At 43.6% G+C, this 72089-nt stretch overlaps 1 protein-coding gene across 1 annotated transcript; it reads right to left on the bottom strand.

The window, feature by feature from the left end:
* Positions 1 to 3360: 3360 nt before the first annotated feature.
* On the bottom strand, positions 3361 to 40124 carry LOC132389290 (serine/threonine-protein phosphatase 2A 65 kDa regulatory subunit A alpha isoform-like; the record flags this gene model as incomplete). The annotated part of the gene is made up of 8 exons (XM_059961792.1): positions 40035 to 40124; positions 39455 to 39647; positions 31254 to 31555; positions 30137 to 30227; positions 26271 to 26371; positions 24186 to 24418; positions 22332 to 22479; positions 3361 to 3516 (listed from the first exon to the last, which is right to left on the bottom strand). Coding segments are annotated over exons 1-8 (1314 nt in total), but the record flags the coding sequence as incomplete, so codon positions are not given.
* Positions 40125 to 72089: the final 31965 nt, after the last annotated feature.

Raw genomic sequence — 72089 nt, forward strand, 5'->3', positions numbered from 1 at the left:
TTAAAGACCACCCAATAGTAACAGGGACATTGAGGAGCAAATAGGAAGACAGGTTCCAGAAAGGTGCAATAATAACAGGGTTGCTGTGGTGGGAGATTTTAATTTCCCAAATATCAATTGGCATCTCCCTAGAGGGAGGGGTTTAGATAGGTGTGTTCAAGAAGGTTGCTTGACACAATATGTAGATAAGCCTACGAGAGGCTATAGTTGATCTTGTATTAGGAAACGAATCTGGTCAGGTGTCAGATCTCTCAGTGGGAGAGCATTTTGGATACAGTGATCACAATTCTATTTCCTTTACAATTGCATTGGAGAGGGATAGGAACAGACAAGTTAGGAAAGTGTTTAATTAGAGTAAGGGGAAATATGAGGCTATCAGGCAGGAACTTGGAAGCACAAATTGGAAACAGATGTTCTCAGGGAAGGTACTGAAGAAATGTGGCAAATGATCAGGGGTATTTGTGTGGGGTTCTGCATAGGTATGTTCCGATGAGACCGAAAGGATGGTAGGGTACAGGAACTGTGGGGTACAAAGGCTGCCGTAAATCTAGTCAAGAAGAAGAGCTTTTGGAACACATCAAGTTGGATAAGTCACCGGGACCGGATGAGATGTACCCCAGGCTTCAGTGGGAGGTGAGGGAGGAGATTGCTGAGCCTCTGGCAATGATCTCTGCATATCAATAGGGACGGGAGAAGTTCCGGATGATTGGAGGGTTGTGGATGTTGTTCCCTTATTCAAGAAAAGGTGTAGAGATAGTCCAGGAAATTATACACAAGTGAGTCTTACTTCAATGGTTAGTAAGTTGATGGAGAAGATCCTGAGAGGCAGAATTTATGAACATTTGGAGAGGCATATCTTTAGGAATAGTCAGCATGGCTTTGTCAAATGCAGGTCATGCCTTACGAGCTTGTCTGAACTTCATGAGGATGTGAATAAACACACTGATGAAGGTAGAGCAGTAGATGTAGTATATATGGATTTCAGCAAGGCATTTGAGAAGTTACCCTTTGCGAGGCTTATTGAGAAAGTAAGGAGGCATGGGATCCAAGGGGACATTGTTTTGTGGGTCCACAACTGGCTTGAAGGCAAAGAGTCGTTGTAGATGGGTCATATTCTGCATGAAGGTCAGTCACCAGTGGGGTGCCTCAGGGATGTGCTCTGGGACCCCTACTCTTTGTGATTTTTATAAATGACCTGGATGAGGAAGTGGAGGGATGGGTTAGTAAGTTTGCTGATGACATAAAGGTCGGGGGTTTTGTAGATAGTGTGGAGGGATGTCAGAGGTTACAGCAGGACATTGATAGGATGCAAAACTGGGCTGAGAAGTGGCAGATGAAGTTCAATCCAAAGAAGTGTGAGGTGGTTCATTTTGGTTGGTTAAATATGATGGCAGAATATAGTATTAATGGTAAGACACTTGACAGTGTGGCGGATCAGAGGGATCCTGGGGTCCGAATCCATAGGACACTCAAAGCTGCTGCACAGGTTGACTCTGTGGTTAAGAAGGCATACAGTGCATTGGCCTTCATCAATCGTGGGATTGAGTTTAAGAGCTGAGAGGTAATGTTGCAGCTATATAGGACCCATGTCACACCCCACTTGGAATATCGTGCTCAGTTCTGGTCACCTTACTACAGGAAGGATGTGGAAACCATAGGAAGGCTGCAGAGGAGATTTACAAGGATGTAATTTACAAGGTATATGGAAGAATTTAAGGTGGAGGGTTATATGGGAGGCAGGGTTTAAGGGTTGGCACAACACTGGGCAGAAGGGCCTGTACTGTGCTGTATTGTTCTATGTTGCCTGGTTTGGGGAGCAGGCCTTATGAGAATAGGCTGAGTGAACTCGGCCTTTTCTCCTTAGAGTGACAGAGGATGAGAGGTGACCTGATAGAGGTGTACAAGATGATGAGAGGCATTGATCATGTGGATAGTCAGAGGCTTTTGGTCAGGGCTGAAATGGCTAGCACAAGATGGCATAGTTTTAAGGCACTTGGAAGCGGGTACAGAGGAGATGTCAGGGGCAAGATTTTAACACAGAGTGGTGAGAGCATGGAATGGGCTGCTGATAACGGTGATGGAGGCAGATACAATAGGGTCTTTTAAGAGTCACTTGGATAGGTACATGGAGCTTAGAAAAATAGAGGACTATAGGTAACCTTAGGCAATTTCTAAGGTAAGGACATGTTCGGCACAGCTTTGTGGACTGAAGGGCCTGTATTGTGCTGTAGATTTTCTATGTTTCTATTTATGAAGACTGAAAAGGAAGAGGGCAGAAGCCAGAATGAGAAGGTAGGACATGGGGGGAGGGTACAGAAACTACTGGAAGTTGGAGAATCAACGTTCATACTGTCAGGTTGGAGGCTACCCAGATAGAGTGAAGTGTTGCTCCTCCAGCCTGAGTTTGGCATCATCATGGCAGTAGAGACAGCCAAGGACAGACAAGTCAGAAAGGAAATGGGAAACAGAACTGAAACGAAACTCAGGCCTTTTGTAGTGGATGGAGAGAAGGTGTTCAACAAAGCAGTCCCCCAATCTGCCTTTGGTCTCACCGATATCGAGGAAGAACATTCAGAGCACTGGATATAATCACAGGGCAATTGATCCACACCTAGAAATGGCCCTGAATGGTGGTGAGGGAGGATGTGAATGGGCAGGTGTAGCACTTGTCCTGTTTGCAGGGATAAAAGCCAGGCGGGTGATCAATGGGGAAGGATGATTGAACAATGAAGGCACATAGATTTCTGGATAAGTTCATTGAAAGTGTATTCTATTCTATATCCCACATTCCAGGGTTGCAATTTGTGAACTCTGTAACACCTAAGGGAGGATGTGTTGTCTGAATGTTATTCCTCTCTATTGATCTTTTGTGGAATGGTGAGAAATAACTTTTATTTATTGGATTTCTATATTGTAACTTAATGTAATTTTTGTATTGCACTGCAGTTGCCACAAAATAACAAATTTCATAATATATGTCTTTGATAATAAACCTGATTCTGAATGCTAGGGAGAGAAAGAGAAGTGGACTGGGGAGAGGAGAGAGGGATGAGATCTGCCAGTGGAAGAAGTCAGCAAGTATGGCAGCACCTATGGAGGGGAATAAGCAGTCTGATGAAAGGTCTTAGCCTGTAATGTCAACTTTATACTCCTCCGTAGATGCTGCCTGACCAGCTGAGGTCCTCAAGCATTTTGAGCGTGATACTCTGGATCTCCAGCATCTCTCAACCTCTGTCCTTAAGGGATGTCACAGTCTTAACAGCTGTAGATGCAGCCTGTTGAGTAAGATTTACTCCCATTAATCACAGGTCACTTTTTCCCTTCCCTCCCATTGAAGCATGGCTCCCTCCACCAGCATACCACAGTGAACTTGTCTGCCACCATGTAGCGTACACGCCACGATTTGTCCTCCATGGCCTGGCGAAGCGTGGGCATCACCATCTTCTCCAGCTCCTCGTGCTTCAGCAGCTGTGCAATGCAGACGCAGGCCTCAACCGCCAGCAGCCGTACAGAATCCTACAAGGACAGTGCAGAATAGTCAGCGAGGAGCAGACAAATTCTGGCTTACCGACATCATTCAGTCCATCTTACACTCACCTGTTTTTTGATTGGTCGTGTAGCAGCTATTACATTGTTAGCAATGTAGATTCAATTCCCTATCTGTAAGGAGTTTCTACGTTCTCCCCATGACCGCGTGGGTTTCCTCCATGTGCTCTGGATTCCTCCCACACTTCAAAGACATACAGGTTAGGAGGTTATTGTTCACTTGGGTGCAATTGGGCAATGCAGGCTCATTGGGTCAGAAGAGCCTGTTACTCTCTAAATAAATTCCTCCTACATACACCCCTGGATTTATTAGCACCTTGTCACAAGTAGAAGTAGAAATCTACCTATTTATATAAATAACACAGTGCAGATAGGCCCTTCTGGCCCTTTAAACCATACCATCCAGCAAACTCAATTTAACCCTAACCTAATCATGGGACAATATACAATATCCAATTAACTTACTAACCAGTATGTTCTTTGGACTGTGGGAAGAAACTGGAGCACCTGGAGAGAACCCATGCAATCCAGGGGTAAGACATACAGACACTCTACAGGTGACATTGGGATTGAACTCCAACCTCTGACGGCCCGAGCTGTAATAATGTCACACTAACTAGCCAATTCCTAGTTGGTTCTTCAACCCAACTAGCTAATGCCAACCCATTTACACAAATGCTCCCACATACCCTGATTTTATCTCTCACCCACACACATCAGGAAGAAAATTTACAGCACAGCTGATGAACTCACTGATCCTGCATGTGGTTGGAACGTGGGAGGAAATGAATGTGTTCTGCGCATGTATAAAGTAAATTGGAATAAAATTATAGTATGGCAGCTAAACGGATTAATGTAATAAGTTGGAATGTACATGGTTGGAATCATCCTATTAAACGAAAAAGGACTTTTAAAATTATTAATCGATTCCAACCTGATATAATTTTTGCTCAGGAGACGCATATCAGGGCGGGAGATCAAAATAAATTTTTTCGCTGGTGGAATAGAATACAGCTCCATGCTACTTCTCAGAGCAAAACTAAGGGCGTGTCTATCTTTATATAAATCCAATATATTTACTCAAGAGGATATCGAATCAGATTCTAATGGTAGATTTTTAATTGTTAAAGGAGTGATTTGTAATAGATAGGTTGTTTTGGTTAATTTGTATGGTCCTAATTTAGACAATCCTTTTTTAAAAAAAAAATTTGCTTTACTGCCAGATTTAAATGAGTATATATTGATAATGGGTGGAGATTTTAACTGTTGTTTAAATCCCATGAATGACAAGAGCTCAACTAATCAGCAACTTCCAAATTATTCTGCGTCAGTTTTGACCGATTTTGGGCTGATCGAATTATGGAGGAATTTACACCTTAATAATAGAGAATATTCCTTTTTTTCACATGTTTATAAAAAATATTCAAGGATTGATTATATTATAGTTGATCCCCGCCTTTTGCCTAATGTTTTTTGACACTATCAAGGTGAATATGACGCTATTGCTATATCTGATCATGCGCCTTTGAGTTTGTCCTTTGAATTTGATGATGTCGTTTTTGGCCATCCACCATGGCATGTCTCAGACTTCATCATTTTTATCGAATTCTTTTCTTTTTAATGATATAGGACGTATGTCTAAATTAATTATATGGGATACATTCAAAGCATTTTTACGTGGTCAGATTATTTCTTATTCAGCTAAACTTAAAGAACAGACTAAAACAGAATTAGATAAAATTTCAAAACAAATTAAAGATTTAGATAATATCTATGCGACTTTCCCTAATATTGACTTATTTAAAAAAAGGGTGGAACTTCAATCATAATATAACCTATTATTAACTCATCCAATTGAAGGTTATCTGCTTAAGTTAAAGAGACAATTTTATATGTTTGGAGATAAAAATAATAAACTACTTGCATCTCAATTAAAATCAGCCGGAGCCAAGAGGAAATTTTGAAACTTTGTAGAAAAGATGGTACCCTGGCTCGGGAATATGAAGAAATTAATAAGATTTTTCAAGATTTTTATACTGAGCTTTATAAATCTCAATGTCCAGTAGACTCTTCTGAAATGAATTTTTTTTTACGAAAAATTGCTTTTCCTATAATTTCTGCTGAGGATCAAAAAATTCTTGATGCCCAAATTACTGAATCCGAAATTCATAAAGCTGATTGTTAGATTAGTTCTTGTTTTTTGGGTTTTTTTTCTCTTTTTCTTCTTTTTTTGTTCTTTTTTTCATATGGATATACCTAGTTTTTTTTTGTCTTGTCTATATTATATTTGTATCACGTATGATTTGGGAAGACTTAACTATATTGTTCTTATTTGCTTATGTACCCTTTTATGCTCATTTTAATTTTGCAATTTTGAAATCCCAATAACTATGTATCAATCTTACTATGTTGATATTAATAAAAAGATTGAAAAAGAAAGAAACGAAATTCATAAAGCTATTTTTTCAATGCAATCTGGTAAGGCCCCGGGACTTGATGGTTATCCCGTAGAATTTTATAAAAAATTTGGAAAATTACTTTCTCCATATATGTTGGAGATGTTTAAGATTCTTTTGTGAAAAGTGATTTACCCTCTACTTTTTATGAAGCTTCTATTTCTTTAATTCTCAAAAAGGATAAAGATCCTACTGATTGTGCCTCATACAGACCTATTTCATTACCTTCCACATGGAAGGTTAGTTAAGAAGGTTCAGTCGTTAGGTATTAATGCTGAAGTAATAAAATGGATTCAACAGTGGCTAGATGGGAGATGCCAGAGAGTAGTGGTGGATAATTGTTTATCGGGATGGAGGCCAGTGACTAGCAGGGTGCCTCAGGGATCTGTTTTGGGCCCGATGTTGTTTGTAATATACATAAATGATCTGGATGATGGGGTGGTAAATTGGATTAGTAAGTATGCCGATGATACTAAGGTAGGAGGTGTTGTGGATAATGAGGTGGGTTTTCAAAGCTTGCAGGGAGATTTATGCCGGTTAGAAGAATGGGCTGAACGTTGGCAGATGGAGTTTAATGCTGAGAAGTGTGAGGTTCTACATTTTGGCAGGAATAATCCAAATAGAACATACAGGATAAATGGTAGGGCATTGAGGAATGCAGAGGAACAGAGAGATCTAGGAATAACAGTGCATAGTTCCCTTAAGGTGGAATCTCATGTGGATAGGGTGGTGAAGAAGGCTTTTGGAACGCTGGCCTTTATAAGTCAAAGCATTGAGTACAGAAGTTGGGATGTAATGTTAAAATTGTACAAGGCATTGGTGAGGCCAAATTTGGAATATTGTGTGCAGTTCTGGTCACCGAATTATAGGAAAGATATCAATAAATTAGAGAGAGTGCAGAGACGATTTACTAGGATGTTACCTGGGTTTCAGCACTTAAGTTACAGAGAAAGGTTGAATAAGTTAGGTCTCTATTCATTGGAGCGTAGAAGGTTGAGGGGAGATTTGATCGAGGTATTTAAAATTTTGAGAGGGATAGATAGAGTTGACGTGAATAGGCTGTTTCCATTGAGAGTAGGGGAGATTCAAATGAGAGGACATGATTTGAGAGGGCAGAAGTTTAAGGAAAACGCGAGGGGGTATTTCTTTACTCAGAGAGTGATAGCTGTGTGGAATGAGCTTCCTATAGAAGTAGTAGAGGCCAGTTCAGTTGTGTCATTTAAGGTAAAATTGGATAGGTATATGGACAGGAAAGGAGTTAATAGACAATAGACAATAGGTGCAGAAGTAGACCATTCGGCCCCTCGAGTCTGCACCGCCATTCTGAGATCATGACTGATCATTCACTATCAATACCCAGTCCCTGCCTTGTCCCCATATCCCTTGATTCCCCTATCCATCAGATATCTATCCAGCTCCTTCTTGAAAGCTTCCAGAGAATTGGCCTCCACCGTCTTCTGAGGCAGTGCATTCAACACCTCCACAACTCTCTGGGAGAAGAAGCTTTTCCACAACTCTGTTTTAAATAACTGACCTCTTATTCTCAATCCATGCCCTCTGGTACTGGACTCTCCCAACATCTGGAACATATTTCCTGCCTCAATCCTATCAAATCATTTAATTATCTTAAACGTTTCAATCAGATCCCCTCTCAATCTCCTCAATTCCAGCATGTACAAGCCCAATCTCTCCAATCTCTCTGCGTAAGACAGCCCTGCCATCCCAGGAATCAACCTAGTGAATCTACGCTGCACTTCCTCAATTGCCAGAATGTCCTTCCTTAAACCTGGAGACCAAAACTGTACACAATATTCCAGGTGTGGTCTCACCAGGGCCCTGTACAAATGCAAAAGAACATCCTTGCTCTTGTATTCAATTCCCCTTGTAACAAAGGCCAACATTCCATTTGCCCTCTTCACTGCCTGTTGCACTTGCTCATTCACCTTCATTGACTGGTGAACTAGGACTCCTAGGTCTCTTTGCATTTCTCCCTTACCTAACTCGACACCGTTCAGACAATACCCTGCCCTCTTGTTCCAGCTTCCAAAGTGGATAACTTCACATTTATTCACATTGAATGACATCTGCCAAGTATCTGCCCACTCACTCAGCCTATCCAAGTCTCTCTGTATTCTCCTAACGTCCTCTTCGCATGTCACACTGCCACCCAGTTTAGTATCGTCAGCAAACTTGCTGATATAGTTTTCAATGCCCTCATCTAAATCATTGACATAAATCGTAAAGAGCTGTGGTCCCAATACAGAGCCCTGTGGTACCCCACTAGTCACCTCCAGCCAGTCTGAGAAACACCCATTCACTGCTACCCTTTGCTTTCTATCTGCCAACCAGTTTTCTATCCATGTTGAAACCCTGCCCCCAATGCCATGAGCTCTGATTTTACTCACCAATCTCCTATGTGGCACCTTATCGAATGCCTTCTGAAAATCTAGGTACACAACATCTACTGGCTTACCCTCATCTAACATCCTTGTTACACCCTCAAAAAACTCCAACAGATTAGTCAAGCATGATTTGCCCTTGGTAAATCCATGCTGGCTCGGCCTAATCCTATTTCTGCCATCTAGATGTGCCACTATTTCGTCCTTAATAATGGACTCAAGCATCTTCCCCATGACTGACGTTAGGCTAACAGGGCGATAGTTCTCCGTTTTCTCCTTCCCTCCCTTCTTGAAAAGTGGGACAACATTAGCCACTCTCCAATCTTCAGGAACTGATCCTGAATCTAAGGAACATTGGAAAATGATTACCAATGCATCTGCAATTTCCTGAGCCACCTCTTTTAGAACCCTCGGATGCAGACCATCTGGACCCGGGGATTTATTAGCCTTCAGTCCTACCAGTCTACTCATCACAGTTTCTTTCCTAATGTCAATCTGTCTCAATTCCTCTGATATCTTATGACCCTGGCCCATCCATACATCTGGGAGATTGCTTGTGTCCTCCCTGGTGAAGACAGATCTAAAGTATGCATTAAATTCTGTTGCCATTTCCCGGTTTCCCATAACAATTTCTCCCAATTCATTCTTCAAAGGGCCAACATTGTTCTTAACTATCTTCTTTCTCTTCACATAGCTAAAAAAGCTTTTGCTATCCCCTTTTATATTCCTGGCTAGACTGAGCTCATACCTGATTTTTTCTCTCCGTATTGCTTTTTTAGTTAAGATCTGCTGTTCCTTAAAACTTTCCCAATCATCTGTATTCCCACTCATCTTAGCCCTGTCATACTTCTTTTTCTTTAATGCTATACAATCTCTGACTTCCTTTGTCAACCACTGTGGCCCCTTCCCCCTCTTTGAATCTTTCCTTCTCATTGGAATGAACTGCATTTGCATCTTTTGTATTATGCCCAAGAATATCTGCCACTGCTGATCCACTGTCTTTCCTGCCAGGGCATCTGCCCATTTAACTTTGGCCAGCTCATCCCTCATGGCTCCGTAGTCTCCTTTATTTAATTGCAACACTGACACCTCTGATCTGCCCCTATCCCTCTCAAATTGTAGATAAAAACATCATGTTATGATCACTACTTCCTAATGGCTCCTTTACTTCAAGATCACTTATCAATTCCTGTTCATTACACATCACCAGGTCCAAAATAGCCTCGTTCCTGGTTGGCTCAAGCACAAGCTGTTCCAAAAATACATCCCTTAGACACTCCACAAACTCCCTATCCTGGGGTCCAGCACCTACCTGATTCTCCCAGTCCACCTGCATGTTGAAATCTCCCATAACGACTGCATTACCTTTAGCACATGCCAATGTTAACTCCCTAATCAACTTGTACCCAATATCCACGCTACTGTTTGGGGGCCTGTACACAACACCCATTAGGGTCTTTTTACCCTTACTGTTCCTCAGCTCAATCCACACAGACTCTACTTCCCCTGTTCCCAAGTCACCTCTTGCTAAGGACTGAATCTCATTCCTCACCAACAGGGCCACCCCACCCCCTCTTCCCATATTTCTGTCTCTACGATAGCACGTATACCCTGGTACACTCAATTCCCAGGCCTGATCCCCTTGCAGCCATGTCTCCGTTATCCCAACAATATCGTAGTTCCCTATTTTCATCTGAGCTTCAAGCTCATCTGTCTTATTTCTGACACTACGCACATTCAAGTATAGAATTCTTAGCCCATTCCTCCTCTCTTTGCTTAAAACACTGTTTTTCTGTACCTAACCCAGCTCCTTGAACTTCTATTGGGCAAATTGCACCCTGAATTTTGATGACCTTCTCAAGATCACCCAAACCTTGTACACATTTAACCCCATGCACCTTCTGACCAACCCTCTGGATCTGGATCCCTGCCCCCTGCACATCTAGTTTAAACCCCCCTGTGCTGTCTTTACGACAGCTATTTAGTTTATAATATTTTCGCTTAGTAATTCATTCAATAGTATTTTCTAGTTAGAATTAGAAGTGTTTAAAGTATATTCATTGCATGTAAAATATATCGGCATGCGATGACGCCACATCCGGTTTCGCCGCGTCTTGTGGGAAAATACCGGTTTGAAATTAGCGCGAGGGTGGGGGCTCACCACGAGGCTCACCTGAGCAGAAGTTGTTTTGCAGGCATGAGAAATCACAGTGAGAGCAACGCTGTAAGTTAATAGATAATCGATATATTGAACTAAGATGTTAATGCCGATCCTGTTAGAAGTAACGACGGTAGATAATGTTTATGCTTTCGTTAGTTAAAGAGTCGCGGATAGTTTGCATGGAAGTGTATTTAAAGTAGTCAATGGAGCAGGTAAACTCTCCCTGTATACTGCACCTTAGTGTAATGTAGTTATAGTCACCTTTGCAAGTATTTACACTTGAAATGTGATATTAAGGAAGGAACAAATCCTGTATCAATCTTGTATTGTTTTATCAACAGTTTTCACCATATGTTAATATGAAGAGTGAACAGTAAATGGTTAATCTTGCTGCGATCTGGTTCTTATTAACTGTGGTTTATCTCGACGTTAAATTCGACGTTCGTGACACGCGAAGGAGAACGTTACACCCCCCCCGAGCAGCACTGGCAAATACTCCTGCAAGAATGTTAGTACCCCTCCGGTTCAGATGTAGACCATCCCTTCGAAACAGATCCCAATGTCCCTGGAACAAAGACCAATTATCCAAAAACCTGAACCCTTCCTTCCTGCACCATGCTCTCAGCCTCGTATTAATGTGCATAATCATTTTATTCTTCGCCTCACTCGCACGTGGCACAGGTAGCAATCCCAAGATTGTCACCCTGGAGGTCCTGCCTTTCAGCTTCACTCCTAACTCCCTGAACTCTCTAAGCAGGACCCCCTCACTCACCTTACCTACATCATTGGTCCCTACATGGACCACTACATCTGGGTTCATGCCCTCACTCTCAAGAATAGCCTGCACCCGATCTGAGATGTCCCGGACCCTGGCACCAGGGAGGCAACATACCATCCGAGACTCCCGATCTGCCCCACAAAATCTCCTATCTGCCCCCCTAACTATAGAGTCCCCTAAAACTATCGCTCTCTTCTCTTCCCTCCTCCCCTTTCTAGTTGAGGGTTCAACCTCTGTGCCAGAGGCAGGACCACTACAACTCATTCCTGGTAGGTCATCCCCATCAACAGTATCCAGTACGGTATACATATTGTTAATGGGAATGGCCGCAGGGGTGCTCTGCTCTCTCTGCCTGCTCCCCCTGCCTCTCTGGACCGTCACCCATCTGCCTACTTCTTGGTTTTTTGGTGTGACTACCTCCTGATAACTCCTATCTATCTCTGCCTCCACCTCCCGAATGATCCGTAGTTCATCCAGCTCCTGCTCCAACTCCCTAACTCGGTCTGATAGGAGCTGCAACTGGACGCACCTTTTGCAGGTGTGGTCATCAGGGACAACTGTGTTGACCCTGACCTCATACATACTGCATACGGAGCACACCACTGCTCTGACTGTCTCCCCCATACCTGAACTGGATTAATAGAATAAGTCTAAAAAGCACCTAGCGACCTTACCTTCTTCCCCTCAGCGAGCAATCACACAAGCTTACCGAAGCCCACTTAGCCAAAGAGGAGGGTTATGGGCTGAGTGCGGGTAGGTGGGACTAGGTGAGATTAAGAGTTCGGCACGGACTAGGAGGGCCGAGATGGCCTGTTTCCGTGCTGTGATTGTTATATGGTTATATGGTTATTATTGAATGTTGATGCTAAGATTCTCTCAAAGATAATGGCCAATCGGTTGGAGAGTATTTTGGGTGAAATCATTTTTAAAGATCAAACAGGCTTTATAAAGGGTCGTTATTCTTTTTCAAATGTTCGGAGATTATTTAACATTATATATTCACCTTCTTAAGCTCCACAATACGTTATATCTTTGGATGCTGAAAAAGCATTTGATCGAGTCAAAAGGAAATATTATATTTAATGTTTTAGAAAAATTGGTTTTGGTATTAATTTTAATAATTGGATTAAAATGATATATAAAGCTCCTATTGCTACTGTTGTCACTAATAACTGTAAGTGGATTAGGCAAAGCGAGACCTCAGTCCTTTTTCAACTTTTGCAAATGACATTTACCAATTCTTGGTCTTTTATTATCCCAAATAAAAGATAGAATAATAGAATCAATCCGATCAAAAAACTTCTTAGTCAAAAAAACAGGAATATTCTGAAATAAATATAAAAATTTTGGTAAAATCATCATTTTAACTACATGAATACGACCAACAAGTGAAAATGTAAGTGGGCTCCATCTACTAAATGAATACTTCATAGAGTCCACTAAAGGAGGAAAATTGGCTTTATATTTTTTAGTAATTATAACACCTAAATATCTAAAAGAATCTAACTTTAAAAGGAATATTATCATATATAGAGAAAGATTCATTTAAAGGAAGTAATTCACTTTTACTAAAATTTATTTTGTATCCTGAAAAGTCTCCAAATTTGTCAAATAATTTTAGCAAAGCAGGAATAGATTCTTCAGGTTTAGATATGTAAACCAATAAATCATCAGTGTAAAGAGAGATCTTGTGCATGGTCTCATTCACAAAAATCCCATGAATATTTTTGGCTTCACGAAGAGCAATAGCAAGGGGTTCTAATATTAAGTTAAATAACAAAGGACTGAATGGACAACTTTATCTTGTCCCCTGTGATAGCTGAAAAAAACTGCCATATTATTTGCCAAGGGAAATCTCACATGCAATTGTGGTTGCTGTGTACATCCCTCCCTCTGCCAACCCGACGTCGGCGTGTAACTTCATTCACACCGTCATAGCCAGACTACAAACCCATGACCTGAGTGCCCTCAGTACCATCTCGGGTGACTTCAACCATGTTACCGTGGCTGCCCAACTTCACGCAGTATGAGAGGGGAGAGGACCCTGGACTTGATGTATGCTAACGTTAAAGATGCTTACAGCTCCTCCCCCTTCCCCCCACTGGGAAGGTCAGATCACAACCTGGTGCTTTTCAAACCCTGCTCTGGTGAAGAGTAAACCTGCAACCTCGAGGTCAGTGAGAAAATGGTCGGGGGCGGCTTATGAGGCACTCCAGGATTGTTTTGAGGCCACAGACTGGCAGGCCCTCTGTGAGCCACATGGAGAGGACATTGATGGGCTCACAGAGTGCATCACTGGTTACATCAACTTCTGTGTGGACTGCAATGTTCCGGCATGAACTATCTTTTGTTATTCAAATAACAAGCCATGGGTAACAAAGGACATTAAGGACATCCTGAACGCTAAAAAGAGGGCGTTTAGAGATGGAAATAGGGATGACCTGAGGACAATACAGAGGGACCTGAAAACCAAGATCAGGGAGGCTAGGAGGAAGCTTGAGTGGAAACTCCAGCAGAACAACATGGGAGAGGTCTGGAGTGGGATGAGGACCATCACCGGGTTCCGGCAAACTAGCAACATAGGAGCTGAAGGCAGTGAGGACAGGGCCAACCAACTTAACCTGTTCTTCAACAGATTTGACAGTGGCCCCTGCCCATCCCCCACATGATTCATCTGTTGTCGGCCCCCAACCAACACATACTCCACTCTCCCCTCCTACCCCTCCTCACAGCCCCCCCACCCTGCTCTCGTGACTACACCCCTCCCACACCTGAAACCACTACGGTGGGCTTCACAGCTGAACAGGTGAGAAGACAGCTGAAACATCTCCACCCAAGCAAGGCTGCAGGCCTGGATGGTGTCAGCCCCAGGGTGCTCAAAGCCTGTGCCCCCCAGCTATGTGGAGTACTTCACCATGTCTTCAACCTGAGCATGTCTCCAGAGGGTTCCTGTGCTGTGGAAGACGTCCTGCCTCATTCCTGTACCGAAGACGCCGTGCCCCAGTGGCTCCAATGACTACAGAACGGTGGCATTGACCTCCCACATCATGAAGACCCTGGGGAGACTTGTTCTAGAGCAGCTCTGGCCTATGGTTAGGCCACACTTAGACCCCCTCCAGTTCGCCTATCAGCCCCGACTAGGAGTTGAAGATACCATCGTCTACCTGCTGAACCGTGTCTACGCCCACCTGGACAAGCCGATGAGCACTGTGAGGTCATGTTTTTTGACTTCTCCAGTGCGTTCAACACCATCTGCCCTGCTCTGCTGGGTGAGAAGCTGACAGTGATGCAGGTCGATGCTGGTGTCATGGATTATTGATTACCTGACTGGCAGACCACAGTACATGCACTTGCAACACTGTGTGTCAGACAGAGTGGTCAGCAGCACTGGGTCTCCACAGGGGACTGTCCTGTCTCCCTTTCTCTTCACCATCTACACCTCAGACTTCAACTACTGCACAGTCTTGCCATCTTCAGAAGTTTTCTGATGACTCTGCCATAGTTGGATGCATCAGCAAGGGAGATGAGGCTGAGTACAGGGCTACAGTGGGCAACTTTGTCACATGGTGCGAGCAGAATCATCTGCAGCTTAATGTGAAAAAGACTAAGGAGCTGGTGGTGGACCTGAGGAGGACTAAGGCACCGGTGACCCGTTTCCATCCAAGGGTCAGTGTGGACATGGTGGAGGATTACAAATACCTGGGGATACAAATGGACAATAAACTGGACTGGTCAAAGAACACTAAGGCTGTCTACAAGAAGGGTCAGAGCCATCTCTATTCCCTGAGGAGACTGAGGTCCTTTAACATCTGCCGGACGATGCTGAGGACGTTCTACAAGTCTGTGGTGGTCTGTGCTGTCATGTTTGCTGTTGTGTGCTGGGGCAGCAGGCTGAGCGTAGCAGACACCAACAGAGGGATTCTCCACCTTGTAGCACATGGAATAGGTCGCATTCCTAGCGGCTCACTCTCTTTTAATATATCTTATATCCCATTAACAGATCCCCTTTAGTTTTGATGATTTACTACTTCTACTGAAGGAATTACGACTTAATTACAATGGCCGGAAAAAGTCGTTCTGGTATTGAATTGCATAGCGGCAAGACTCTCCCTGAAATGGAGCAAACGGAACAAACCAAGAAAACAGAGGAACCTGTTACACTAACGGGAATATTTTCTTCAATACAAGACATGAAATCGGAATTTGGATTGCTTAATATTAAAATTAATAAGCTGGCCGGTTCAAACGCGAAGCTTGAGAAAGCTATTTCTACGATTCAAGACTCTCTGGAAAACTTGGACTCTCAAGTTCAAACACTTCAGCAGACTACAACCCGAATCGAGGGTGAGCATGATCGATTCAAGCAAACTATTAAAGATCAAGGAATGAAGATATCTTCAATGGAAAAGAAAATCAGTGAAATTACCTCAGAACTATCTAAAACGAAGAAAAGAATGGTTGATTTAGATAGTAGAGGGCTTTGGAGGAATCTGCATTTTCTGGGACTGCCTCAAAATACTGAAGCTAGCAATCTGTTAAAATTCTTTTCAGATATGCAGTACTCACTTTTCAATGAGACCCTCGAAACTAGCCCCTTAATTGACAGAGCTCACAGAATTCCATTTTTTCGGCGTTCAGCCGAATTACGTCCTCAAGCAGTTGTTCTTTCTTTGCATTATTATACGACTAAAGAAGCTATTATTCGAGAAGCCAGAAAGAAACGGAAATTATTCTTCAATTCAACACAAATTCGTATAGTCGAAGATTATCCACCCGAAATCTTTGCCGAAAGGAAGAAATATCGAGGTTATGAGTGAAATGTATAAATTAAATTTAAATCACTCCCTTTGCTTTCCAGCAAAGCAGATAATTTTTCCTGAAAAATCTCAATCATTGAGAATGTACTCTCCTCAGGACGGGTGGGAGTATATCAAAAACTTTAAAGTTAAGCCTACTGAATAAAATATTAAAGTTACTCTGATTACTCAATAGGCAATTTTGAAGTATCTACTGTATGAGTTGTTTATGGAGCTTTTAAGTACATGTTATACCTTTTCATTCTCTGGTATGGGACATGGTCGATTTAATTTTTTTATCTTATTAATAATTAGTACATATATAACTGTCTTGTAGGGAACATTTAGTACTTTGTACTTTAGTGGTCCGTGTAGGACCTGTTGTGTATTAATCTTCTTATTTCTTTTATTTGCTTCAACACTTATAGTTTTTGGTCTGTTTTATATATATATATCTATACACACACACACTCATTTATTTTCCTTTTTCGAGAGAAAGAATATTGTTTATAACATTATTTGCCCGGATTTATTCCTTCTTTTGAATATATGTTTAAGCTACTTCAGCTGATTCTAAGATGGCCGTTGTTGATTATGTTTTTATTAATGTTAGACACAACATTATAGTAGTTGAATTCTGTTTGTGTCTTTTATTTTGGCTATTTTCCATGGGATTTTTGCTTTTTTTATTATACGGAGCTGCAAGTTGGAGAACAGGGTCAAAGGTTATTAGTTAGCATGGGACCAGCCTATCGGTTCCTTCATTTCTATCTATTGGGTGGGGGGAGGGGGAGTAGGTTCTTTTCTTGATTGGGCAGTTCTTTTGATGGATTTCTCTTTCGTAAACGCGTCACTCCTTCTGGTTGTACCCGCGCCTTTTGGTTTAATCTGTACTTGCGTAACATTTCTTTTATATAATATTAAACTCAATTTTAAACATGGATGTTAATAAAATCAATATAATATCTTGGAATTGGAACGGTGTCAATCATCCCATTAAGCGTAAAAAGATTTTTAAGAAATTAAAAACACTTAATGCTGATATTATTTTTGCGTAAGAAAATCATATACGAAAACAGGATGAGGACAGGTTTTTCCACTTTTGGAAAGGGCCTTTATTTCACTTACTGTTGGATAGTAAAACTAGAGGTGTTTCTATATTTTTTAGTCCCAAAATCCCTTTTGTACACCTTAATACTATTACTGATTTGATCGTAAGATATTTAATTGATACAGGTTTATTATGCGAGCAAAAGGTAGCTCTGGTGTGTGTATACGCACCTAATGTAGATAATTCTGATTTTTTTAAGAAACTTTTTTCAGAGTTACCGAATCTCAATGAATATAAGCTGATCATGGGTGGTGACTTTAATTGTTGTTTAAATCCGGCGATTGACAGGTCATCAACCAATCCGTCACTTCCAAATAAAGCGCCAGCTTGTATTAACTCTTTTTTTATTAGAATATGGCCTTGTCGATATTTGTATAAACACCCCAATGATAAAGATTTCTCTTTTTTCTCACACGTCCATCATAAATATTCTCCAATTGATTACTTTTTTTAAAGATACACATCTGTTAAACTCCGTTGTTGAATGTGCGTATGACATCATTGCGCTCTCAGATCACGCGCCTTTAAAGTTAACCCTTAAGCTTTCGGATAGATTTTTGAAAATCTCACAGTGGAGATTGAACCCCGTATTGTTACAGGATCCAGCTTTTGTTAATTTTATTAAGGAGCAAATTTCTATATTTTTTGAATTTAACACAACTAAAGGAATGTCAAATCTGGTTACATGGGACACCTTGAAATCTTTTCTTAGGGGACAGATAATCTCATATTCAGCAGCCTTGAGAAAGAAAACTCAAGCGGAATTGTAAGAGATTACTAATAAAATTAAACAGATAAAGCATATTCAGTTAAACTTACTAAAGACCTATATAAAGAAAGGGTCGAACTTCAATCACAATATGATTTACTTCTGACCTTTCCCATTGAACAGCAAATTTTTAAATCTAAAAGTTTATTTTATATACATGGGGAAAAATCTGCTAAACTTTTAGCGGGTCAGTTAAAGGCTGAGATGGTCAGAAGACAGATTTTAAAAATTTGCTGACCAGATAGAACAGAAACTTTAGATCCTTATGAAATTAATAAGATATTTATGGACTTTTATTCTAATCTTTATTAATCTGAATTCTCTAATAGTACTATGACTATGAATAAATTTTTGCAAAGGTTAAACATACCCCAAATTTCGATTCAAGATGCCGATATGTTAGATGCACCTATTAAACAAGAGGAAATAGCCAAGGTTATATCCTCTATGCAATTAGGTAACGCTCCGGGACCTGATGGTTATACGGTAGAATTTTATAAGACCTTTCATGAAATGCTTATACCACATCTTCACCAATTCTACATCCTCTGGGAACCTTCCTAAAACTTTTTATGAAGCACTAATTTCATTGATTCCAAAAAAAGGAAAAGACCCATTGGAATGTGTATCCTATAGATATTAAAATTCTCTCTAAAATTCTAGCAAATAGGCTTGAGACTATCTTGCCTAATGTTATCTCAAACGATCAAACAGGATTTATTAAAAATAGGTACTCACATTTTAATATTTGAAGATTGTTAAATATCATTTATTCCCCTTCAGACAAAGAATCGGAATGTATTGTATCTTTGGATGCAGAGAAAGCCTTTGATAGGGTGGAGTGGCCTTATCTATTTCAGGTTTTGAAATGGTTCAATTTTGGTCCAAGATTTATTTCCTGGATTAAATTGATTCATCATGCCCCGGTAGCTGCAGTTTTAACTAATAATCAAAAGTCTCCTTACTTTAGATTATATAGAGGTACCCATCAGGGTTGTCCCCTTAGTCCTTTATTATTTAATTTGGCTTTAGAACCACTTGCTACTGCTCTTAGGGATTCTAATTCTATGCAGGGTATTAGGAGAGGGGATAAATTACATAAGGTTTCGTTATACGCGGACGATTTATTAGTTTACATTTCAAATCCTAAGAAATCTATTCCTTCTATGTTATCTATATTTATGGAATTTGGTACTTTTTCTGGATATAAACTTAATTTACATTAAAGTGAATTATTTCCTATTAATAATTATTCTGATTATTATGATCAAATACCTTTTAATATTGCCAAAAAACATTTTATTTACCTTGGTATCAAAATTACAAAAAATGTTAAAGACCTATATAATTTCTTCCCTTTAGTTGAATATACTCAACAGGCGCTTTCTAAATGGTCACCTATGTCGATGTCATTGATAGGTTGAATAAATGCTATAAAAATGGTTATTCTACTGAAATTTTTATATATGTGTCAAGCAGTTCCCTCTTTTGTCCCAAAAACATTTTTTGATAAAATAGCTTCTTTGATTTTATCTTATGTTTGGAATAATAAAAGTTCTAGAGTGAATAAATTTTTATTGCAAAAATCCAAAAAAGATGGAGGACTGGCTTTACCAAACTTTAGATTTTATTATTGGGCAAGTAATATTTATTATATTACTTTTTGGATTTATGATATAGATGACCAAGAGGAAAATTCAGTAAAGGGGTTTTCGTTAGCTTTTTTATTAGGAGCTTCTCTTCCATTTTCGCTCTCCAGAATAGGTAGACAAGCTCTTAACCCTATTGTTAAACATACTTTAAAAATTTGGTTTCAATTTCGTAGATTTTTTGAATTAAATGATTTTTTACTTTCTAGTAATATTTATTCTAATTTCTTTTTTAAACCATCAACTTTGGATAAGGCTTTTTTTAACACTGGAAATTAAAGGAATAAAAACTTTTTTAGACTTGTTTTTACAAGACTGTTTAATGTCTTTTTCACAGTTAATGGATAAATATGATATCACTAATACACATTTTTTCAGGTATTTACAGGTTAGGAATTTCTTACGTGATTTTTTACCGAATTACCCCTTGATCTGCTCTTCAAAAACGATTAATAGCTATCATTTATAAACAGTTAATGAATGCTCGCATATCGCCTAATGATAGGGTTCAACGTACCTGCGAAGTGGAACTTCAACATTCACTTTCAGATAATCAATGGAGTAAAATTTATTATTTAGTCAATAATTCATCTATCTGTGCCATATCTTAATTCAGTTTAAGATAGTACAGAGGGCCCATAGGTCCAAAGATAAATTGGCACATATTTTTCCGAATATAAGCCCTATTTGTGAAAGATGTAACGCAGAAATGGCTACTTTAACTCATACGTTTTGGTCATGTGTAAGTTTAAATAATTTTTGGAGGGATGTGTTTGGAATATTATCTGAAGTTATAGATATGGATGTTCAACCTAATCCACTTACAGCAATTTTTGGGATTATTCCAGAGGAAGCAAGCAAAGTGTCTGCTTCCACCCAACATGTAATAGTTTTTTCAACTTTACTAGCTAGGGGAGCTATTTTGCTACATTGGAAAGAATCAAACTCGCCTACTGTTTTCTATTGGCTCTCCTCCATCATGTCATGTCTAAGCTTGGAGAAAATTAAAAGCCAGACATTTGATACATCCTTTAATTTTGAACAAGTCTGGTGACCTTTTATTCAGTATTTTCACATGATTTAATTTATTTTTATTTATTTATTTTTCTTTATTCTCTTTGGGGAAAATCCTTATCCATGAAGGTTCAGAGATGACTGGAAGGATGTGTTTTTTCTCTCTCTCTCTTTCTTTTCTAATTTTATCCTCAATTGGACTGCCCAATCTTTCTTTTTCTTTCCTTTTTTTCTCTTTTTTTTGTTTTTTGTTTCAGTTTAGTTAGTGGGTATTTTTCCTTATCAATAAAATTTCCGATCTTTTTTTTATGATTGTTATGAGGAGTTGTAGTTTTTTTTGACCATTGTATATATAACAGCATAATATTTACTTATTTGATTTTGATATTATATACTTATTATTTTTACTATTGCTGTTTATAAGTCTTTTATATTATCTATTTGTTAAACTCCTCTTCCAATTTGTATATTCTTTATTTGGACAACAATAAAAAAAATTGAAAAATGAAAAATGACACCAACAGAATCAACAAACTCATTCGTAAGGCCAGTGCTGTTGTGGGGGTGGAACTGGACTCTCTGATGGTGGTGTCTGAAAAGAGGATGCTGTCCAAGTTGCATGCCATCTTGGACAATGACTCCCATCCACTCCATAATGTACTGGTTAGGCACAGGAGTACATTCAGCCAGAGACTCATTCCACCGAGATGTAACACTGAGCGTCACAGGAAGTCATTCCTGCCTGTGACCATCAAACTTTACAACTTCTCCCTCAGAGTGTCAGACACCCTGAGCCAATAGGCTGGTCCTGGACTTATTTCCACTTGGCATGATGAACTTATTATTATTTAATTATTTATGGTTTTATATTGCTATATTTCTACACTATTCTTGGTTGGTGCAGCTGTAACAAAACCCAGTTTCCCTTGGGATCAATAAAGTATGTCTGTCTGTCTTCTTGCTTAGTAGGGTTTCTTTTATTCACAAAAATTTTCAATCCTTAAGATAATTTCTCTTTTTTGAGGCTTTGTAAGTGTTGTCACCTCGATGTACTTGTGCTATTTTTGAATAATAATAATAAGATTTGAAAAGAAAGACTTTCAAGGGTGGAGTGTCCTGTGGGGGAGTGTTTTATTTCCGTCAAAAGCTGCTTCCATCGTGTTGATAGTGATTGGTTCATTTAAAGTTGTGATGCTCTTTTCCCATTAGTTGGTTTTTGTGCCACAATGCCTATTTCTATTTCTGGGTGCCTTGAGGGGTATAAAATAGCACATGCAGGAGGCTAGCTCACTCTCCCGTTTGCCTAAGGCATGCTGCATAAAACCATTTAGAAGGTATGTTCTGCACACACTTTTAACTAAGTATCTGATTGCTGAATATTTAGTTGTAGTTTGCGTAACTTGGGAAAACTTAATGTTTGGTCAAAATTTTACTGTTTGTGAGTAAATGATTATATACTTATCCACAGTTAGTGTTTTCTGTCTCATATACCAAACCTGTGAAACTGCTTCAGCATTACACTGAATCCTACGATTTCCTGTAGCCTCTTGCTGTCCTTCACCTAGCCTGGTTCTACAGGTGGCTGTAGTGCTAACATTGCAAGTCTCGGACACAGACATGCTGGAAGATTAAGCAATGATATGCTACTGTACCTGTTCGTCTGTGGCCAGGTTGGTGAACATGGGCAGGATCTCAGACTTGATGTTCTCCGGCTCAAGAACTTTTGCAAGCTCACCTAGTTTGGAAGCGGCTGCTCGCCTCACCATGGGGGTATCATCTGTGCAGAGCTGCTTGAAGTACCTGTGGGTGGAGGAGTGAAGGGGAAGGGAAGCAGGACAGGGGTAGGCCACCAACAGATGTTTCAGAACAGAAATGTAAAACCGGGAGGGGGGTGGGGTAAACGAGGAAATAAAACTTTGTAAATGCAGAACTAACAAACAGTTAACCTGAATTAAATTGTTAATAGCACAGTAACAAGCTGTAAGACCATTGGATTAGGACCAGAATTAGGCCATTTGGCCCATCAAGTCTGCTGATTCTGTTGCTGTCTGTAAAGAGTTTGTACATTTTCCTTGTGACTGCATGGCCCTCCTCTGGGTGCTGTGGGTCCATCCACATTCCAAACATGTATGGATCAGTAGGTTAATTGGTCATGTGGGTGTAATCGGGGAGCACAGGCACACTGAGCTGGAAGAGCATGTAACCAAGATGCATCTCCAAATTAAAAAAAATAACATTAGTGCAAGATTGAGAGGGAACACAGAACAGTATGTGATGTATTATATCTTTTCAGCTCATGGCTGATTTATTATCCCTATCAACCCCATTCTCCTGTCTTCTCCCCATAACCACTGACACCCTTACTAATCAAGCACCTTTCAACCTCTGCTTCAAGTATACCTAATGAGAGTCATTTGTTGCAAGTGAAAAGTCACTGAGCTCCTCGTCCATGCCAAAGTTCCTACCCCACACCAGCCTCCCAACAACACTTCTGATTACACTCTCTGCTACAGGTTCCCTGACACCTCTCCTCACTTGATTACTTGCTGTGGGAGCTAATTCCACAGTCTTTCTGCTTCCTGGGTATAAAAAAAGTTTCTCATGAAACCCTGATTGGATTTACCAAAGACTCTCTCCTATCATTAGACCCAAGCTCTTATACCACCCACAAATGGAATTATTTTCTCCAACAAACTATTTCCTCATTTCAGAGATTTCTAACTATTCACTCACTCAACCTTTTCCTTCCTGGAAAAAGAGGAGAGTCTGATTAAACTCCTTGATAGTATCAGCACCTTGTAACCAGTGAATCTTTTACACTTAGTCCATTGCTTTTAAAGCATTGGGTACTGTATATTTCAAGCGGGATGTATGGGGTTTCCAATAGCATCTCTGTGAAGGGGCTTGTCTCATCCATTCTGGGGAGCTCACTCACCGACAGACTGGGCCAATGAGATCCAATGGCCAAGAAGGTGGCTCTGCAACACTTTGCGGAGTGCGAAGGGCACGACAAGGCACTAAAAAAGTGAGTCATCTGCTGCAACCAAGGCTACTTGGTCTGACGGCTACTGGACCTAGACCTCCGAGGTCCAGAGAGTGTAACTGCCCCAGTGAACAGCTTTTCCAGTTTACAAGCTCTCCTGCACAGGTCTTCTGTCATTAATGGATACAATGAACAACCTACCATATTTAAAGCATAGGTTGATAAGTACTTAATAAGTATGAGTGTCACAGTTACATGAAGAAGGCAGAATGGGCTGGAGAGGAAAAATAAATCAGCCATAATGGCCGAGTTGATGGGCCAAATGACCTAATTCTGCTCCCATGTACTATACTCCTATGGAAATGGGAGCGTGGTAAGAGCTTGTTCAAAGACCCATTAAGTCATGTGACTGCTCTGCATGCTGTGGGACTCTGACCTCATGGATCCTTATGCCTTGGTGACTCCAGAGTCACAAATATGCTTCACGTACCCTCTGCTCCCCGGGGGTTCTGACGATACTTACTGCCGGAGATCCGACTTGACAGTGCTGGAGACACGAGGATAGCAAACACTGAAGAGGCCACAGGCTGACGTGCGGGATGTGAACCAGTCGCCGCTAGAGAGACGCTTGACAAGGGGTACAAAGTGGCGCTCCAGGTCCGAGGGAGAGTGCTCCTTGGAGATGGTGCGCAGCGATTCCACGGCCTTTTCCCGCACCACCGTCTCCTCCACTGTGGCCAGGCTCTCTAGCGGGGGCTGACAGGGAGGGGGAGGAGAGAGGGAAAAAGATGTCATAAATTGGAAGCTTCTTAAAACTTCGTAACATCTGCAAATAATATGTTAAAACATGGTGCATGAGTTAATGAGCTAATATGGTATGGAGATTACTTAGGTTGTTGCTATGATCACCCCATAAAACAGAGGAGCTTTGAAGCCTGACTAATCAATAATCCATTAATCTCTGTTTTAAATATACCTAATGACGTGATATTCATTGGAGATGGTGCACAGTGATTCCACAGCCTCTTTCCGCACTACCATATCCTCCACTGCGGCCAGGCTCTCCAGCAGGGGCTGATGGGGAGGAGGGTGAAGAGAGGGAGAAAGATGTCTGTCCACAGATTCATCATCCTCTGGTTAAACAAATTCTTCCTCATCTCTGATGACAGTTGGCAGTCCTGATGAAGAGTCTCGGCACATAACATCGACCGTTTATCCCCCTCCATTAATGCTGCCTGACTTTGAGTTTCTCCAGCATTGTGTGTGCTGTTCAAGATGTCCAGCATCTGCAGAATCTTCTGTGATTATGACGAAGCTGATCTTTGTCCACTTCTTTTCTCCTCTGATCCCTCAGGATCTATAAATCTGATGATCCTCATCTCAAGTTTCTCACCTTAGCCATTCAGGGCATAAGCATTCCAAAGATTCACACCCCTCTGAACTGGGAACTCTCTCATGTCAGTCACAGAATTGAAAAAAGCACAGCACTGGAACAGGTGTTTCAGACCTTCATGTTTGTATTGAACTGATCTAAGCATAGCTAATGTAACATCCAATCTGTACATGGTTGATATCCTGCTATTGTTGTGTGTTTATCTAAGAGCCTCTTAATTACGTCTGGCGTAAGACCAGAAGCCACAAGACATAGGAGCAGAATTAGGCCATTTGGTGCATCAAATGTATTCCTCCATTCCATCATGGCTGATTTATTATCCCACCCCATACTTCCTTCTCCCCATAACCTTTGACACCCTGACTAATCAACAACTTATCAACCTCTGCTTTAAATATACCCAACAGCTTGGCCTCTACAGCAATTTATGGCAATGAATTCCACACTCTGGCTAAAGAAATTCCTCATCTCTGTTCTAAAGAGACATCCTTCTATCTGGAGTGGATATGGAGAGGATGTTTCCTATAGTCGAAGAATTAGGACCAGAGGGCAGAGTTCTTAGATGTCTAGTGCTGAGTGTATTGTCTGTCTGTATCACAGCCTGCTCAACACCAACGCCCCCAAACAGAAAATCCTACAAAAAGTAGAGGAATTCGCCCAGTCCATCACGGGTAAAACCCTCCCAACCATTGAGCATATCTACATGAAATGCTGTCACAGAAAAGCAGCATCCATCACCTAGGTCACACACAACCAAGACATGCTTTCATCACTGCTGCCATCAGGGAGAAGGTACAGGAGCATCAGAACTCACGTCACTAAGTTCAGGAATAGCTATTGCCCCTCAACCATCAGGCTTTTGAATCAAAGGGGATAACTTCATTCACCACATTATTGAAATATTCCCACAACCAACGGACTCACTCTCAAGGACTCCTCATCTCATGTTCTTGATATTTATTACTTATTTAATAATTATTGCTTATTCTATTTGCTGTCTGTTGTCTTTTGCACTGTCTGAATGCCATAGTTGGGCAGTCTTTCATTGATTCAGTTAAATGATTATTATTCTGTAGATTTATTGAGTATGTCCACAAGAAAATGAATCCCAGGGTTATATACAAACTTTGAATAATGATGCCTGAGGTTACAGAAGCTCGGCTGAGTGCGTACATGAGAGTGGATCCCATGGAAATGCAGCTCAATAGCACATACCAGCAGGCAATGGACATGTGCTGGGCCTCCCACCAGGGCAGTGAATGATCCCAGCTGCTCAGCTAAAGCAAGCAGTACTTCATCCTCATCATAAATCGTATCTGAAACACAACAGAAGTTAGTTTTTGTTTGTTATTTGTAATGAAATCGAAATTGAAATATCTTTATTATCATTGCATAGTACAATTTGTCATGCACCAATACAGCAAAAATGAATTTGCAACTCTCGTACTCAATGCTATAAAACAAGATAAAATAAATAAACAATAAATAGAATGCATTTGTTTCCAGAGGAATTCAAGGGAATAAGAGCAAACATGTACAAAATCACAGTTTAAAAAGCACACAGGAAGCACCATGCACAGTTCCAGTGTCCATAACAGTGGGTCAGACCCACACTGGGAGCACCGTACACAGTTCCAGTCTCCGTGTCCCTGGGTCAGACCCACACCGGGAGCACCGTGCACAGTTCCAGTGTCCGTGTCCTGTGTCAGACCCACACCGGGAGCACCGTGCACAGTTCCAGTCTCCGTGTCCCTGTGTCAGACCCACACCGGGAGCACCGTGCACAGTTCCAGTCTCTGTATCCCTGGGTCAGACCCACACTGGGAGCACCGTGCACAGTTCCAGTCTCTGTATCCCTGGGTCAGACCCACACTGGGAGCACCGTACACAGTTTCAGTCTCTGTATCCCTGGGTCAGACCCACACCGGGAGCACCGTACACAGTTCCAGTCTCCGTGTCCCTGGGTCAGACCCACACTGAGAGCACCGTGCACAGTTCCAGTCTCTGTATCCCTGGGTCAGACCCACACCGGGAGCACCGTGCACAGTTCCAGTGTCCATAACAGTGGGTCAGACCCACACTGGGAGCACTGTGCACAGTTCCAGTCTCTGTACCCCTGGGTCAGACCCACACCGGGAGCACCGTGCACAGTTCCAGTCTCCATGTCCCTGGGTCAGACCCACACCGGGAGCACCGTGCACAGTTCCAGTGTCCATAACAGTGGGTCAGACCCACACTGGGAGCACCGTACACAGTTTCAGTCTCTGTATCCCTGGGTCAGACCCACACCGGGAGCACCGTACACAGTTCCAGTCACCGTGTCCCTGGGTCAGACCCACACTGAGAGCACCGTGCACAGTTCCAGTCTCCGTATCCCTGGGTCAGACCCACACCGGGAGCACCGTGCACAGTTCCAGTCTCCGTGTCCCTGGGTCAGACCCACACCAGGAGCACCGTACACAGTTCCAGTCTCCGTGTCCCTGGATCAGACCCACACTGGGAGCACCGTGCACAGTTCTAGTGTCCATAACAGTGGGTCAGACCCACACTGGGAGCACTGTGCACAGTTCCAGTCTCTGTACCCCTGGGTCAGACCCACACCGGGAGCACCGTGCACAGTTCCAGTGTCCATAACAGTGGGTCAGACCCACACTGGGAGCACCGTACACAGTTTCAGTCTCTGTATCCCTGGGTCAGACCCACACCGGGAGCACCGTACACAGTTCCAGTCTCCGTGTCCCTGGGTCAGACCCACACTGAGAGCACCGTGCACAGTTCCAGTCTCCGTATCCCTGGGTCAGACCCACACCGGGAGCACTGTGCACAGTTCCAGTCTCCGTATCCCTGGGTCAGACCCACACTGGGAGCACCGTGCACAGTTCCAGTCTCCGTTTCCCTGGGTCAGACCCACACTGGGAGCACTGTACACAGTTCCAGTCTCCACGTCTCTGGGTCAGACCCACACCGGGAGCACCGTGCACAGTTCCAGTCTCCTTATCCCTGGGTCAGACCCACACCGGGAGCACCGTACACAGTTCCAGTCTCCGTGTCCCTGGGTCAGACCCACACTGGGAGCACTGTACACAGTTCCAGTCTCTGTGTCCCTGGGTCAGACCCACACTGGGAGCACTGTACACAGTTCCAGTCTCTGTGTCCCTGGGTCAGACCCACACCGGGAGCACCGTGCACAGTTCCAGTCTCCGTGTCCCTGGGTCAGACCCACACCAGGAGCACCGTACACAGCTCAAGTCTCCGTATCCCTGGGTCAGACCCACACTGGGAGCACCGTGCACAGTTCCAGTCTCTGTGTCCCTGGGTCAGACCCACACCGGGAGCACCATGCACAGTTCAAGTCTCTGTATCCCTGGGTCAGACCCACACCGGGAACACCGTGCACAGTTCCAGTCTCCATGTCCCTGGGTCAGACCCACACCGGGAGCACCGTTCACAGTTCCAGTCTCCGTGTCCCTGGGTCAGACCCACACCGGGAGCACCATGCACAGTTCCAGTGTCCATAACAGTGGGTCAGACCCACACTGGGAGCACCGTACACAGTTCCAGTCTCCGTGTCCCTGGATCAGACCCACACTGGGAGCACCATGCACAGTTCCAGTCTCCGTATCCCTGGGTCAGACCCACACCGGGAGCACCGTGCACAGTTCCAGTGTCCATAACAGTGGGTCAGACCCACACTGGGAGCACCATGCACAGTTCCAGTCTCTGTACCCCTGGGTCAGACCCACACCGGGAGCACCGTGCACAGTTCCAGTCTCCATGTCCCTGGGTCAGACCCACACCGGGAGCACCGTGCACAGTTCCAGTGTCCATAACAGTGGGTCAGACCCACACCGGGAGCACCGTGCACAGTTCCAGTCTCCGTGTCCCTGGGTCAGGCCCACACCGGGAGCACCGTGCACAGTTCCAGTCTCCGTGTCCCTGGGTCAGACCCACACCGGGAGCACTGTGCACAGTTCCAGTCTCGGGCCTTTATAAATCAAAATATTGAGTATAAGAGTTGGAATGTTATGGTGAGGTTGTAAAAGACATTGGTGAGACTGAATTTGGAGTATTGTGTGCAGTTTTGGTCACCTATTTACAGGAAGGATATTAATAAGGTTGAAAGAGTGCAGAGAAGGTTTACAAGGATGTTGCAGTGACTTGAGAAACTGAGTTACAGAGAAAGGTTGAATAGCTTAGGACTTTATTCCCTGGAGCGCAAGAGAATGAGGGGTGATTTGATTGAGGTATATAAAATTATGATGAGTGAATGCAAGCAGGCTTTTTCCACTGAGGCTAGGGGAGGAAAAAAAAAACAGAGGTCATGGGTTAAGGGCGAAGGGGGAAAAGTTTAAAGGGAACATGGGGGGGGGGTTTCTTCACATGGAGAGTGGTGGGAGTGTGGAATGAGCTGCCAGATGAAGTGGTGAACTTTTGACATTTAAGAAAAACTTGGACAGGTGAGAAGATGAGAGGGGTTTGGAGGGATTTGGCCTAGGTGCAGGTCAGTGGGACTAGACAGAAAAATGGTTCAGCACAGCCAAGAAGGGCCAAAAGGCCTATTTCTGTGCTGTAATGTAATGTTCTATGGTTCTGTATCCGTTTGTAGAGATGGTTTTGGGAGCAGTGAAGGATGTTAGAGAACTGGGTAGAGTTTAAGAAGAGTGATGAGTGGAGTTGAACCAAATCAGGGACTGGAGCTGGAATCTAGGTCAAAGTGTTTTGCCAGTAATTCCCATGGACAAATGCCGAGTCAACGGGCCCCATGGACAAGGGCTGGTTACCCCCCCCCCCCCATTGTTGCTTGTGCTGTTTTGCTGAACAGTGTGGTATGCTATTTTGGTGCCAGAATGTGTGGTGACACCTGCAGGCTGTCCTCCAGCACATCCTTGTTTGCCACTTGATGCAAATGACACATTTCACTGTGGGTTTCCATGTTCATGTGATTTATAAACTAACCTGAATATGAGCTGCTGCTCATTATATTCTGCCTCTGTTTCCCTGTGGCCTAATGTACCAATGGTGGGAAACTGCTGGGCTAAAGGACGCCTCAGGCCAAACTCCCTGTCTGCCTTCACTCTCACCTGTTAAAAATGGCAGCAGTTCATTTCGCGTTCTCTCCACACCTAGAGCCAGCGCAATGGTGGACAGCTTTTTGATGCTATTGAGACGGAGCTGGAAGAGAGGAGAGTAGCGTGATGGAACTGAACGTTTGCTGCAATGGATCTGCCTGATTCCAAATGTGAACAAATCCAGTGTTATGTTAAACTGGATTTGGTATCAAGGGAAGGCGACACAGTGAAGATAACAGGAATTATCTCTTGGCCCATGCAGCTGGTCCTAGAGAATGAAGGACTTCAACTGAACATGGTTTTAAGGGTTATTTGGCTCACCGTGTCTGAGCAAGCTGGAAATCAGCCTGATGCCACAGTCCAGCACCAGGTCAGACCAGACTGTTCCTAGTGAGTTGGTCCCTGCAGCTAACCCAATCAGGATGGGCAATCTCGACCCTCACCTCAGGATCCCTCTTAGACCTCCTTCCTCCTCCCCCCTTGGACCCTCACACCAGGCTCCCCACCCCCTTCTCCCTCCACACCTCCTACCCTCACCTCGGGCATCTCCACACTACATCAGACACTCCTCCTCCCTCAACCCTTAGACCCTCCACCTCACTTTCCACCTCAGATCTTCCTTCACTTTCTCTCCCTTCCCTCTGTCCCTCCATTCTCTCTCCCTCCTCCCTCCCCTCAAACCTTCTTTCCCTCTCCTCCCATCCCTCTGTCCCTCCATTCCCTCTCCCTCCTCCCTCCCCTCAGACCTTTCCCTCTCCTCCCTTCCCTCTGTCCCTCCATTCTCTCTCCCTCCTCCCTCCCCTCAAACCTTCTTTCCCTCTCCTCCCATCCCTCTGTCCCTCCATTCCCTCTCCCTCCTCCCTCCCCTCAGACCTTTCCCTCTCCTCCCTTCCCTCTGTCCCTCCATTCTCTCTCCCTCCTCCCTCCCCTCAAACCTTCTTTCCCTCTCCTCCCATCCCTCTGTCCCTCCATTCCCTCTCCCTCCCCTCAGACCTTCTTTCCCTCTCCTCCCTTCCCTCTGTCCCTCCCTCCCCTCAGACCTTCTTTCCCTCTCCTCCCTTCCCTCTGTCCCTCCATTCCCTCCCTCCCCTCAGACCTTCTTTCCCTCTCCCTCTCCTGCCTCCCCCACCTGCACGTCCTCATTCCTCAGCTCGTCGATCAGCACCGCGATCGGGTACAGAGAATCGTCCCCGTCCCCAGACGTCGCCGCCATCTCCCCACCGCGCACGCGCACCTCGCGCTGGGTACCGGCCGCCCGCAGAACCCGCGCACGCGCACCTCGCCGGAAGCCGTCACTGCCGGCCAACGGTGGTCCGGCGAGAGCCGCATGCGCATTGTGCTGTCGCTGAGTGACCAACTCCAGGATGTTAAAGATGTCTATATGCTGCCTTCTGCAGCATTGACCGGAGAGTGCAAAATCATCCTTTACTTCTGGGAGAAAGAGTGAAATGAAAAAGGGCAGACACAGTTTAGTATGTGGCAATGAGACGCTGGGCATTTCAGGAAAGACAATAGAATATTTTCTAAATGGTCATAACTATGGAATTACAATCAATGCTTGGCATAGTACAAGATACCATTGAAAATCGGAGGCAGCAAGGTCGCATAATTCCCACCACTGTCTGTAAGAAGTCAGACAGACAGCCATACTTTATTGATCCCGAGGGAAATTGGGTCTGTATGCTCTTCCAGTAAAAGTGTGGTTTCCTCCAGGGGTTCCAGTTTCCTCCCGATCCCAAAGATGTACAGTTTAGTATGATCCGAGATGGTGCTAGGGAACCATGGCAACTTTCTGCAGTGCACAGACAATACCTCCTTTGAATTACTCGCACTGCAACCTGGAGCATGTAATTTCCTTTTAAGTAATGTACTGTACTTCCAAACCAACTTAATGGTCTACAGGTTTCATGGTCTTATGAAGGTACTTAAGCACTTAAGCACCTTAAGCACCTTAAGCAAGAAGGTACGCATCTTTAAGCAGATGAAAGTTCATTCACAAAGTACCCTGCAGATGCTGTGGTCAGATCAACGCGTACAAACAAGCTGGATGAACTCAGCAGGTCCTGGCGAAGGGTCTCGGCCCGAAACGTTGACTGTTCATTTCAACAGATGCTGCCCGACCTGCTGAGTTCCTCCAGCTTGTTTGTACCTGAAAGTTTGTTGCCATCGCTGGGAGAGAGGCAGGTGGGGGGAGGGGGAATCAAAGCCAGGCTGAGACACAGAGGGCTGAGGCCACCTCTACCCACCATCTTGTTAGCAAATGTGCAGTCACTGGAGAACACAACTGAGGATGTAATTGCTGTATTAGAGGGAGTTGAGAGATGTTTGAATGAGATTTGCTTATTTCCAGCACGCCAGGTACAGTGATCAGACACAAAGGTTTCTCCATTCACAGAATGGATGAACTGCTGTTTCAAAAAAGGCAGAAGACAGAGGTGTGTGTTTCAGGATAAACTCTTGCTGGTGCTCCGATGTGATAGTTGAATTCATGATCCCCCGACCTTGAACACCGAATGATCAAATGCTGTCTGTTCCATTTTCCTAGTGAGTTCTCCTCCATAATCCTGACCATATTTTACATATCATCTGCGGCCAATTATAATCAAGTGCTTGAGATACTGTATGATGCTGTCTCCAAACAAGAAACAGTCCATCCTGATGCATTTCAAATCATATTCAGGGATTTCAACCAGGTTTGTTTGGAGAAAACCCTGCCCAAATACTGTCAGCCTGTATCACCAGATGTCCCAACACACTTGACCACTGTTATATTAAGATAAGGAATGCCGACCATTCTGTATTATGGGAAGTTGGATCACTTGGCTGTCCTCCGACCTGCATACAGGCAGAAGCTAAGAGCAAAGCTCCACGGATTAGGACAGCAAGGAGGTACGGTTATGGGATTGCTTTTGAGTTGGTGAACTGGTGTGTGTTCAAGGACTCATCCTTCTATCTGAGTGAATGCACCAATGCCATCATGGTCTTTATTAAAACAGTTACAGACAAGTGTGTCCCCACAAAATCATTCAGTCTTCCCCAACCAGAAGCCCTGGATGAACCTGGAGATCCACAATCCGCTGAGGACCCGGTCAGAGTCGTTCATGTCGAGTAATCAGAAAGTTACAATCTCTGAAAAGCCATCTCACAGGTGAATCAATGAAGAATGCTTGGCAGTTGTGGCAAGGTTTGAATACTATCATAAAATTAAATCGAGCAACATTGCTGTCAACGGGGCTTAGCTTCCAAATGAGCACAATGTTCAGCGGCTGTACTTCATTAGGAGTTTGATGAGATTTGGCATGTCAACAAATACATTCAGAAACTTCTATAGATGTACCATGGAGAGCATTCTGACAGGCTGCATCACCATCAGGTATGGGGGAGGGGTTACTGCACAGGACTGAAAGAAGCTGCAGAGGGTTGTTAGTGTAGTCAATTCCATCTTGGGTACTAGCCTACAAAGTACCCAGGACAACTTCAACTACCTCCAGCTCCCAGGGCGTGTCCTTTTCTCACTGTTACCATCAGGTACTAGTACTACTACTATGTCGACTCAGGCCTAGGGGGCCATCAGGAAGGAGATACAGAAGCCTGAAGGCACTCATTCAGTGATTCAGGAACAGCTCCTTCCCCTCTGCCATATGATTCTGAAATGGACATTGAATATACAGTATTTCTGATTTTTGCACGTTGTTCAATTTATTCAATATATGTATACTGTAATCGATTTACTTGTTTATTATTATTATTTTTATTTCATTTATTATTTTTCTCTTCTATATTACGCATTGCATTGAACTGCTAAGTTAACACATTTCACGTCACGTGCCGGTGATGATAAACCTGATTCTGATTCTGAGCATCTGGACAGCCAGAGATGCATACATCAAGATGCGCTTTATTGACTACCGTTCGGCATTCAATGCTATCATCCCCTCAAAGGTAATCAATAAGCTTCAGGACCTTGGCCTCATTACATTCTTGTGCAATTGGATCCTTGATTTCTTCACTTGCAGACCACAGTCAGTTCAGATTGGCAACATCTCCTCCACTTTTTCCATCAGCACAGGTGGAGCACAAGGGTGTGTGCTTAGCTCCCTGCTCTACTCACTTCACACGTATGACTGTGTGGCTAAGCAGAACCTCAATGTGATATTCAAGTTTGCTGATGACATCACTGTCATGGGCTGAATCAAAGGGGGTGATGAATCAGCATGTAGGAGGGAGATTGAAATCTGGCTGAGTGGCAGCATAACAAAAACCTCTTACTCAATGTCAGCAAGACCAAGGAGCTGATTACTGACTTCAGGAAGAGGAAACCAGGGGTCCATTAGCCAGTCCTCAATGTAGGATCAGAGATCGAGATGGTCAGCAAATTCCTGGGTGTCATTATCTCTGAGGACCTGTCCTGTGCCCAGCAGGTAAGTGCAGTTACAAAGAAAGCATAGCAGTACCTCTACACCCTAAGGAGTTTGTGAAGATTTGGCATGGTGTCCAAAGCTTTGACTATCTTCTATAGATTTGTGGTGCATAGCATCACAGCCTGGTATGGGAACACTAATACTCTGGAACAGAAAATCCTACAAATGTGGTGAAATCAGTCCATAACAGGTTTAGCCCTTCCCACCCCTGAGCACACATCTACATGAAACGCTGCCACAAGAAAGCAGCATCCAACATCAGAGACCCTCCCACACCCCAAGCACATGCTCTCTTCTCACTGCCACCATCAGGATGAAGGCCTCAGGACTCACACCACCAGGTTTAGGAGCAGCTATTACTCCTCAACCATCAGCTTCTTGAACCAGAAGGGATAGCTTCACTTGCCCCATCACTGAGCTGTTCCCATAATCTACAGACTCACTTTCAAGACCTCGTCATCTGGTATTTTCACAGTTTGTTGTCTTTGCACACTTGCCCGATGCCCAAACGGATGCAGTCTTTCATTGATTCTATTATGGATTTATTCAGCTTGCCTGCAAGAAATTGAATGTCAGGGTTGTATATGCTAAAATATGTACTTTGATAATCAATTTACTTTGAACCTTGATTATGGAAAAAATGGGAGAAGCCAAAGGAGAAATTGTTCTGTCAAATGCAGAAGGTTGGCAGTAGGGGGAAGCAGGTTGGTCCCTTTATTTAGAAAGAGGTGAAGAGCTTTAAGGCCTTCTTGATGGGGGAATAGAAATGTATAGGCACTAAACATCCAAGGCAAAAATGTGGTAGTCATGGCCATGGAACCATAGAAAACCTACAGCACAATACAGGCCCTTCAGCCCACAAGCTGTGATGAACATGTACTTATTTTAGAAATTACCTAGGATTACCCTAGCTCTCTATTTTTCTAAGCCCCATGTACCTGTCCAGGAGTCACTTAAACGATCCTATTGTATCCGCCTCCACCACCGTCACTGGCAGCCCATTCCACGCACTCACCACTCTCTGCAAAAAAAAAAAAAAAATTACCCCCGACATCTCCTCTGTACCTACTTCCAAGCACCTTAAAATTGTGGCCTCTCATGCTAGCCATTTCAGCCCTGGGAAAAAGCCTCTGACTATCCACATGAACAGTGCCTCTCATCATCTTATACACCTCTATCAGGTCACCTCTCATCCTCCGTCACTCCAAGGAGAAAAAGCAGAGCTCACTCAACCTATTCTCATAAAGCATACTCCTCAATCTGGGCAACATCCTTGTAAATCTCCTCTGTACCCTTTCTATGGTTTCCACATCCTTCCTGTAGTGAGGTGACCAGAACTGAGCACAGTACTCCAAGTGGGGTCTGATCAGGGTCCTATATAGCTGCAACATTACCTCTCAACTCCTAAACTCAATCCCATGGTTGATGAAGACTAATGCACCCGATGCCTTCTTAACCACGGAGTCAACCTGCGTAGCAGCTTTGAGTGTCCTATGGACTCGGACCCCAAATCCTTCAGCTCCTGCACACTGCCGAGAGTCCTACCATTAATTTTTTGATTAATAGGACTGGATGTTACAGGTTGAGTGGGAGTAGTTCCTAAAGATGACCACAGGATGGTGCTACTACCATTCTGACACGTCTTCAGTTGTGAACCTGGACATCACTGGGTGTTTCGGCCTTTCATCACAAGACACCCTCAGCCGAGGCAGCCCCACCACAGGCTGATCAAACCTGGGTGTGTGTCACATGATTAGTCTCTAGATGCCCAGACAGCATCCCTTCTTTTCAGCCACAACTCATTTTGGCGGCATTAGCAAGTGCTTTGATTGCCCTCCTATGGGCCTGCCCTCAGCAGCCTTACGGAGAAACTGGCTACAAAGCCCCTGCACCCCACCTCAACCGGGCGCATTTTTACCTTCCAGCCTCACTCCTCTGCTTCAACTGCAAGGCTGGCATATCGCAGCCTTTTCCGTTCGCAAGCCTCCTCCACAGCATCCTCCCAGGGGACTGTCGGCTCAATGATAAAGACAGGAGATGGACCAAAGGACCGGGTCAGGCCTCAGGTTGGTTGTTGCAATTTCAGATGGAAAGGTAAGTTTCTGGCCTAAATCGACACACATTTCCCAGACCCTGGCTCTACTCAGTGGGCATGAGTCATGAGGCAAGGGGTTAGCCCCCGGATTCTCTCCTTCCCGGGTGAAGGTTGGTAGTTGTGGGTATTGAGAGGCCTGGCGTTGGTGGTTACTCGCTTACCCTCAAGTTCAGCTGCCAAACCAAGCGAAGTCAAGTCACTTTTTATTGTCATTTTGACCATAACTGCTGGTACAGGGCACAGTAAAAACGAGACAACGTTTTTCAGGACCATGGTGCTATATCAAACAGTACAAAAACTACACTGAACTACATGAAAACAATACAGAAAAAAACTACACTAGACCACAGACCTACCGAGGACTGCATAAAGTGCACAAAACAGTGCAGGCATTACAATAAATAATAGCAGGACAATAGTCACAGTAGAGGGCAGTAAGTTGGTGTCAGCCCAAGCTCTGTGTATTAAGGAGTCTGATGGCTTGGGGGAAGAAACTGTTACATAGTCTGGTCGTGAGACCCAAATGCTTTGGTGCCTTTTCCCAGACGGCAGGAGGGAGAAGAGTTTGTATGAGGGTTGCGTGGAGTCCTTCATAATGCTGTTTGCTTTGCGGATGCAGCGTGTAGTGTAAATGTTTGTAATGGTGGGAAGAGAGACCCCGATAATCTTCTCAGCTGACCTCACTATCCGCTGCAGGGTCTTGCGATCCGAGATGGTGCAATTCCCGAACCAGGCAGTGATGCAGCTGCTCAGGATGCTCTCAATACAACCCCTGTAGAATGTGATGAGGATGGGGGGTGGGAGATGGACTTTCCTCAGCCTTCGCAAAAAGTAGAGATGCTGCTGGGCTTTCCTTGCTATGGAGCTGGTGTTGAGGGACCACGTGAACTCCAAGAAGTTTGGTGCTCTTAACGATCTCTACACCTCAGCACTTTGTTGTGCTGCCAGGTGTATCTGCCTCGATGATGAAGCTCAATCTGCTTGACTCCATGCTCCACAGCTCACTCCATGTGAATTTCCTCTCAACACCCTCCCACCTCGTCCAGCAGCCTTGCTTGGCTTGGAATATTGCTTTGGCACATTTGGCCGCTTCTTCTTGGTGGCGCTCCTCCTCCACCACCAAGATACTATATTCTGCCGTCATATTTGACCGACCAAAACAACTGAACCTATTGGGTTGAACCCCATCTGCCAATTCTCTGCCCAATTTTGCATCCTATTGATGTCCGGCTGTAACCTCTGTCAGCCCTCCACACTATCCACAGCATCCCTAAATCCTTCTTGAACACACCTATCAAACTCCACCCCATTTAAACCCTTTGCTCTTGGGAGATGCCAATCAGTATTTGGGAAATTAAACTCTCCTACCACGATAACCCTGTTATTACACCTTTCCAGAATCTGTCTCCCTATCTGTTCCTTGGTATCCCTGTTACTATTGGGTGGTCTATAAAAAACACCCAGTAGAGTTATTGACACCTTCCTAGCCTCCACCCACAGAGACTCCGTAGACAATCCCTTCATGTCTTCCTGCTTTTCTGCAGCCGTGACACTATCTCTGATCAGCAGTGCCATGCCCCCACCTCTTTTTCCTCCATCCCTGTCCTTTCAGAAACATCTAAAGCCTGGCACTCGAAGTAACCATTCCTGCCCCTGAGCCATCCAAGTCTCTGTAATGGCCACAACATCAAAGTCCCAAGTGCTGATCCACGCTCTAAGCTCATCTGCTTTGTTCATGATGTTTCTTGCATTAAAATAGACACATCTCAAACCATCGGTCTGAGCTCATCCCTTCTCTATCACCTGCCTATCCTCCCTCTCGCACTGTCTCCAAGCTTTCTCTATTTGTGAGCCAACCCCCTCTTCCTCTGTCTCTTCAGTTCAGTTCCCCCCCACCTCCCAAGCAATTATAGTTTAAACTCTCCCCAAGAGCCTCCCCGCCAGGATTTTGGTCCCCCTCAGATTCAAATGCAACCCGTCCTTTTTGTACAGATCACTCCTGCCCCAATGATCCAGAAATCCGAATTCCTGCCCCCTGCTCCAATCCCTCAGCCACGCATTTATCCTCCACCTCATTCTATTCCTATACTCACTGTCGCGTGGCACAGGCAGTAATCCCGAGATTACTACCTTTGAGGTCCTGCTTCTCAATTTCCTTCCTAACTCCCTGTAGTCTTTTTTCAGGACCTCCTCCCTTTTCCTACCTATGTTGTTGGTACCAATATGTACCACGACCTCTGGCTGTCCTCCTTCCCATTTCAGGATATCGTGGACGCAATCAGAAACATTCCGAACCCTGGCACCTGGGAGGCAAACTACCATCCGTGTTTCTTTCCTGCGTCCACAGAATCACCTGTCAGACCCCCTGACTATAGAGTCCCCTATCACAACTGCCTTCCTCTTCCTTTCCCTACCCTTCTGAGCCACAGGGCCGGACTCTGTGCCAGAGACACAGCCACTGTCGCTTCCCCCAGGTAGGTCGTCCGCCCCCAACAGTACTGAAACAGGAGTACTCATTGTTAAGAGGCCAGCCACAGGGGTGGTATCTCTAGTATCTGACTCATGCTCTTCCTTCTCCTGACTGTGACCCATTTATCTGTCCAGTTCCCTAAAGAGCTGCAGCTCAACACATCCTGTGTAGATGTGGCTGTCCAGGAGGCTGGGAGTCTCCCAGACATCCCACATCTGACACCCAGTTCAGAACACAGGCCTCACAGACATACTTCCTGTTCCTATTCCTCACAGTTAGTGAGGAGATCAATTCCCTAGCCCGAACTGCCTTATTTTCACCATGGATGCCCAGTCCATGTTCACCTTGATCCTCCATCAAGAAGCCCTTAAAGCTCGTTGCTTCTTTCTCAATAAAAGAGCCAACCAGTTTCGCTGTAGTACCACACTCCTCCATTTGGCAGGACTGGTCCTCATCCTCAATTTTTCCTTTGACTCCTCCCACTTTGTCCAGCCTCGAGGGGTAGCCATAGGCCCCAGCTATGCCTGCAATCATTGGCTACACAGAACAGTCCATGGACCAAGACTTTCACAGTAGTGCTCCATAACTCTTCATCCATGACATTAACGACTGCATTGGCGCTGTTTCATGCACCCATGCTGAGCTTGTTAATTTCACCAATTTTGTCTCCAACTACCGCCCTGCCCTTAAATTCACAGTCGTCCTGACACCTCCCTCACCCTTCTCCATCTCTGGAGACAAACTGTCAATGACATCTTTTATAAACCTACTTATTCCCACAGTTACCTCGACTACAGCTCTTCCCACCCTGTCTCCTTTTTTCTGTATCAATGCTATTTCCTTTTCTCAGTTCCTTCTTCCTCCACCCCTGCTGCTGCCCTCACCCACATCTCTCCACTCCCTGAACATTCATGCTCACCACACCTTCCCGCCGGCTTTACAGCTCCTCTTGTCCTTATCTACCTCCCCATGAGTCTCCGCATCAATCACGTCATTCTTCGCAGCTTCCGTCATCTCCAAATGATCTTACAACCAAACATGTCTTCGCCTCCCCCATGCTTTCCACAGGTACAGCTCCCTCCAAGATTTCCTCGTCCATTCATCCCTCTCCGCTAATCCCTCTCCAGGCACTAATCCCTGCGAACAGCCCAAGTGCTGCACCTGCCCATTCACCTCCTCCCTCACCTCCATTCAGGGCCCCAAACAGTCATCCAGGTGAGGCAACTCTTCACCTTTGTGTCCGCTGTGCCCTGTGTGGCCTTCTCTACATTAGTCAGACCGGTCATAAATTAGGGGACCACTTCATTGAGCACCTTTGCCATATCTGTCAAAAACAGAACTTACCAGTGGCCAAACATTTTAATTCCGATTCTCATTCCCATTTTGACGTGGTCCATGACCTCCTCTTGGCTCATACTGGAAACTGAGGTGATAGACAGGAGCTACAGCAATGCAGGCACCCCTAAGTTGAAGGAGGCAAGTACCTGGATGATGGTCAGGAGATTGAAAGGAAAGGGCAGTCAGTACAGAATACACTTGTGGCTTTCCCCTCGCTAATAAATATACCATTTTGGATCCTGTTGAGGGAGATGACCTAATAGGGGTAAGCAACAGCAATCAGGTCCCTGATGCCATTGGTCAGCAGGGAAGGGGGGAGAAGAGGACTACAGCAGTGATGGGGAATTCCATAGTTAGAAGAGTAGGCCCGAGATTCTGTAGATGTGATAGAGAAACCCAGCTGGTATGGTACGAAAGGGCAGGCAGACAGACAGAGGCTGTGGTGTGGTCAGTTGGTGAAAAATGAAATCAAATCATTAGAAAGAGGTGACACGTATGTGTCAGTGAGCATAGTATGATAGAATTCACCCTGCAGTTTGAGAGGGAGAAGATAAAATCAGATGAATCAGTATTACCATAAAACCACAAGGCACTGGAGCACAATTACGCCATTTGGTCTATCTGATCTGCTCCATCACTTAATCATAGAGGAGTTATTAACCAAATAACAATTACAGCACGGAAACAGACCATCTCGGCCCTTCTAGTCCGTGCCGAATGCTTACTCTCACCTAGTCCCACTGACCCGCACTCAGCCCATAACCCTCCATTCCTTTCCTGTCCATATACCTATCCAATTTTACTTTAAATGACAATACCAAACTTGCCTCTACCACTTCTACTGGAAGCTCGTTCCACACAGCTACCACTCTCTGAGTAAAGAAATTCCCCCTCGTGTTACCCTTAAACTTTTGCCCCCTAACTCTCAAATCATGTCCTCTGGTTTGAATCTCCCCTACTCTCAATGGAAAAAGCCTATCCACATCAACTCTATCTATCCCCCTCATAACTTTAAGTACTTCTATCAAGTCCCCCCCTCAACCTTCTACGCTCCAAAGAATAAAGACCTAACTTGTTCAGCCTTTCCCTGTAACTTAGGTGCTGAAACCCAGGTAACATTGGGCTAAATCTTCTCTGTACTCTCTCTATTTTGTTGACATCTTTCCTTTAATTCTGTAACCAGAATTGTACATAATACTCCAAGTTCAGCCTTACCAATACCTTGTACAATTTTAACATTACATCCCAACTCCTATACTCAATGCTCTGATTTATAAAGGCCAACATACCAAAAGCTTTCTTCACCACCCTATCCACATGAGATTCCACCTTCAGGGAACTATGCACCATTATTCCTAGATCACTCTGTTCTACTGCATTTTTCAATGCCCTACCATTTACCATGTATGTCCTATTTGGATTATTCCTACCAATAAATGTAGCAACTCACACTTATCAGCATTAAACTCCATCTGCCATCGTTCAGCCCACTCTTCTAACTGGCCTAAATCTCTCTGCAAGCTTTGAAAACCTACTTCATTATCCACAATGCCACCTACCTTAGTATCATCTGCATACGTACTAATCCAATTTACCACCCCATCATCCAGATCATTAATGTATATGACAAACAACATTGGACCAAGTACAGATCCCTGAGGCACACCACTAGTCACCGGCCTCCAACCTGACAAACAGTTATCCACCACTACTCTCTGGCATCTCCCATCCAGCCACTGTTGAATCCATTTTACTACTTCAATATTAATACCTAATGATTGAACCTTCCTAACTAACCTTCTGTGTGGAATCTTGTCAAAGGCCTTACTGAAGTCCATATAGACAACATACACTGCTTTACCCTTGTCAACTTTCCTCGTAACCTCTTCAAAAACTCAAAAAGATTTGTCAAACATGACTTTCCATGCACAAATCCATGTTGACTATTCCTAATCAGACCCTGTCTATCCAGATAATTATATATACACCATCTCTAAGAATACTTTCCATTAATTTACCCACCACTGACGTCAAACAGACAGGCCTATAATTGCTAGGTTTACTCTTAGAACCCTTTTTAAACAATGGAACCACATGAGCAATAGGCCAATCCTCCAGCACCATCCCCGTTTCTAATGACATTTGAAATATTTCTGTCAGAGCCCCTGCTATTTCCCTTAAGGTCCTAGGGAGTATTCTGTCAGGACCCGGAGATTTATCCACTCTTATATTCCTTAAAAGTGCCAGTACTTCCTCCTCTTTAATCGTCATAGTTTCCCTTACCTTATACAATTCTATATCCTTCTCCTTAGTGAATACCGAAGAAAAGAAATTGTTCAAAATCTCCCCCATCTCTTTTGGCTCCACACATAGCTGTCCACTCTGATTCTCTAAGGGACCAATTTTATCCCTCACTATCCTTTTGCTATTAATATAACTGTAGAAACCCTTCGGATTTATTTTCACCTTACTTGCCGAAGCAACCTCGTATCTTTTAGCTTTTCAAATTTCTTTCTTAAGATTCTTTTTACATTCTTTATGTTTCTCGAGCACCTCGTTTATTCCATGCTGCCTATATTTATTGTACATCTCTCTTTTTCCTAACCAAGTTTCCAATATCCCTTGAAAACCATGGCTCTCTCAAACTTTTAACCTTTCCTTTCAACCTAACAGGAACAAAAAGATTCTGTACCCTCAAAATTTCACCTTTAAATGATCTCCAGTTCTCTATTACATCCGTCCCATAAAACAAATTGTCCCCATCCACTCCTGCTAAGTCCTTTCGCATCTCCTCAAAGTTAGCCTTTCTCCAATCAAAAATCTCAACCCTGGGTCCAGTCCTATCCTTCTCCATAATTATATTGAATCTAATGGTATTGTGATCACTGGACCCGAAGTGCTCCCCAACACATACCTCCGTCACCCGACCTATTTCATTCTCTAACAGAAGATCCAACACTGCCCTTTCTCTAGTCGGTACCTCTATGTATTGCTGCAAAAATCTACCCTGCACACATGTTACAAACTCCGAACCATCCAGCCCTTTTACAGTATGGGCTTCCCAATCTATGTGTGGAAAATTAAAATCTCCCACAATCACAACCCTGCGCTTACTACAAATATCTGCTATCTCCTTAGAAATTTGCTCCTCCAATTCTCACTCCCCATTAGTTGGTTTATAATACACCCCTGTAAGTGTTACTACACCTTTCCCATTCCTCAATTCCACCCAAATATCCTTCCTAGATGAGCCCTCTAATCTATCCTGCCAGAGCACTGCTGTAATATTTTCTCGGACAAGCAACACAACACCTCCCCCTCTTGTCCCTCTGATTCTATCACACCTGAAGCAACAAAATCCGAGAATATTTAGTTGCCAATCACACCCCTCCTGCAGGCATGTTTCACTAATAGCTACAACGTCATATTTCTAGGTATCAATCCATGCTCTGATCATCCACCTTTCTTACAATGCTCCTAGCATTAAAATAGATGCATTTAAGAATCTTTCCACTTCTTCCTCTCTGTTTATCCCTAACGATGCAATCAACTTTATTATCTTTTTCTTCCTTCTCCCCTACATCTTCGGTCTGAGCGCTCCCCTTCTCTATCACCTGCCTATCCTCCCTCACACACTGTCTACTAGCTTTCTCTACTTGTGAACTAACCTCTTCTCCCCTAGTCTCTTTAACTTGATTCCCACCCCCCCTACCATTCTAGTTTAAAGTCTCCCCAGTAGCTTTAGCAAATCTCCCTGCCAGGATATTGGTCCCCCCGGGACTCAAGTGTAATCTGTCCTTTTTGTACAGGTCACACCTGCCCCAAAAGAGGTCCCAATGATCCAGGAACTTAAATCACTGCTTCCTGCTCCAATCCTTCAGCCTTGCATTTAATCTCCACCTCATTCCATTCCTACTCTCACTGTCGTGTGGCACAGGCGGTAATCCCGAGATTAAGGTCCTTCTTTTCAACTTCCTTCCTAACTCCCTATACTCTCCTTTCAGGACCTCTTCCCTTTTCCTGTCTATGTCATTGGTACCTACATGTACTACGACCTCTGGCTCCTCACCCTCCCACTTCAGGATATCTTGGATGCGATCAGAAACATCCGGAACCCTGGCACCAGGGAGGCAAACTACCATCCGGGTCTCCTGATCCCATCGCAGAATCGCCTCTCTGACCCCCTAACTATCAAGCTCCCTATTACTGCTGCCTTCCTCTTCCTTTCCCTACCCTTCTGAGCTACAGGACCGGACTCTGTGCTGGAGGCACGGCCATTGTTGCTTCCCCCAGGTCAGCTGTTCCCCCCAACAGTACTCAAACAGGAGTACTTACTGTCAAGGAGTATAGCCACAGGGGTACTCTCTAGTACCTAACTCTTCCCCTTTTCCTTCCTAACCGTGACCCACCTGTCTGCCTCCCGTGGTCCCGGAGTGACCACCTGCCTGTAACTCCTCGCTATCACCTTCTCACTCTCCCTGACCCGACAAAGGTCATCGAGCTGCAGCTCCAGTTCCCTGGCACGGTCCCTTAGGAGCTGTAGCTCGATGCGCCTGGCGCAGATGTGGACGTCTGGGAGGCTGGGAGACCCCAGGACCTCCCACATCCGACACCGAGAGCAACAAGCTGCCCTCACACTCATACTTCTCCTTTCCTTAATAACAGGAAAAACTGAAACCGAAGCCTACCTGGCCTCGCCCGCTTCCGCCTGAGCCCGTTGATCATCCTGTGGCTTACTTTTCTAAGAAATTTAATCAGCATCAAAGAAACTATTCGACAATAGAGAAAGAATTGTTATCTCTTGTTTTAGCTTTAGAACATTTTGACGTATATGTTGGTGATTCAAAAACCACTTATTGTTTACACTGATCATAATCCATTAGTGTTTCTGAGTAAGATGAGAAACAAAAACGGAAGATTATTAAATAGGAGTTTGATGTTACAAGAGTACAATATTGTGATAACTCATATTAAAGGTAAAGATAATGTGGTTGCTCATTGTCTATCTCAATATTGAATGTACAATGTAATTTTTTTTATGGAGTGGTTTTTTACAATTGTAACACTCCTACTGCATTGTAAGTTGTAAGATGTTATATGATGATACTATGTATACTGTGTATGTTATAAACTTTATACATTTGTTTTTTCTTGTAATTAATTGTTAAAATTTTGTTCTTGACAGACCAAATTTTTTTTTGGAGGGAGGTGTTACGTACCCGTGGGTATCTTGTCCTTGTCACGTGACAGTGGTGTTGAAGCTATACTGGACTTAAGGTAGTGGTCTTGTGATGGTGGAGTGACGTCACTTTCCCACCAGTAGAGGTCATGTGGCAGGTTTTTTTTTACAGGGTATAAAAGGAGGACCCCTCCCTGTGAGGAGGGGCAGTTCGTGGCTGGATTTGCCATTTTGACTCCATGCCACTGCGTGGTCCAATATTATTACGCAGTTTGGTTGAAAGATGGAGTTTTATTTAATGCCTAAAGTTTAAAAGGTCATTGCCGGCAGTTTCTTTATAATACTGCCAGTTAAAGATCAGTGGAGAGTGAAGATCAGAGTTCGGGAGCTAAAAGATCGAGGAAAGTCGATTTCGACGGTGAAACAGGTTCGACCTTGTTTGATCCTCATTCGGAAGGAATTTGTTGACTGTGCTCGTATTAATCCCTGCGAAATATAGCAGAAAGGATTGGGTACAGTGTTGTAAAGGAAAGGTCAGTGCCTTTAAGCCGTTTCATTTTCATCTTCGTAAATTCTTCGGTGAAAAGTATAGTTCGACTGGGAGTAGGTACAGAGGAAATGTCAGGAGTTAATTTTTTTACTCAGAGAGTGGTGAGTGTGTGGAATGGGCTGCTGGCAACGGTAGTGGAGGTGCATACAATAGGGTCTTTTAAGAGACTTTTAGATAGGTACATGGAGCTTAATAAAATAGAGGGCTGTAGGTAAACCTAGTCATTTCTAAGGTAGGGACATGTTCGGCACAACTTTGTGGGCTGAAGGGCCTGTATTGTGCTGTAGGTTTTCTGCGTTTCTAAACATGAAACCCAAAAATCCTCTTCCCCGGCTCCTCCCTTCCCCCAAACAAAAAAAAAGAACACACACTACCAAGCACAGGTGTGAGCTAGGCGATAGCACAGACACAGACCTCGCAGTTATTCCAAAGACTATTGTATTTCATTCGGCATTGAGCAACCATAGGTTCTCTCTCTTTTAAGGGAGAGGGAGCTGTCCCTCATTTTTACAGTGAGCGGGAGACATAACAACAACCCACTGGTTTACGATGTTAAGAAGTCTGTTTATTCACTTTTTACAAGCTCCATGCCTGAAGATCACAAAGATCTTGGGTCTTCAGGCCCACAGCGAAAGATTTTCCAGCCTCCCCGACAACACACGGGTCTCCTGCCGTGACACCAACCATCGAATCATCCGTCTCCAGAGCCCCGAGATCTTAGGCTTCCAAATTCGAGCCGGACTCTCAACCCGAACCCTCGGCAAGCTGAACAACAATGGCCTGTCCTGAAGCCCCGAGAACGGGTCCCATTTTCACAAAGTCTGCATGTAACTCGAGGTCAGGGTCTTCAAAAGAACCCTGAAAGGGAAAAGTAAAGATATAAAGATGGAGTTAGAGCTGTTTCCGAAGATGCAAGCAAAGGGGTCGCCATCTTAACTCTGCCTCCAACTTCCAAGTCTCCAGTTTCAGCATATTTCTTTTCTTAAATTCAGATTTTTATTATGATTTATTCTTATTTTACAAAGCAGCACAGCATATCATAGAGCAGATACAGTACAGCATATTTACACAGCCATCCCATGACAGGAAAACAAGTAAGACTTAGAAACAGAAAAAAGTTCTAATTTAAGTTTAAATTAACTTACAACCAAAATTGATCCCAAGTGTTTTGCATTTTTCCCTCACTGTTAATTACCACAGAACCATAGAACATTACAGCACAGAAACAGGCCTTTTGGCCTTTCTTGGCTGTGCCAAACCATTTTTCTGCCTAGTCCCACTGACCTGCACCTGGGCCATATCCGTCCATACACTTCTCATCCATGTACCTGTCCAAGTTTTTCTTAAATGTTAAAAGTGAGCCCACATTTACAACTTCATCTGACAGCTCATTCCACACTCCCACCACTCTCTGTGTGAAGAAGCCCCCCACTAATGTTCCCTTTAAACTTTTCCCCCCATCACCCTTAACCCATGTCCTCTGGTTTTTTTCGCCCCTAGCCTCAGTAGAAAAGGCCTGCTTGCATTCACTCTATCTATACCCATCACAATTTTATATACCTCTATCAAGTCTTCCCTCATTCTTTTACGCTCCAGGGAATAAAGGTCCTAACCTATTCAACCTTTCTCTGTAACTCAGTTTCTCAAGTCCGGGCAACGTCCTTGTAAACCTTCTCTGCACTCTTTCAACCTTATTAATATCCTTCCTGTAATTCGGTGACCAAAACTGCACACAAGACTCCAAATTTGGCTTCACCAATGCCTTTTACAAACTCACTATAACATTCCAACTCTTGTACTCAATACTTTGATTTATAAAGGCCAATGTACCAAAAGCTCTCTTAACAACCCTATCTACCTGTGATGCCACTTCTAGGGAATTTTGTATCTGTATTCCCTGATCCCTCTGTTCTACTGCACTCTTCAGTGTCCTACCATTTACCTTGTATGCTCTACCTTGGTTTGTCCTTCCAAAGTGCAATACCTCACACTTGTCTGTATTAAAGTCCATCTGCCATTTTTCTGTCCATTTTTCCAGCTGGTCCAGATCCCTCTGCAAGCTTTGAAAACCTTCCTGACTGTCCACTACACCTCTAATCTTTGTATCATCAGCAAATTTGCTGATCCAGCATCCAATTCTTCCCAACATGTAATCATATGATGAAATCTTAATCATTTCCTTAGTCCATTCCTTCCCAGTGGGGCATCTGGCTTTTTTCCAGTTTTGCAATATAATTCTTGCAGCTGTGATGAGACCCACTTTAAAATAGTAAATTCGTCATTGTTTACATTACGTATCATTGGCCTATCACCCAGGAGACAAAGCCACGGGCACAAGGGCAGTGTAGGACCCGACCAATTCCCCAACAAATCAAGAACTTTACACCAAAATATACGAACCACAGAACACATCCAAATCATGTGAAAATATGTGCCCACCTCAGTTTTACATTTCCAGCATAAATTATTATCAACAATCCCCATTTTGTAGAGTCTAGTTGGTGTCCAATAATATCTGTGTACTATCTTATACTGAATAAATTTCCCTCTCGCTTCCCTAATATGTCTACCCACATTTGATAAAATACTTGACCCCTCATTATCTTCAATATCGCTTCCAAGATCCTTCTATCATACTGCTTTGAGATTGTTGCACGATTCACCCACAGAGTGCTTGAATGTTTTATAAAACACTGATGCTTTATAAACTTTCTATGGTAATGTATTCAAGTCAAGGGTTTCTTTGTGGGTCACTGTTCTTGAATATATTACCTAAGCAATGTCTTATTTGTAAATTCTTCCAAAAATCCCCTTTATCTACAAAGTTATATTTCCTCTGCAAATACACATTGACATAAAAATCTCATTCACATAGAGATCACTCGGTGTATTTACACCTTTAATCTTCCATTCTTTCCAGTACACCATTCTTTTCCCAATGCATATTTCAAGGTTATTCCAGAGCGAGGAGTATAACTGGTTTAAATGTGACATTCTACAAGCTTTATGAATTGTACTCCACACACTCCTTGAGTGAAGTAGTATAGGATTTAGATTAGTCTTGTTTTCCACAAGGGTGTTAAGGAGAGAATGTGGTGCAGCCAGGCTCTGTTCTGTAATTACCCAATCTAAATCAACATCAGTCCTGGCCCAAGTTTAGCTAATTTGGTCATTTCAAGGGATAATTTATATGCCCTGACGTCTGGTAGACTGAGTCCACCCATGTCTTACTCATTTTAATTCTAGGTTTCTTCTTATCACATTGAAAATCACTGATAATTTTGTTGTATTGCTTGTAGATCAAATCTGAAATATTTAAAGGAAGCATCATAGAAAGATAGTTAAACTCAGGTGATATGACCAATTTAACTACATTGACTTCGCCCCAGAGTGACAGTCGCAGTGCCCCCCCCCCACTTATCCAGATCATTTCTTATTCTACTCAATAAAGGATCATAATTTAAAGTAATTATTTCATCCAAATTCTGACTGAGTTTGACCCCTAGATATTCATTCCGACTGGCACCCCTCTGAAATTGAACTGAGGTACTGAATTTGAGTAACTCAAGTTTGACATTGGCATAGCCTCAGCTTTATTGCAGTTGATTTTATAACCAGATACCTCAGAATATAATTGAATTGTTTTCATTAGTTGGGGGTAAGGAATTAGGAGGGTCACTAATCAGTAATAAAATATCGTCAGCATATAGCATCAGCTTAAGCTCCTTTCCGCCTCCCTTCACCCCTCTAATATTTGGATCTGCTCTAATCATGATTGCCAATGTTTCCAAAAAAATCATAAATAACAGTGGGGAGAGGGAGCAGCCTTGGCCTGTGCCCCGTGAAATGTTTAAGAATGGGGATATGATAACTGCAGCCTTAGGGTTTTTATACAAAATTCTAATCCATGATTCAAAGTTAGAGCCAAACCCAAAGAATGACAAGGCCGTGGTTAAAAATCTCCACTCAACCCTGTCAAAGGCCTTTTCGGTGTCCAGGGAGATGGCAGTAACTGGGATACCACTTGGGGAGTTCAGCCATATTAAGTGCAGTAATCTCCTTAAATTGTCAGTTGGGGATCTGCCTTTAATGAAGCCAACCTGGTCAGTGTTAATTATAGATGGCAATACTTTCTGTAATCGCGAAGCCAGTATTTTAGTCAGTATCTTACAGCACACATTAATTAAGCTTATAGGCCTATAATTGGAAGGGTCTGTTGTATCCCTGTCTTTTTTTGGGATCAACGATATTAGTGCTTTATTAAATGTATTAGGTAAAGATTCCAAATTAAATGCTTCTAAATAGATTTTTGTTAGAATAGGAGCCAATATGTCCAGAAATCTCTTATAATATTCAACTGGGAAGCCATCCTTACCTGGAGATTTCCCCACTTTCATAGCCACAATAGCCCGTCTGACCTCATCCTCAGTAACTGGGGCATCCAAGGACTCAGCTTGTTGTGGGGGTAATGTAGGCAATTTTATGTTAGCAAAAAACTGATTTAGCTCCTCCTGGTCATGGTTAAATGGTGATGCATATGGATGTTCATAGAACTGTTGGAAGACTTTGTTTATTTCTTTAGATGATGTAATGAGATAATGATAATGATCATTATCATTATAATGATAATAATAATTAGATAACGTATCCCCTTTCTTAATTACAGGTATAACACTATTCGTATTCTGCTGCTTTAAATATCGTGTCAGCAGCTTACCAGCTTTGTCACCACCTTCGTAGAAGCTTGTTTTTAATCTAAATAACACATATTCTGCTTCTTTGTTATTTATGTGGAATTTCAAATTGCACAGATCTTTGTATAAGTCATCGGTATATTGTCTTGATAAGACCTTTTTCAATGTGTTTATTTCTGCTTCCAGATTTTTTATTTGCTCCATAGTTTCTTTCTTCCTTTTAGGTGTTGGTGCTATTAATTTTCCTCTTATGTCTGCCTTGGACGCCACCAGGACAGCTTTCCTGCGGTCCCTACGGTCAATTCAGTAAACAAAGTCAGACCCTCAGCCAACTTATCACTGAAATCCTCAACTTTTTACAGCATAGTATTTATTTGCCACCTACCCCTCCTTCCCCTTTCAGTATTTAAATCAATTTGAATTTCAACTGGTGCATGTTCTGATAATGTTATTGGGCCAATTTTACAGTCTATTACCTGTTCAACAATGGAGTTGGATATTAGAAAAAAATCTATTCCAGAGTAGGATTTATGTCGATGAGAGAAAAACGTATATTCCTTTCCCGATGGATTCACCAATCGCCGCAAATCCACCAGAGCAATATCCTCAATAAGCTAATGTAAGGCAGCCCTGTCCCTAGGTAAAGGTGAAGTCTGAAATTTGCTTTTATCAATAACAGGGTCCAATACTTGGTTAAAGTCTCCTGCTAAAATTATTTTTCCTTCCTTGATACCTAAAATTTCGTTCACCTTGTTAAGAAAGTCTGGGTCTTCCTTATTAGGTGCATATATGTTACAAAGTACTACCTTTACCCCATTAATAAGTGCACCTATACAAATTATCCTGCCTTCCTTGTCTTTAAATTCCTCAAGCAATACAAAACCGAGTTTTTTGTCTACTGAAAACTAATCACTGTCCCATTTTGTTTGCTATTAAATGACGAATTGACTGCCTGGCCCACCCAACCTCTTCTAAATTTCAGTGCCTCAACATCTTTAAAATGTGTTTCCATATAACAATTACAGCACGGAAACAGGCCATCTCAGCCCTTCTAGTCCGTTTCCTGGACAAATGCAATATCAATTTGTTTACCACTAAGGTATGATAAAATCTTTTTCCCCTTGATTGGGTTTCCACACCCATTAATGTTCCATAATATGAAATTAACCATTTTCATGTCCTAAGCTTAATGCACACACGTGCAAAAATATACATTTTTCCAGATGGCGGAGTCTGGAATGCAATAAAATGAAAACTCCAAAAAAAAACATGTTGTACTCTATCCCCATGCTCAATTATTACCAACAAACACTGGAAATACTGTGCTCTCAAACAACAAGTAAACAAACAACATAACCCACCAACATAGAGATAATATATTCCTGCCAGATTAACCAACAAAGAAAAAACAAACAGGCAGGATAAACTCCACAAAGAAACAGAAAAGAAGATAGACACATGATATGGTCCGCAAAATGACGAGCCAGCTGGTAAGCCGAGTCCTAATCAGACCGCTTTATCCAGCTCCCCACCCTCCCTATTATACCTAAAAAGTTACCTCAACCTATTACTGTGATCATATCCTGTTTCTCAGTCAGTGCCAGCGCCGCAGATTTCCTGAATGATTTTCTCTGCTTCTGCAGCAGTAGTAAAGAATTTGTATTTTCCTTTCCATGTGAAGCATAAAACTGCTGGATAGGCAAGTGTATACCTCACGTCGACTCTTTGCAGCATTTTCCGGGCCGTAGTAAATGCCCTTTGACTTGCAGCCAATTCTCTGGACGCATCTGGAAAGAAGGAGACTTTGCATTCCTCCCACTCAACTCCTCTCATTGCTTTGGCTGCTTGCAGCACTTTCCCTCTGGCCTAAGAGCACAAGAATCACATTAGGACCAGCCTGGGGAGGGGGGGCGGGGGGGCAATCCTCACTCAGCCTAGGTGCCAGGCCCGGTGTGCCCTCTCAATCTCAAACTCTGCGTTCAGTTCCATGCCAAATCCTTTGGACATGATTCTTTGCACACACTTAATCAGACCGCCCGTTTCCGCACCCTCCTTTAGACCGATCAGCAGCACATCATTTCTAAGATAAGGGACCCAAAATTGCTCACATTGCTCCAAGTGAGGTCTCACCAGTGGTTCATAAAGTCGCAACATGACATCCTTGCTTTTACATTCTAGTCCTCTTGAAATTACTGCTAACATGGCATTTGCCTTCCTCACCACAGACCCAACCTACAAATTAACCTTTAGGGAATCCTGCGCCAGGACTCCCAAATCCCTTTGTGCCTCAGATTTTTGTATTTTCTCTCCATTTAGAAAATAGCCGACCCTTTAATTTTTTCTACCAAAGTGCATGACCATACGCTTCCTGACACTGTATTCCATCTGCCAGTTCATTGTCCATTCTCCTAATCTATCCAAGCCCTTCTATTGACTTTCTCCTTCCTCAAAACCACCTACCCCTCCAGCTATCTTTGTATTGGATTCAAACTTTGCAACAGAGCTATCAATTCCATCATTCAAATAATTGACATATAACATAAAAAGGATTGGTCTCAACACAGACCCCTGTGCAACACCACTAGTCACCAGCAGCCAGGCAGAAAAGGCTCCCTTTATTCCCTCTCTTCGCATCCTGCCAATCAGCCACTGCCTTATCCTTTCATATAGTACCATGAGCTCACGTGTGGCAGCTTGTCAAAGTTCTTCGGAAAATCCAAGTGCACAACATCAACTGATTTTCCTTTGTTATTTCTTCAAGGAATTCTAACTGATTTGTCAGGCAAGATTTTCCTTGAGGAAACCTTGTGGATTATGGACTATTTTATCATCTGCCTCCAAGTAACTCATCCTTAATAATCAACTCCAACATCTTCCCAAACACTGAGGTCAGACTAACTGGCCTATAGTTTCCTCCCTCCCTTCTTGAAGAGTGGAGTGACATTTGCAATTTTCCAGTCTCCCAGAACCATTCCAGAATCTACTGATTCTTGGAAGATCTTTACTAATGCCTCCACAATGTCTTCAGCCACCTCTTTCATACCCCTGGGTATACACCATCTGGTTCAGTAACTTATCTACCTTCAGACCTTTCAGTTTCCCAAGAATCATCTCTCTAGTAATGGTAACTTCACGCACTTCATTACCCCTGACACGTGGAACTTCCACCATACTGCAGTGAAGACAGATGCAAAATTACTTAAATCAGTTTATCCGCTATTTCCTTGAGGCCTATTGCTACCAATCATTTTCCAGCGGCCCAATATGCACTCTTCACTCTCTTTTACACTTTACATATCTGATGAAATTTTTGCTATCCACTTTAATATTATTGGCTACCTTACTTTCGTAGTCCAACTTTACTTTCTTGATTACTTTGTTTTGCCTTCTGTTGGTATTTAAAAGTTCCCTAGTCCTCAAACTTCCCATTATTTTTTGCTCCATTATATGCCCTTTCGTTGACTCATTGCTGCTCTGCTGTCATCCCTGCCAGAGTTCTTCTCCAATCAATTCTGCCCAGCTCTTCTCTCTTGCCTCTGGAATTCCCTTTCCTACAATGTAATACTGATAATCTGACTTTAGCTTCTCCTTGTCAAACTTCAGGGTGAATTCCATCATATTATGATCACTTTCCCCTAAGGGTTCTTTTACCTGAAGCCGTGTGATCAATTCCGGTTCATTACATAACACCCAATCCAGAATAACTGATCCCCTAGTGGGCTCAGCCATGAGCTGCTCTAAAAAGCCATCTTGTAGGAATCCCCTGTGGAATCCTGCACCAACCTGATTTTCTAAATCTACCTACATATTGAAATCCTCCATGACTATTGCAACGTTGCCCTTTTGACATGCATTTTCTATCTCCCATTGTAACTTGTTGTCAGTACCTCCAGCTGAACTCTGTGTTTTTGTGTGTTTCCCCCTAGCTGTCAGTCTGTGGTTTTGTAAAACCATGTGCCCCTGTCCCCGATCCTGCTCTACTCCGGCCCCTGTATCACTGAGTACTCCGTCTCTCATCTGTTTCTCATTATTACCTGTATTGCTCCAGTATCCTGTCTCATTGTGCTCCACCTATCATCTGCCTCTCTGTTTATTGCTTAGTGTATTTCAGTCCTGTGTTTTAACCATATAACAATTACAGCATGGAAACGGGCTATCTTGGTCCTTCTAGTCCGTGCTGAACACTTACTCTCACCTAGTCCCACCTACCTGCACTCAGCCCATAACCCTCCATTCCTTTCCTGTCCATATACCTATCCAATTTTTCTTAAATGACAAAATTGAACCTGCCTCTACCACTTCTACTGGAAGCTCATACCACACAGTCACCACTCTCTGAGTAAAGTTCCCCCTCATATTGCCCCTAAAATTTTGCCCCTCAACTCTCAACTCATATCCTCATGTTTGAATCTCCCCTACTCTCAATGGAAAAAGCCTATCCACGTCAACTCAATCTGTCCCCCTCGTAACTTTAAGTACCTCTAACAAGTCCCCCTCAACCTTCTACGCTCCAAAGAATAAAGACCTAACTTGTTCAACCTTTCTCTGTAACTTAGGTGCTGAAACCCAGGTAACATTCTGCTAAATCTTCTCTGTACTCTCTCTATTTTGTTGACATCTTTCCTATAATTCTGTAACCAGAACTGTACACAATACTCCAAATTTGGCCTCACCAATGCCTTGTACAATTTTAACATTACATCCCAACTCCTATACTCAATGCTCTGATTTATAAAGGCCAGCATATCAAAAGCTTTCTTCACCACTCTATCCACATGAGATTCCACCTTCAGGGAACTATACACCATTATTCCTAGCTCACTCTGTTCTACTGCATTCTTGAATGCCCTACCATTTGCATCTGCTTGTTGCTGGATTGTGCCAGTGAATTTTCCTGAGCCCGTCCAGCGTTTGTATCTGTACTCTGTCCGTCTGAATATTGACTCAGCCTGTTTCCTGATTCTAGTTTTTGGATTTCTCTGGATGTTTTGACCTCTGCCTGAACTTTGATGCCGACTTTGTTTGCACCTCGGGATTTGTTACTCAGTTAATATCACTGTGTGCAGAGTACTGGGTCTGTGATTGGATCCCTGCTCCAGTATCCTGACACTTGCGGACCACATCCTTACTACAGTTTGGGGGTCAGTTTACAACTCCCATCAGGGTCTTTCTACCTTTGCAGATCCTTAGCTCTTTCCACAATGTTTCAACACCTTCCAATCCTATATCAGCTTTCTCTGAAGATTTAATTTCATTTTTTAAACAACAGATGCATGCCATTCCCTCTGTCTTCCTGCTTACTCTTGCAATACAATGTGGAACCTTGCACATTAAGCTTGCAGCTATAATCTTCTTTCTACCATGATTCAGTGATGCCTGCAACGTCATACTTGTTACATCATACTGTGCGACAAGTTCATCGATCTTATTCTGTATCCTGTGTGCATTCAAACGTGATACCTTCAGCCCTGTATTCCCCCTTTTCGATTTTGTCCGCCTTTTATATTGCAACTCATCCTGTCCACTGCAATTTTGTCCTGTCATCAGCTTCTCCTTGCCAGCGGTATCACTACACAATACCTCTGTTCGTAAACCAAGTCCTCCATCCTCAGCCCCATCACTGTGGTTCCCACCCCCTGCCAAATTACTTTAACAACTCTAGCCGACCTGCCCGAGGATATTGGACCCTGTCAGGTTCAGGTGTACAGGTCGTATCTTCCCCAGGAGAGATCCCAATAATGCAGAAATCTGAGCCCCAGTTCCTCAGCCAGGCATTCACCTGCCAAATTATCCTATTCTTACCCTCACTGCAATCGAAAGACTACTCCCTGTTTCTCAGCTTTCCACCCAGTTCCCTAAAATCTCTCTTCAGGACCTCCTCACCTTGTCTGCCCATGTCATTGGTGCCGATGTGTTCCAGGACATAGCTCTAGTTCCTTAATACATTCCCTCAGGAGCTGCAGCTCACTGCCTCTGGAGCCATTCTCACTATACTCTGCATTAATAGACGAGGAATGAACAAATAAGAACACAGAGTGAGTAACTTACAAGGCAATTCACCTCACCCAAACCTGGGCTTGCTTAATCCTGATCAGCTAAAGACTGGCACACTCAAAAGAATGGCCGCTCTGCTTGCACTTGAATTATTCTCATTGGTCCTTTGTAATGAATCCCTCTTGCTGATTGGCTGCCCCTCAGCTCAGAGAAACTCCCATGAAAATTTGCCTTTAAAATCTCAATTGCCACGCTGTTTAAAAAGTAGCAGATTGTCCAACTCAGAGAAAACTGTCTCAAGGCTCTGCTTTTAAAGTTTTGAACACAGACTTGGTTGAAAGGCAGCTCTTTTGCTGCTTCTTGCTGATTGATCACTCCTCAACTCAGATAAATTGCTACGAAATTCTGCCTTTGAAATGTCAATCGCCGCTGATTAAAAAGTAGCCATTTTTATGCACCCCTGGTGTGTCCAACTCGGAGGGTTATGACAGTCACGGGCATTTCAATGTGCAGGTAGGCTGGAAAAATTAAGTTGATGCTGGATCCCAAGAGAGAAAATTTCTAGAATGCCCACAAGATAGCTTTTTAGAGCAGCTGGTGGTTGAGCTGGCTAGGGGATCGGCTATTCTGGATTGTATACTGAGTGATGAACTGGATTTAATCAGTGAGCTTAACGCTCAGGATGTAATGATGATAATATGATAGAATTCACTCTGCAATTTGATAATGTATCAGTGTTACAGTGGAGTAAAGGGAATTACAGAGGCATGAGACAGAAGCTGGCCAAAGTTGATTGGAAGGGAATACTACCAGGAATGAAGGTAAAGAAGCAAATGGCTGGAGTTTCTTTGACCAATTCAGAAGACACAGAATAGCTACATCCCAAAGAAGTAGTAGTATTCTAAAGGCAGGATGATGCAACCATGACTGACAAGGGAAGTCAAAGCCAACGTAAAAGCAGAAGAGAGGGCATATGTAGTAATACAGCAAAAATTAGTGGAAAGTTAGAGGATCCGAGAACTTAAAACAAACAGAAGGCAACTAAAAAAGACATATGCAGGGAAAAGACGGAACATGAAGGTAAACTAGCAAATAATATCACAGAGGATACCAAAAGATTTTTCAAATATATAAAGAGTAAGTGAGAATAAATATCAAACTGCTGGAAAATAAGTTTGTAGCGGTAGAAATGGGGGAAAATGAAATGATGAATGAACTGAATAAGTATTTTGCATCAGCCTTCACTATGGAAGACACTAACAGTATGCCAGAAGTTTGAAAGTGTCAGGGGGCAGAAGTGAGTGTCGTTGCTGTTACCAGAGAGAAGGTGTTTGGGAACTTGAAAGGTCTGAAGGTAAATAAGTCACCTGGACTGTTGGATAGACTACAGCCAAGGGTCTGGAAGAGGTAGCTAGAGACATTGTGGAGGCATTAATAAAGATCTTTCAGGAATCAATAGATTCTGACACGGTTCTGGAGGACTGGAAAATTGCAAATGTCACTCCATTCTTCAAGAAGGGAAGGAGTGAGAAGAAAGGAAATTATAGGCCAGTTAGTCTGATCTTAGTGGTTGGCAAGATGTTGGAGTTGATTATTAACGATGAGGTCTCAGGGTACTTGGAGGCACATAATAAAATAGGCCAACGTTAGCATGGTTTCCTTAAGGGAAAATCTTGCCTAACAAATTTGTTGGAATTTGAAGAAATTTCAAGCAGAATAGACAAACGAGGATCAGTTGATGTTGTGTACTTCAATTTTCAATAGGCCTTTGACAAAGTGCCACTCATGAGGTTGCTTAAGAAGGTACAAGCCCATGGTATTACAGGAAAGATTCTAGCATGGATCAAGCAATGGCTAATTGACAGAAGGCAGAGGAGATTTACAAGGATATTGCCTGGATTGGGGAGCATGTCTTATGAGAAAAGGTTGAGTGAACTTGGCCTTTTCTCCTTGGAGCAGCGGAGGATGAGAGGTGACCTGATAGAGGTGTATAAAATGATGCGAGGCATTGATCGTGTGGATAGTCAAAGGCTTTTTCCCAGGGCTGAAATGGCTAACACGAGAGGGCACAGTTTTAAGGTGTGTGGAAGTAGGTACAGAGGAGATGTCAGTTTTTATGCAGAGAGTGGTGAGTGCATGTAGTGAGCTGCCAGTGACAGTTGTGGATGTTGTGTATTTGGACTTTCAGAAAGCCTTTGACAAGGTGCCACACATGAGGCTGCTTAGCAAGTTAAGAGCCCATGGTGTTATAGGAAAGTTACGAACATGTTTAGAGCATTGGCTGATTGATAGGAGGCAGAGAGTGGGAATAAAAAGATCCTTTTCTGGTTGGCTACCAGTGACTATAGTTGGGACCTCTTCTTTTTATGCTGTATATAAATGATTTAGATGATGGATTAGATGGCTTTGTTGCCAAGTTTGCAGATGATACAAAGATTGATGGAGAGGCAGGAAGTGTTGAAACAGGTAGGATGTAGAAGGACTCAGACAGATTAGGAGAATGGGCAAGAAAGTGGCAAATGAAATACAATGTTGGAAAATGCATGATCATGCACATTTGCAGAATATTTTCTAAACGGGGAGAAAATCCAGGAATCTGAGATGCAGAGAGTTGGGAGTCCTTGTGCAGAACACCCTGAAGGTTAACTTGTTAACAAGGTTTCCATGTTAACATTCATTTCAAGAGGTCTAGAATACAAGAGTAGGGATGTGATGCTGAGGCTTTATAAGGCACTGCTGAGGCCTCACTTTGAATATTGTGAACAATTTTGGGCCACTCATCTTAGAAATTATGTGCTGGCATTGGAGAGGGTACAGAGGAGGTTCACAAAGATGATTCCAGGAATGAAAGGGTTATCATACGAGGAACATTTGATGGCTCTACGTCTGTACTCGCTCGAATTCAGAAGGATGAGAGGCGATCTCTGAAATCTTTCAAATGTGGAAAGGCCTAGACAGAGTAGAAGTGGAAAGGATGTTTCCCATGGTGGGAGAGTCTAGGACAAGAGGGTACAGCCTCAGGACAGAGGGGCGCCCTTTCAAAACAGAGATGCAGAGAAATTTCTTCAGTCAAAGGGTGGTGAATTTGTGGAATTTGTTGCCACAAGCAACTGTGGAGGCCAGGTTGTTGGGTGTATTTAAAGCAGAGATTGATAGGTTCTTGATTGCACATGGCATCAAAGGTTACGGGGAGAAGGCCAGGGAGTGGGGTTGAGGAGGAGATAGGAGAAAAGGATCAGTCGTGATAGATTGGTGGAGCTGACTCAATGGGTCAAATGGCCTAATTCTGCTCCTATGTCTTATAGTTTAATGGTCTCACTCGGAGAATTGTGGGCAGAATTGGCTTCTCATCTCAGAAAGGATATGAGATTAGAGAGGGTTCAAAGAAGATTCATGAAAATGATTCTGGGAATGAAGTGGTTAAAATATGAGGAATTTTTGATGGTTCTGGGCCTGCACTCACTGGAATGATGGGGGATCTCATTGAAACCTGTGAGATTTTGTAAGACCTACATAGAGTGGACATGGAGAGGATGTCTTCTATAGTGAGGGGAGTTTAAGACAAGAGGGCACAACCTCAGAATAGAGGGATGTCAATTTAGAATAGAGATGAGGAGGAACCAGAGGGTGGTGAATCTGAGAAATTCATTGCTACAGGTGGCTGTAGAGGCCAAGTGATTGTCTGTAGTTAAGACAGAGGTTAATAATCAGGGTGTGTAAGGTTACAGGGAGAGGGCAGGAGACACTGCCCAGAAGACAGCAATGGCAAACTAATGTATAGAAAAGTTCGTCAAGACCAATCATGGTCATGAGACTATGATTGCCTACGTCATATAACACGACACATGATGATGACGATGATGGAGTGTATGTTCGTGGTCTTCTGCTGCTCTGGCCCATCCACTTCAAGGCTCCACGTGTAGTGCATTCAGCTGCTTTTCTGCTACCACTGTCGTAACGCATGGCTATTTCAGTTATTGTCACCTTTCTGTCAGCTCAGACCTTTCTACTCTGACATCTCTCATTAACAAGGCACTTTTGCCCAGACTGATTGTTTTTGATGCTGTTCTCTGTCAACTCTCGAGCAGGGTTCCCAACCTGGGGTCCACAGTCTCCCTTGGTTAATGGTAGGGGTCCATAGTATTAAAACGGTTGGGAACAACTGATCTCGAGAGTGTTGAAAATCCCAGCAGATTAGCAGTTTCTGAGATATTCAAACCACCCCATGTGGCACTGCAAATCAATCCCCGGTCAATCACTTTCTGATGTTTGGTCTGAACAGCAGCTGAACCTCTTGACCAAGTCTGCATGCTTTATTAATTGAGTTGCTGCCAAGTAATCACGTGATCAGATATTTGCGTTAACAAGATGTACCTAATAAAGTGGCCACTGAGTGTATATGACTCAGTTTTAGACTGAAGCAGATAAAGAATCTCAAAAAAAAAATACTATTATAAATCAGCCATGATGGAATGGTGGAGCAGACACAATGAGTGAATGGCCTTAATCTGCTCCCATGTCCTATGGTCTTATCACAAATATTGTGTCGTTCCGGTCACCCAGCTATAGGAAGGTTGAGTTCAGCTGGAGAGGGTGCAGGAAAGATTCCCGAGGACGTTACTGGGACCGGAGGGGTTGAGTTAAAGGGAGGATTTACTCAGGCTAGGTTTTCATTCCACAGAGCACGGAGAGTAAGGGAAAAAGTTACAGGAATTTTTGAAATTATGAGAGGCATGAATAAAGTGGACGGTAGCAGTCTTTTACCCAGGGTAGGAGAGTCAAGAATTAGAAACACAGAAACCTACAGCGCAATACAGGCCCTTCGGCCCACAAAGCTGTGCTAACAGAACTACCTGGGCTTACCCACAGCCCTATGTTATTCTAAGCTCCATGTACCTATCCAGGAGTCTCTTAAAAGACCCTGTCGTTTCCTCCTCCACCACCGCCGCCGGCAACCCATTGTACACACTCACCACTCTCTGTATAAAAAACTTACCCCTGACATCTCCTCTGTACCTACTTCCAAGCACCTTAAAACTATGCCCTCTCATGGTAGCCATTTCAGCCCTGGGAAAAAGCCTCTGACTATCCACACGATCAATGCCTCTCATCATCTTATACACCTCTAGCAGGTCACCTCTCATCCTCCGTCACTCCAAGGAGAAAAGGCCAAGTACACTCAACCTATTCTCAGAAGGCATGTTCCCCAATCCAGTCACCATCCTTGTAAATCTCCGCTTCACCCTTTCTATGGTTCCCACGTCCTTCCTGTAGTGAGGCAACCAGAACTGAGCACAGTACTCCAAGTGGGGTCTGACCAGGGTCCTATATAGCTGCAACATTACCTCTTGGCTCCTAAATTTTCAATTCCACCTTTGATGAAGGCCAATACACCGTACGCCTTCTTAACCACAGATTCAACCTACACAGCTGCTTTGAGTGTCCTATGAACTCGGACCCCAAGATCCCTCTGATCCTCCACACTGCCAAGAGTCTTACCATTAATACGATATTCTGCCATCATATTTGACCTACCAAAATGAACCACTTCACACTTATCTGGGTTGAACTCCATCTGCCACTTCTCAGCTCAGTTTTGCATCCTATCAATGTCTGGCTGTAACCTGTGACAGCCCTCCACACTATCCTCAACACCCCAACCTTTGTGTCATCAGCAAATTTACTAACCCATCCCTCCACTTGATCATTTATAAAAATCACGAAGAGTAAGGGTCCCAGAACAGATCCCTGAGGCACTCCACTGGTCACCGAACTCCATGCAGAATATGACCAGTCTACAACCTTTGCCTTCTGTGGGCAAGCCAGTTCTGGATCCACAAAGCAATGTCCCCTTGGATCCCATGCCTCTTTACTTTCTTAATAAGCCTTGCATGGGGTACCTTATCAAATGCCTTGCTGAAATCCATATACACTACATCTACAGCTCTTCCTTCATCAATGTGTTTAGTCACATCCTCAAAAAATTCAATCAGACTCATAAGGCACTTTGACAAAGCCATGCTGACTATTCCTAATTATATTATACCTCTTCAAATGTTCATGAATCCTGCCTCTCAGGATCTTCTCCATCAACTTACCAACCACCAAAGTAAGACTCACTGGTCTATAATTTCCTGGGCTATCTCTACTCCCTTGCTTGAATAAGGGAACAACATCCGCAGCCCTCCAATCCTCCGGAACCTCTCCCATCCTCATTGATGATACAAAGATCATTGCCAGAGGCACAGCAATCTCCTCCCTCGCCTCCCACAGTAGCCTGGGGGTACATGTCGTCCGGTCTCGGTGACTTATCCAACTTGATGCTTTCTGAAAGCTCCAGCACATCCTTTTCCTTAATATCTATGTGATCAAGTTTTCAGTCCGCTGCAAGTCATCTCTACAATCACCAAGACCCTTTTCCATAGTGAATACCGAGGCACAGTATTCATTAAGTACCTCTGCTATTTCCTCCGGTTCCAGGCACACTTTTCCACTGTCACACTTGATTGGTCCTATTCTCTCACATCTTATCCTCTTGCTCTTCACATACTTGTAGAATGCCTTGGAGTTTTCCTTTAATCCTGTCCACCAAGGCCTTCTCATGGCCCCTTCTGGCTCTCCTAATTTCCTTCTTAAATTCCTACCTGCTAGCCTTATAATCTTCTAGATATCTTTCTTTACCTAGTCTTTTGAACATTTTGTAAGCTCTTCTTTTCTTTTTGACTAGATTTTAAACAGCTTTTAAACAGCCTTTGTACACCATGCTTCCTGTACCCTACCATCCTTTCCCTGTCTTATTGGAATTTACCTATGCAGAACCCCAAGCAAATATCCCCTAAACATTTGCCACATTTCTTCTATACGTTTCCCTGAGAACATCTGTTTCCAATTTATGCTTACAAGTTCCTGCCTGATAGCCTCATATTTTCCCTTACCCCAGTTAAATGTTTCCCTTGTTTGTCTGTTCCTATCCCTCTCCAATGTTATGGTAAAGGAGAAAGAATTGTGATCACTATCTCCAAAATGCTCTCTCACTGAGAGACCTGACCAGGTTTGTTTTGCAATCTCAGATCAAGTACAGTCTCTCCTCTTGTAGACCTATCTACATATTGTGTCAAGAAACCTTCCTGAACATACCTAACAAACTCTACCCGATCTAAACCTCTCACTCGAAGGAGATGCCAATCAATATTTGGGAAATTAAAATCTCCCACCACAATCACGCTGTTATTATTAAACCTTCCCAGAATCTGTCTCCCTATCTGCTCCTCGATATCCCTGTTACTATCGGGTGGTCTATAAAAATCACTTTCAACTTTTTGCTTCTTTATCTCTACAGTTTATCTCCTCCCCCTCCCCCCTTTATCTTTCCTCTGATTGGTTCTCCATCTGGCGCCTCTAGGCCCTACCCCCTCCCCTATCTCTATTACTGGGCTTCGGCCCTCTCTTCCCCCCCATTCCTGAAGAAGGGTCTAGGCCCAAAACGTTGGCTACTCTTTTCTCACGGATGCTGCCTGACCTGCTGAGTTCTTCCAGCATTGTGTACTTATTCTAGAGTTATTGACCCCTTCCTGTTCCTAATCTCCAACTACAGAGACTCTGTAGACAATCTCTCCATGACGTCCACCTTTTCTGCAGCCGTGACACTATCTCTGATCAACAGTGCCATGCCCCCACTTCTTTTGCCTCCCTCCCTGTCCTTTTTGAAACATCTAAAGCCTGGCACTCGAAGTAACCATTCCTGTCCCTCAGCCATCCAAGTCTCTGTAATGGCCACAACGTCATAGTTCCAAGTACTGATCCATGCTAAGCTCATCTGCTTTATTCATAGTACTCCTTGCATTAAAACAGACACATCTCAAACCATTGGTCTGAGCGCATCCCTTCTCTATCACCTGCCTATCCTCCCAAGGTTTCTCTAGTTGTGAGCCAACCTCCCTTTTTTCTGTCACATCAGTTCAGTTCCCACCCTCAGCAATTCTAGTTTAAACTGTACCCAGTAGCCTTAGCAAACCTCCCCACCAGAATATTGGTCCCCCTCGGATTCAAGTGCAACCCATCCTTTTTGTACAGGTCACACCTGCCCCAAAAGAGGTCCCAATGATCCAGAAATCTGAATCCCTGCCCCCTTCTCCAATCCCTCAGCCATGCATTTAACTCCACCTCATTCCATTCCTACTCTCACTGTCGCGTGGCACAGGCAGTAATCCTGAGATTACTACCTTTGAGATCCTGCTTCTCAACTTCCTTCCTAACTCCCTTCAGGACCTCTTCCCTTTTCCTACTGATGTCATTGGTACCAATATGTACCACGACCTCTGGCTGTTCATCTTCCCACTTCAGAATAACGTGGACACAATCAGAAACATCCCAAACCCTGACACCTGGGATCTTCCATCCACGTTTCTTTCCTGTGTCCGCAAAATCGCCTGTTTGACCCCCTAAGTATAGAGTCCCCTATCTCTGCTGCCATTCTCTTCCTTTCCTTTCTCTTCTGAGCCACAGGGCCAGACTCTGTGCCAGAGGCGTGACCACCGTTGCTTCCCCCAGGTAGGGCATCTCCCCAACAGTACTCAAACAGGAGTACTGTATTGTCAAGGGGTACAATCACTGGGGTACTCACTAGTATCTGACTCCTGCCCTTCCCTTTACTGACTGTTACCTGCTTATCTGTCTGCTAAGGCCCCGGTGTGACTACCTGTCTATAGTTCCTCTCTTTCACCTCCTCACTCTCCCTGACCAGACGAAGGTCATTGAGCTGCATCTCCAGTTCCCTAATCCGGTCCCTAAGGAGCTGCAGCTCAGCGCACCTGGTGCAGATGTGGCCGACCGGGAGGCTGGGAGACTCCAGGACCTCCCACATCTGACACCCGGTACAGAAAACCGGCCTCACACAATATTCCTGCCTGTATTATACACAGATAACCTACCTCACCTTGATCGTTATCGCCAAAGCCCCATTGAGCCAAAACCTTCCTACTCTGTCTCCCTCTACCCCAACGCCTGCTGTATAAATCTATTTTCTTTTTAAACCCTTCTCACTGTTCTCACCAGCTGACATCCACGTGCTTGTGCAGTCATGCCCCGTTCAAACTGGTGAAGAAATAACTGTCACTTTTTGAACTCTTCTCGCTCTTAAACCCTTCTCATTGTTCTCACCGGCTGACATCCACCGCTTGCGCAGTCGTGCCCCGTTCAAACCGCTTAAGAATTAGGCTTAGATGAGAGGGGAAAAATATAAAAGGGACATGAGAAGCAATATTTCTACCTAGAGGGTGCTGGGTATGTGGAATGAGCAGCTGGAGGATGTGGTTGGTCACGTAAGAAGCACTTGTATTGGAACAGGGGGTGGGGGCTTGGCGGGATAATCGTTGGACACAGGAAATTGGGACTAGCTGGGTAAGTACCATGATTGGGCCAAACGGCTTGTATCACACCACGACTGAGAAGGAGCACGATGTTATGAGAATGCACTTTCCGTAATGCAGTTGGTGAACGGAACAAAAAAAAGCCTTGTCAATGAGCAACACTGAAAATTGCAGGCATCTATTAAATTACTTATTTAGAGATACAACACGCTAATAGGCTATTCTGGCCCTACAAGCCCATGCTGCGCAGTTACGTCCATGGGAACAATTATCTGCCAAGCAGCATGGCTTTGGATTGTGGAAGGAATCTGGAGCACCCAGAAGAAACCTGCCAGTCACGGGGAGTATGTACTAACTCAGTGAAATGGAACCCAGATTGCTGGTATTCTAACCACATTATGCTAATCACTACATTACCCTGCCAACCCCGGAGTGTAAGCTATGAAGAAGGCCCATCGGAAGTTCGCCTTCATTAGCAGCAGAACAGAATGTAGACACAGAGAAGTTATGCTACATAAACCATCGGTTATGCCCCAGCGGGTTTCAGTTCCAGGCATCATGTCGGGGGAAGCATGTGATCGTACAGAAAAGGTTGCAGAGGAGATTTACAAGAATCCAGTTCAGGTGTAAGAAATGTGAATGTCCCTATTCTGTTTATGAGATTCCTACATTATGCAGAGAAATTGCATTTAAGAAATCAGTGTTTTCTTCAGAAAGTTGATAGATATTTGATATCTGCATCCAAAGGGTACTTTAGACAACTGACTTTGAACTTTCGAGTTGCTAAGGAATCACAATGCCTGTCTTGTGAAACTTGAATGAGGAACTAATTTTCAGTGAGGGAGAAATAGTGGTTTGAACTTTGCTGGTTAACATTAGGGCACAAATAGTCCTATATTCCTTCAGCTTCAGAAGTAACAGATACAATATCTCATCTCACGCAACTAAACATTTGAATTTTGAACCCTACATGAGGAAAAACTGCACTTTTTATTTCCTTTCCAGTGACACCCCTGGGATTGCAATGTTCACCTATGTTCACCTCTGGTTCCTGGTTTTACTGCACAGATTCAGATTCATTTTTATCACATGTACATGGAAACAAATATGTCATTTGCATTAACCAACACAACCTAAAGATGTGCCGGGGGCAGTCGGTAAATGTTGCTGCACATTCCTGTGCCAACACAGTACGTCCACAACGTTCAACACAAGTCAAGTAACACGCAACAACGTCAAAAGCAAAACCAACCCCTTTTCCACTGTCTGGCCCTCTCATGGGAAATTGGCCCCAGTATTGGGGAAGAAGGGAGCAGTACCGATGGGACGGGCTCCACCTGAACCATGATGGGACCTGGTTCTAGCAAGATCTAACATATAGAGAGGTTTTGAGGAAAGAGAAACAGAATAAAGGGTGTAAAGGTAGTAAGGTAGAAGGGCTAAAGTGTGTGTACTTCAACACAAGAAGCATCAGGAACAAAGGTGATGAACTGAGAGCTTGGATACATCCATGGAATTATGATGCAGTGGCCATTACGGAGACTTGGCTGGCACCAGGGCAGGAATGGATTCTCAATATTCCTGGATTTCAGTGCTTTAAAAGGGATAAAGAGGGGGGAAATAGGGGAGGAGGGGTGGCATTACTGGTCAGGGATACTATTACAGCTACAGAAAGGGTGGGTAATGTAGCAGGATCGTCTTTTGAGTATGGGTGGAAGTGAGGAACAGGAAGGGAGAAGTTACTCTACTGGGGGTATTCTATAGGCCCCCTGGTAGCAGCAGAGATACCGAGGAGCAGATTGGGAGGCAGATTTTGGAAAGGTGCAAAAATAACAGGGTTGTTACCATGGGTGACTTTAACTTCCCTAATATTGATTGGCACCTGATTAGTTCCAAGGGTTTAGATGGGGCAGAGTTTGTTAAGTGTGTCCAGGATGGATTCCTGTCACAGTACGTTGACAGGTTGACTAGGGGGAATGCCATACTAGATCTAGTATTAGGTAACGAACCGGGTCAGGTCACAGATCTGTCAGTGGGTGAGCATCTGGGGGACAGTGATCACCGCTCCCTGGCCTTTAGCATTATCATGGAAAAGGATAGAATCAGAGAGGATAGGAAAATGTTTAATTGGGGAAGGGCAAATTATGAATCTATAAGGCTAGAACCTGCAGGTGTGAATTGGAATGATGTTTTTGCAGGGAAATGTACTATGGACATGTGGTCGATGTTTAAGGATCTCTTGCAGGATGTTAGGGATAAATTTGTCCCGGTGAGGAAGATAAGGAATGGTAGGGTGAAGGAACCATGGGTGACAAGTGAAGTGGAAAATCTAGTCAGGTGGCAGAAGGCAGCATACATGAGGTTTAGGAAGCAAGGATCAGATGGGTCTATTGAGGAATATAGAGTAGCTAGAAAGGAGCTTAAGAAGGGGCTGAGAAGAGCAAGAAGGGGGCATGAGAAGGCCTTGGCGAGTAGGGTAAAGGAAAACCCCAAGGCATTCTTCAATTATGTGAAGAACAAAAGGGTGACAGGAGTGAAGGTAGGACCAATTAGAGATAAAAGTGGAAAGATGTGCCTGGAGGCTGTGGAAGTGAGCGAAGTCCTCAATGAATACTTCTCTTCGATATTCACCACTGAGAGGGAACTTGATGACAGTGAGGTTGATGTTCTAGAGCATGTTAATATTAAGGGAGAGGAGGTGTTGGAGTTGTTAAAATACATTAGGATGGATAAGTCCCCGGGGCCTGACGGAATATTCCCCAGGCTGCTCCACAAGGCAAGGGAAGAGATTTCTGAGCCTCTGGCTAGGATCTTTATGTCCTCGTTGTCCATGGGAATGGTACCGGAGGATTGGAGGGAGGTGAATGTTGTCCCCTTGTTCAAAAAAGGTAGTAGGGATAGTCCAGGTAATTATAGACCAGTGAGCCTTACATCTGTGGTGGGAAAGCTGTTGGAAAAGATTCTTAGAGATAGGATCTATAGGCATTTAGAGAATCATGGTCTGATCAGGGACAGTCAGCATGGCTTTGTGAAGGGCAGATCGTGCCTAACAAGCCTGATAGAGTTCTTTGAGGAGGTGACCAGGCATATAGATGTGGGTAGTTCAGTGGATGAGATCTGCGTGGATTTTAGTAAGGCATTTGACAAGGTTCCACACGGTAGGCTTATTCAGAAAGTCAGAAGGCATGGGATCCAGGGAAGTTTGGCCAGGTGGATTCAGAATTGGCTTGCCTGCAGAAGGCAGAGGGTCGTGGTGGAGGGAGTACATTCAGATTGGAGAGCTGTGACTAGTGGTGTCCCAGAAGGATCTGTTCTGGGGCCTCTACTTTTCATGATTTTTATTAATGACCTGGATATGGGGGTGGAAGGGTGGGTTGGCAAGTTTGCAGACGGCACAAAGTTTGGTGGGGGTGCGGATAGTGTAGAGGATTGTCGAAGATTGCGGAGAGACATTGACAGGATGCAGAAGTGGGCTAGGAAGTGGCAGATGGAGTTCAACCCGGAGAAGTGTGAGGTGGTACACTTTGGAAGAACACACTCCAAGGCAAAGTACAAAGTAAATGGCAGGATACTTGGTAGTGTGGAGGAGCAGAGGGATCTGGGGGTACATGTCCACAGATCCCTGAAAGTTGCCTCACAGGTAGATAGGGTAGTTAAGAAAGCTTATGGGGTGTTAGCTTTCATTAGTTGAGCGATAGAGTTTAAGAGACACGATGTAATGATGCAGCTCTATAAAACTCTAGTTAGGCCACACTTGGAGTACTATGTCCAGTTCTGGTCGCCTCAGTATAGGAAGGATGTGGAAGCATTGGAAAGGGCACAGAGGAGATTTACCAGGATGCTGCCTGGTTTAGAGAGTATGGATTATGATCATAGATTAAGGGAGCTAGGGCTTTACTCTTTGGAGAGAAGGAGGATGAGAGGAGACCTGATAGAGGTGTACAAGATATTAAGAGGAATAGACAGAGTGGACAGCCAGCGCCTCTTCCCCAGGGCACCACTGCTCAGTACAAGAGGACATGGCTTTAAGGTAAGGGGAGGGAAGTTCAAGGGGGATATCAGAGGAAGGTTTTTTACTCAGAGAGAAGTTGGTGCGTGGAATGCACTGCCTGAGTCAGTGGTGGAGGCAGATACACTAGTGAAGTTTAAGAGACTACGTGACAGGAGGAATTTAAGGTGGGGGGTTATATGGGAGGCAGGGTTTGAGGGTCAGCACAACATTGTGGGGTGAAGGGCCTGTAATGTGCTGTACTATTCTATGTTCTATGTTCTGTATTTAGTGGCCACAACAGAGAAATGGTTGCCAGTTGGAGAGGACTAGGAATTAAATATCCAAGGATAATTATGGAAGGATAGGCAGGAAGGTGAGTGAGATGGGGTAGCGCTTTTATTTAAAGATGATTAATCAGGATGATAGTGAGAGCTGAAATAAGATCTAAGGAGCAGAATGTTGAATCCATCTGGCTAGAGATTAGGAACAGTAAAGGGAGTTGTCCATCGGCCACTGAATAATAACATTACAGTGGCACGGGCAATAAACTGGGGAATATCTGAGGCGTGTAAAAATGGAACGACAGTTATCGTTACTATGGAGGACTTTAACTTGCACACAGATTGGGTGAATCAAGTTGGTCGAGGCAGTCTTGGGGAGGACTTCATAGAATGGGTCCGTGATGGCTTTCTGGTACAGCGTGTTACTGAACCTACAAGGGAACGTGTTATCTTAGATCCAGTCCTGTGCAATGAGACAAGTAAAATTAGCAACTTATAGTTAGGGATCCTCTTGGAAAGAGTGATCACAGTGTGACTGAGTTTAATATAGGGTATTAGTCTAAAATAAGTGTATTATGCCTAAACAATGGAGACTACAATGGGATGAGGGAGGATTTGGCTGGTGTAGACTGGGAACACAGGCTGTTTGGTGGGACAGTTGAAGAACAGTTGGAAGACCTTTCAAAGAGATTGTTGCAGTGCTCAACAAAAGTATATTCCAGTTAAAAGCAAGGACAGTAAGGATGGGGAGAGCCAGCCTCGAATAACTGAGGAAATAAAGGAAGGTATCAAACTAAAAGCTTGTTCATACAAAGTCACCAAAAGTCGTGGGAAACTGGAAGATTGGGAAAACTTTAAAAAGCAACAAAGAACCACTGAATGAGCGATAAAGAAAGGGAAGGTAGATTATGAAATTAAACTAGCACAAAATATATGGACAGTAAAAGTTCTTGTAATTATATAGTGTGGAACGGGTGGCTAAAGTGAATGTAGGGCCTTGGAGTATGCAGATGAAAAGACGTTTCCCATATTCTGTGGAGGTTTGTGTGATTATTGGACTGTGCTTTATATTGGTTTCCTTCAGTTTTTCACTGTTTTCTTTTTTGCAGATGAGTGGCGGGTGGGTGTCAGTTAATTTTTTGTGTGGGGGAGGTTTGGGGGTTTGGTGCTACTGTTGCTGTTCTTTTCTGCAAATGGGGGGGTTGTTATGTGTAGGAATTGGAGATTGTTATTGTGGCTCATTTTTGCTGCAGTGGGGGGGGGTGCAATTTTGAGATCCGTGAGTTTTGTTTTTTTTTCTTTTTCATGCTGGGGGGGTGAGATTTGATGTCTTTTGTTTCAACATCCATGGACTTACTGTATTTCATGGCTTTCTGAAGAAGACACGTGTCAGAGTTGTATTGTACGCACATACTTTGATGATAAAATAAACCTTTGAATCTTTGTGAAGGAGAACAAAATAATTATTACTCTAGATCCAATGCAACTTTAAAAATATAAGAAGCATGAAGAACATAATTAAAACACAGTAAGTATAAATAGACAAGATGGTTTATATAGATATATGGATTGTACGCCCATAAA

Source organism: Hypanus sabinus, unplaced genomic scaffold (assembly GCF_030144855.1).
Source record: "Hypanus sabinus isolate sHypSab1 unplaced genomic scaffold, sHypSab1.hap1 scaffold_526, whole genome shotgun sequence".
Taxonomy (NCBI): Eukaryota; Metazoa; Chordata; class Chondrichthyes; order Myliobatiformes; family Dasyatidae; genus Hypanus; species Hypanus sabinus.